Raw genomic sequence first — 60797 nt, 5'->3', positions numbered from 1 at the left:
TAACATCATATTGTATACAATGTACTGTATTTAACCATAACAACATACTGTATACAATGTACTCTATATAACCATAACAACATACTGTATACAATATACTGTATACAACCATAACAACATATTGTATACAATGTACTGTATTTAACCATAACAACATACTGTATACAATATACTGTATATAACCATAACAACATACTGTATACAATATACTGTATACAACCATAACAACATATTGTATACAATATACTGTATATAACCATAACAACATATTGTATACAACGTACTCTATCTAACCATAACATACTGTATACAATATACTGTATATAACCATAACATCATATTGTATACAAAGTACTGTATTTAACCATAACAACATATTGTATACAACGTACTCTATCTAACCATAACATACTGTATACAATATACTGTATATAACCATAACATCATATTGTATACAAAGTACTGTATTTAACCATAACAACATACTGTATACAATATACTATATATAACCATAACATCATATTGTATACAAAGTACTGTATTTAACCATAACAACATACTGTATACAATATACTATATATAACCATAACAACATCAATTGTATACAAAGTACTGTATTTAACCATAACAACATACTGTATACAATGTACTGTATATAACCATAACATCATATTGTATACAATGTACTCTATATAACCATAACAACATACTGTATACAATGTACTGTATATAACCATAACATCATATATTGTATACAAAGTACTGTATTTAACCATAACAACATACTGTATACAATGTACAATGTACTGTATTTAACCATAACAACATATTGTATACAAAGTACTGTATTTAACCATAACAACATATTGTATACAACGTACTCTATCTAACCATAACATACTGTATACAATGTACTCTATATAACCATAACAACATACTGTATACAATATACTGTATACAACCATAACAACATATTGTATACAATGTACTGTATATAACCATAACATCATATTGTATACAAAGTACTGTATTTAACCATAACAACATACTGTATACAATGTACAATGTACTGTATTTAACCATAACAACATACTGTATACAATATACTGTATATAACCATAACATCATATTGTATACAATGTACTGTATTTAACCATAACAACATACTGTATACAATGTACTCTATATAACCATAACAACATACTGTATACAATGTACTCTATATAACCATAACAACATACTGTATACAATATACTGTATATAACCATAACATCATATTGTATACAATGTACTGTATTTAACCATAACAACATATTGTATACAACGTACTCTATCTAACCATAACATACTGTATACAATATACTGTATATAACCATAACATCATATTGTATACAAAGTACTGTATTTAACCATAACAACATACTGTATACAATATACTATATATAACCATAACATCATATTGTATACAAAGTACTGTATTTAACCATAACAACATACTGTATACATGTACAACGTACTCTATATAACCATAACATACTGTATACAACGTACTGTATTTGTGGTTGATTTAATACACACGGGGTCAAATTTCTACCATCGTGATCAAGTTAATTGTCAATGCGAATGAAATTAAATACTAATTTGTGTTTGATTACTACTTACCACTAAGTAATGATTTTTATATTGTCAATTTTACAATTTATCTGTCATTACATTGAATTTCTAGGCATTTGTTTCAATACAGATTCTTTACGTTAAGTGATTGCAATCGTGATGAACAGTTAAACCGAAAGTGATGACATGGCTGATAATATGTTTTAGTGTTTAAGTTTTAGTTGCATAGAAAAAATCTTTTTACTGAGAATAAGAGCTGACATTTGATTTCAAAAATAAATTTGTCACACAATTACAATAATAAACACTGTACATATGGCCCCCAGTTAGGTCCTAGGTAATGGAAAGTATAATCAAATTACATGTACATGTATAAATGTCCAGATTTTGAAACATCACTAAAAAGGACAATTAAAATACACGTGAACATCCATTATAATTAGCTTCATACATTATTTCAAACAGAGTGGGTTTCACACTATCAGGTTGAATTGCAATAGAATATCTATTGATAAGTAAACAAATGTAAAATTCATTAAGATGACACATAAACACGTGTTGTTTACATGTAGGGATGAGTAGATAAATAATAAACATCCGAAACCTTACAATGGACAGAAACATACAAACAATACAAATCTAATCCGGAACTTTGGTCGATTGCTTTTCGTACTATCATCACAGAACCATCATTTAACGAGTCAGGTGTGATATACTGAGCCAATCATGTCCAAGAGGAGATTGGAAACTAGTTAACAAGCCAACCAGGGGCTTCATCAATCGAAATCACCAGTCGGCACATTTACACCGCTCACAGTTAATCAGTTTGACCATATAACCGTAGAAAGGACTGTTCGGAAATACAGGCAGATTACAGGTAATAATTCTACGCGAAATATCGATTACATATTTCTTGAAACGAATTGCTGGAAACTTTATTGCGACAATAAAAGGATTTGTGAATATAAGTGAAATAAATACTTATAATCCTCCTTTGTATGAATGGTTCGAGTTAATAAGATATATTCTTGTTTGTTTTGCTTCATATTGATTTCCAATATTTCCTAATATTCCAATTTTTATTAATTATTTTGATTCATTATTGTTATTAAGTATTGTTTATTATTGTTGATAAAACAAAGACGTGCAGCTATATTTACATGAGAACAAAAAATTGTAAAATCATGCTGCTTTTTGTTAATAAGAATTTCTTAATTTCGCGCAAAAATAAATTTGAATGAGCAAGTGAGTGTAACCGTGCACATGTCATTGGTATAACCAAGTGCACGAGAATGGATGTGTATACGAGTTTGCGTTTCTCTTGTGTTTCATTTTGAAAAAAAGCCTATTACTATATTTCATTCTTTGTAGATTCACATTCTCAGGCCGCCAATCATACACATTAAATGAAAATAAAGATATTCCAAATTAATTTGTTTTTGTAATTCTTAAAAGTAAAACATCATATGTATACATAACTTTAAATATCCATTGCCAACACTTTAAATTGAATGCTTTAAAACATGGATTTAGAATACCGAATGCCCATCTCAAATATTTGTGCATTTCGAGAATTTTGAAGTTCAGTATTTTTTTATATCTAATACAAAAAGTTGTGGTGAAAAGGTGTTTATAAAATAGTTACCTTTATTTGTACGATTGAAGTGTAGTAACTATTTTGCTTAATCCTTTAAAAATCTAGAAGCAATGATTTTTTGGTATGCTCGACTTTATCGAAAGACACTCTTGCTAGCCTACCCTCTTAAATCGAATGACATATGTCTAAGCTATACCAATAACGCTTTCAAATGTCATTTTGGGACGTTTTAATCACAGTTAGTTTGTATACCCTATCAAAGTACAAGATACCAAGATAAAATGTAAATCAGAGTCACGATTACCGACCTAGGACAAACCCCGTCCTAAATTTTAGGTTCAAAATTGATTAAGCAAGGCCATAGCATGAATTCAATGTGAGTGACCATGACCCTCTGAGAGAGAAAGCGTTCCCTGTTTACCAACATCGGTCATTGAAATCTTTACGATTTCCGAACAAGGTAAATATCACTTATAAGAATCGGCTGGTGATAACAACAGAAGACACTCAAGGCAATCTCGATATATCTGGCTGCGCGTAGTAAAGGAAAACACGTTATTCCTAGGATCGTACATCGTAAATCCTTGTCGATCGTAAAACTTATCCACAGTCATCTTCAACGAGAATACCTTGATTAAATGTTTTGTTCATTTTCTTAAACATCTGACCTAAACGATGTATTTTAAATGCACCAATCCATGGAAAGGTGGACATGGCAATTCTACGGGTATTAATTTTGTTTTCAGAAAATAGTAAAAAAAAATATATTTGAAGAACAAGCGAGGAAAGTATAGTAGAGAAGTACATTGTTTTTGACATTCAATAGCTGAATCCCATGTTTTGATGTAATCCGTAATATCTGTATTGATTTGTACGTTTATATGTTACCGTTAACGTAACAGGACAATAGAGCTAGTTGATTATTGGCATCAATCGATAAATAATTTTGATTATTTTCTTGTTCTTGTTAATTTACAGGTAGGTCGGTTAAATTGTACTTGCTGCCCAATTGTCTGATCGTTAAAGGCGACTAAATGTTGGATAGTATCTTTACTATAGTTGTTCACATTTCTCTTGATATCGCTTTATGTTTGGCCCCGAAATGAGCTTTCTTGTAAGGAAGACTTTCACATTTTTTCTGTATTATTCTCCTTGGTTACCATTTTATTTATCGAGTTCGCAGTTGAAACGGCTAATTAAATTTTGGAATGAACTTATGTGTCAAATTTCTAAAGTTAAGTTTTTTTATCAGATAATTCTTAACAAGGCTGTAACATGAATACAGTGTAAAGAAAATCCGGGATTCCTGTCCCTTGATTTCTGCACACTTTTAATATTGCAGGTGCGTTCAGAATGATTCAATTTGTAAATTTGCATAATCACTTTTAAAGAAATGAAAAAAATAGAACGTAAAATAAATGAAACGGGTATAATTCAATATACAGAAACAAAATTGATGATAAATACAGAGACATTTTAAATTGCTTTTTTTAAATGGTGTAGATCTATATGCGAATATCATGTTTCTACTCATTTGCCCTATATCTTTACCCTCTCTCGCCCCCACTCGTCCTCTCTCCGCCTCAACCCTTTGTCTCCGTCATTCATTGTCTCTCTAGTCCATCCGTTACCTCTCCCGCCGAGTTATACCCGATATTCCAAGGGTTACTTTCACTGCCGTTATGTCCACAACGATAGTGATAGAACCCCTGGAATATCGAGGATGCCGCCGACTCTACACTGACGCCATAATTAAAGGGGAATCCCAAGGACACAATCACTGAGAGGTGCATTCTATGGGAAGTCATCTACTAACGAAAGGTGTTCGGAAAGAAATATACTAATTTGAAGCAAGTGTAGTATAAGTACACTGTTACAATCTATTGGGCGCTTCATTGAGTCTCAAACAACATGTCGTCTTTGACTATTGGTTAATTTTCATCTGATTTTTAACTAGATTAGTAGATATTTTTCATTATTTTTGCGCCCGATATCCCTCCCGGTGATATAAATTACAATTGGAAGCTCAGACGGAAAAGCATACCCGGTATTAGATTCGTTCTAGCTTGATTGTAATACTATATTTTGATTAACGCGTTTATATCATTATCTATACAGACGATGGATTTACGCGTGTCATCAAATACTATTGAAGCTTATGACGGTATGTATATTAATGCGTCAGTAGTAATGTCAGATTTCATATACATCCAATATACTGAGTATCAATCCAGTTATTAAATAAATAATGATGCCATATACGATCGTTGGACTAATTAACGTACGTGATACAACGTTTAGCGATGTAATCTAAATTATCGAGATTAAAACATTTGTATGTACATACATGTATCTCTAGCGTAATGGTCGATTTACCTATTTTAACTGACCTTAGTTATGGAACCAACATTAAAGAATCGCAGAGACACAAACCATAGCCTAAAGTCAGTTTAACTAGGACAAGACACCAAAACATTCCAGGCATAATCAAACCTGTCCCTAGTGAAAAAAAATGCAAAATGGTTTTTATATACAGGTCAAATTATGTTGATTTACCGTTAGAACTGTAAGACCTTATATAAGAGTGGTAGCTAAGGCGGGCTTGACTGTAAAAAGAAAATGAAATTTCAAAAAAATTATTTGTATCATTGGGGGATTGTAAGATAGCATGCAATATAGGTCTGACTTACGTTAGGTCCCTTGGCACACACCACAGTTCATTAAAAGTGGTAGTTGCTGCTTCATTAACCTCAGTTGTTCTTTAGCAACATTGTTGTGTGAAAGACAACACTATGAATAAGACAAAATTTTACACAATGATAAAATTGTTAACTTAAAAGGTTGTGTAACAAACCAACTGATTTTATTTGTCTGTTTTCTGTCTTTTAACCTTTATTGTTTTCATATTGTAGCAATGACATACTGGTATGTTCTAGAAGGATGTAACGCACGACAATGTGCAATGTTCTTTTCATTATCTTGTGAAATGTGCGCATACCTGTAATAATTTCCTGCTGTATGGTTATTAAAATATGACGCCATTTCATTTATCATTTCAAGTATGGCGAATTGCCATACAAAGGTAGTCATGTCTTACATATCTAGTGACAAAGATGTCACACTTCAGACATTTCAAACTAGGTTTATAATGATTGAACGTTTCATCAACTTATTCCTATGTGACTCACCAACGCGAAATTGATCTAATTCATCTGACTTAAAAACTCGATAAATTAGCTGCGATTTCCCAATACGTTATCTCGCTATTCATATCCGGGTAACAATTGTTTTCATACAATATCTCTATTGAAATGATGTTTCTCATTGCTAGAGGTTTATGATGCTAGTCATGGGTATATTTCCTGAGTTCAAATTTTCAAACAACAACGCAAACAAAATGTAACATATGCTAGTCATGAAATGATAATAGTATGCTGCCGATGAAAGATATCGAAATATCCCCAATTGTTTTAAATCAGTGACTGAACTCAACTTAGATAATTATATCAGCTTTAATGAAAATTCTGTCATATTTTCGTGGGAATTAATTTATATCATTTGGCAGGAAAATAACAGAAATGCAATGAAATTGACCTTATATAAAGTTGTTGTCGCCCATGTTTCTATCAGTGTGAGTGACGACTATGTCTAGGGCTGGTGTTGTGGTGGTGGTATTTTTGTTGGTAGGTCTACTCCGGCAATCTAACACCTACATAATCCCGAGTGGTCAGGAGACAGGTAAGATATCATCTTCAGAGGTAAGATGCTTGTGAAACGTAAAACGACGCAAGTGTTATTCAATAAGTAAAAAACGAAAAATATTTTAGGTTTGATCAAATACTACACGTTTTGAACAAATGTTCATCATGTTTTTACACTATTTTTATTTTTTAATAAAAAAAACTAGGTTTTGAATACATATTGCATTTTTATGTATATAAAGTGATATTATAAACAAATATTTATGTTTTATGGACGACTTTTTAAGAACTACTGTTTTACATTGTATTTTATGAGTGTTGCAACGTTTTAAAGGCAATACATTTATTTGTATTACTTATCAAAGTATTATTTACTATATGTAATCAAATTTAATTTGTTCTTACAATGGTAATTACATGTTCTAAGGTTGACAACTCTTCCGAATATCATAGCATTCACTTTACAGTTAATGCTTAACATAACAGGTCATGCTTTGAAGGGAGACATGAAGGGTTACTGGGTTTGCTTGATATCATGGATTTGTAACGCTCAACAATGCACTGTTGACAGTTTTATAGTCATGTGATATATACAGTTGTCGTTGATAGGGATATAAAAAAATCAGGATGAAAGAGAAAACTAAACTGCTATTTTTGGATTCAATTATCAAGACCAATATGTATATATTAAACAATTCAAATAGTTTTGGTATCATTGAAAAGTTTAATTAATAGAGCATATACTTTTTAATATGACATACCACACATACATCGAACGTATACATGGTGAATATATAAGCTATATTTTGGCTAGGGTTAAAGTGTCGAACCCCACATTGGTTCTTTCTGTTCACAGTCAAAAACACAGCTGACACAACATATCGGGTTTATTTTTCATCCTGCAGCATTCATAAACAGCATGTTTAAGTTAAGAAAGTTTAAGCGTGTTGAGATTCTAAAATACACTAAAATAAATGCGGTAGGTGTGTTTCCGACAATGTCAACGCTTGTTGCATAAGAAACCCCTATCATGGTTAATGTTTTATTATGTTTTGGTTATAGTTTGTCCAACAAGTCACTGTGAAAATGGTGGAGAACTGGATGAAGAAACATGTGCATGTGTTTGTGCTGATGGGTTTATGGGGCTGTTCTGTGAACATGGTAAGTACAATTACTCATGCAAATATCGTTTAGATTTTATTCCTGGTTTTCAGAGTCGATAATGGATTTGTTTGTTTGTTATTTTTGTTTCAATTATTATTATTTTCCTTTTAAACATTCCTTGATTTTCTATAAAAAATGGATGAAATTTTGATCAGCAGAAAACGAAACCAATAACACTATGAAGTATATCAATATAGTTCACAGTTTATAAGTACTGTTAGTTTCTTTTATTCATGTGTGATTAAAATTCGATATACATTCGGTCAAGGTGATTTCCATAAACTTCAATACCCCGAATAAAATGTAAAAACAAATAAGTACGATAACCTTATAGCTTAATACTGTTTGAGATTTGCAAATGCGCAAACATTTCTTACCACGAATAAACATAAAAAAGGAGACCGCGAAATATTGTCTCCATGAAATTAAACAAATATACAGTACAAACCCTAGCCATCTTTCAAGCTTCTGAAGGTATTGTTGATGTTGTTTGAATTTGACGTTGCGCATTCGGATGACGAGTGGTGTAGTGGTTAAGCCTGACTGGTGTTTACTTTTTTTATTTGACATTTATTTAAGCATTGATGACAGTATTTTTTAACTTCATCGGGGTATGAAATAAATTCTGTTTGCAAACTGTGTGAATCCGCGTAAGATCCCAACCTATGCAATGTTAACATTTTGATTTGTGATCAGTGGGTCATAAGGTTCAGAAAAATAATGGGTGGTAGGCTTGGGGGGAGGGGTGCATGTTGGAACCTCCTAGCCCATGGCCTAATATGAAGAAAGTCGGATTTAGTTGTATTAATCTTATAAAGCCTGGACCAACTTATCACTTTAAATGATACACACTATTTACTACTTGCTAATATGTTCATATAAAACTTTCTGTTTACCTGTGTTATTGTCACAATTATATTCATCAAACGTTTGTACGATATTGAGGTTTAAGTTTACTTATCATTGCATATATATATTTTGAAGAGTCCCTCCAAAGTGCCTGGCCTTACGGAGACTATGCGCTACCCATGTCCAGCTATGGCTGCCCGGAAATAAACCTTATTTGATGGGGCCTTATCATACTCATTCGTTTCAGTTGAATTTCTGTGTAAAACGAAGGGAGTCTGACCCCTGGACTCTGAACAGGCCAGAATGGCCAGCAGGCAACTACTGTTTGTACAGAGTTGGAAGACAATGCCCTGCAGGTGAGGCTGTTTTATTTGTTTTAAAGATTGAATTGTTACTTTCATTTTTCTCATATGTAATTTTTGCAAAAAAAATTCAATGGCTGAATTAAAAAAGCAAGTCACAGATAAGAGATTTTGATTTTTTTTTAATCTACATGTCTTGGTTTGTCCAACAGACAGAAAGTTTATTCATCAAAAAACACTTCTGTTCCAATTTCACATTTGTTTTATTACAATCCATGAATAACATGTTGTATAAGTAAATGTGGTATGTAATTATTCTTTTACCACGTTGTACCCGGGCTTTTGATCCTTTGATGAAAATCTCGTGACTGTTTAGTTGCAAACGATGGCAACATCACAAATTAAAGTTGTATTGCTGCTAATTTCACTTATGTAACATATGTAACTTAAACATTTGATATTCAAACATTGAAATGTAACTTGGTGATTTAGCTCCCCAAAAGCATATGTCGGCCTATAAGAGAGCCGAAATCTAGGAATCATATATTCCTGGTTTTGAATAAAGCGCCTTCAATCACCGCCATATTCAGTGACTTCGGATTCCGAATCGTATCACATGACTGACGTTCGACACGACCGGCACGTGGTGAGCAGGATAAATAGCGTAAGCGCACATGTGTTTGTTTACGTTTTCCTTCTGGCTTATATGAGCAAATCATGCTGGTATATGTCCACAGATAGAGTATTTGAAACATCCAATTTACACATTACCGTAAAATATTGTGTGGATCAAATATAGTAATGTGAGAGCATTATTTTCTTTGTAGATAGAGTCTGATGAGGTCGACCACATGTTTTGTTTATGAAAAATTGTTGATATTTTCTCTTGGTTTCACAACTCTCGTTTTACTTCGAGATTGTCGCGACGATGTTCGGAAGAGTTCGGAATGATTCGGCATCTTTCGAGTCTATTTTTCACGTGTACACGTTAAAAAGATTTTTTTTTTACTTTTATAATTAAAAATACTTCCAGTGCTGCAACTTTATAAAAAGTGGTAAAATTAGAAAGTTTAAAACTCAGACAGACGGAGAAAAATATGTATTACACTTAAACAGTTTTCACTATGACAAAAAGTGGCAAACGATGGCAACATCACAAATTAAGAAATGCATTATTATTTCTTTATAGAGCTGGTATTCTTACATTATTGAAGACATAAAGATAAACATGTTTAAGGCAAATCAGGGTCTGCGTCAAGGCGATATAATAAGCCCATATTTGTTATTACCAATTAAATACTTTCACGTATGTAAACATTTATACACTATTCTTCCTGTTTCCTTAGGTTTCACAGATGGTTCCATTACAATAACGGGGTACCATTTCCAGGATTCAGACCTGAGTGGAGTTCTGTCGGACCTGGAGACAAGAAATAATACTGGGCTTACGTTGTTTTACTGTTGTCGCGCTGATGCCGTTGGTAATGCAGCAATGATTCTTCCCAAGTCATTTCCATTTCTCCTGTTTTCTGTAAGTCAGTGTTTCACATGATTCATTAATATCTCATACACCCCAAGGCATCATGTTTTGTTTTTGTTTAAGCATATACTGCAAACCATTGTATGTCCGCGTCTTTTTTTTTTATTTCAACACATTTGTGAATATATAAATTCGCCATCAAGGGGAGATAAGTATATTTTATACATTCTGTAATAACGTGTTTTGCAATAATTCACGAAACATTTGAATTCGTGGGTGTGCTCTCTCGCGAAAAATTATCTCGTGAATGTTTTTACAATAGATTGATCAAATCGAGTCATAAACAGTGGTGCGAGTTTTATAGATAATGTCACTTGTTTTCCTATAGGGTCCTGCTAAGCCTGCATGCCCAAGCATTGTTGGAACGACCGTTCAAATGGATTTTTTCAACATGACCGACTCCACACAAACGGGTGGATTTATTCTGGAAACCATAGCTACGTTGAAAAGAATACCTCGAATACCACTGATCATGTCCAGTTCTTCTACTGTCACTACATACCAGAAGGTATGTTTTATGTTTTCCGCACGTCATTTATCAGGGTTTATCTGAATGGTTACACATACATGTATTGGGAAAGTCGTCACTTTAATCCCAGAGTGTGACATATTTCGTATTGTTCATCAATAGTTATTCTGTCTTCGCAAACTACAGAGTTAGCTATCACCCTTGTTTGTAGGTACCGATTGGGACGTTATTACCAAATTTTGTTGTTTTCTATGAAAAAAAATTGACGTTACACTGACAATAAATGACGAAACAATTAATGCCTATCTATAAGGACAGATAACTCAGTAATATGCCAATTTCATCCACGGTAGTATAAGTTTGCAACAATGATATAACAGTCCTTTTTCTTAAGGGTGGTAATGAATTTTCATTATATTTAAGTTTTGGAATTCTTGCAATGGAATCTTACGATATGTTATAAAGTCTTGCATATCATTATATATGTTTCAGATATAGCTATTTGAGTGAGATAAAGTCTTTATATATTTTACACTTTGCTTCGTATAGCAATTTCTTACCATTCTCTTGACAAACAAATAATAATAATATGCAATATGATTGCGATCTTTTTGTTATTTAGACCAGAAAGAATGTTACCATACCGACGACTTGGGGGCGTCCTATCGAGGCCATACCAATGTAAGTCAGAGTGGTCGGCCTTGCATGTTCTGGTTGGAACTTGGGGACCCGGGATTGCAGAACTATCGAATATGGTACGGGGAGCTGAAACAGAACTTCTGTAATACTATCCACCATGTCCCAATAGAAGGAAACCCGTTCTGTTTTGTAGATACAAACTTTACAAGAGAAGCGTGTGATATACCAGTGTGTGGTATGAACATTTTTCTATTAGTATGTCCTGAAAATTTGTTGAACTCAATCTCAATTTTACCAGTATAAAATAATCTATTAAGTTTCGGAATTGGTCGCCTTCTTTTCACTAGGCCTAAGTGTAAACCATTTACCACGCTCTAAATATTCAGAGATTTCATTGGTATCGATATAAATTGGATAACAATGCACTTTCAGGCTAATCTAAGAACAATAGGAAACTTAAAGATGATTTTTATAAACTAATTCACGATATACCGTAGACACAGTCATTAGCTTAAAACGATAAAAAATGAAATTTGGCGATTTCAAATTTTCACAGTCTGGCTTTCAGGATATAAATGATGCTTGATGCAACGATTTCTCAATAATTATAAAGAATTTTACCCATCACGAAAAAATGTCGTCATCACAAAAATAAACAGATGTACGGTAATATGTATAACTCGAAACAAAAGATTGCATTGGTCTACTTTATCTATGACATGATGTTTTTGTTTTTGTTCAGTATCAACATTATCTGGTTATCGGTTTGACTACTAGCATTAACTTTTCGTTCATATTGGGTCAAGATCCTTTCTCACAAATGAAACGTAAGAGTATGGTAACATTCCATTGTTCTTTCTACCGCAAAGGACGAATACCCTCGACAGACGATAAGTAAACAGAAACCTGTGTTCACACATGAGTTTATGAAGGATCCTTTCCACGCTGTTGATGGGATCTTTGGTGAGTTTTTAAAAACATTGTCTACTAATAATATCAACTATATTTGGCTTCCGTTTTCTCAGATTTCGTTAAAACGATTGTTAGTTTGCTTTTCACAACCCTATTTATTCCAAAAGCTTAAAAGTGACAAAATGAAAAAAAAAAAAGAAAAGAAATTGGCTTAATTTAATCATTTTCTTTTATTTGGGCGATTCTATGATCAATGTACATGTATCACTGCATCCTAATTTTTTGCAATGATGTAATGAGATTAAAACTTATTTTATGTAGGTCAAAGGTCATTTGCCAACAACAGACCTCAGACCAAGCCGTATGTACAGTTAGATATGGAAGAATGGTTTGAGGTTCACAGGATATATGTGTACCGTACTTACAGTAAGTTCATAGTTAGCCTTGTTCATTAACGGAATTCCAGGGGTTACCATCACTGCCGTTTTATCCATCTCTGCAATATGTAATAGTAAAACGGATGGTATTTCAGGAGAAAAAAACCTGACCAATCACAGGTCTACATAAACGTCCTTTAAAGATTACACAGAGAGCGCTCCTAAATTCAAAGCCATACAGTGTACCGTACTTTGTTCTTTTGATACACATCAAAGAATCAAACTATCTATCTCTCCTGTTGTCGCACACAGAAACTTTGACCATACTCCTGAAGAAGATTTAACGACCATGATAAACCTAAATCTGAAGCTAGTATTTGTTTCAATTTTATGTATTGAATGTCTTAAGTTATTTTTAAATGAACCTTTACCGTCATTAGATTACGTGTATTTCTTTTGTGCATATTGCAATTTTTATATTTATTTTTTTTTTGTGTGGGGGGGGATTTTTTTGGGTAAAAAAAACAACCCAAAAAAACATGTATCATGTTGTTTCCTCGCATTATTTTATTTCCTTTAATTATCAGATAATAATGATTTTCTTTTCTTTTCCTCCTATTTCTTTTTCTAGCTTGGTATCCTGTCAATATCCGATTGGTCGGTACCTACGTTAGTAAAGATCAATAGGATTTCATCAATTACGGTGCCCTAAGATGTGACGATATCCGGTATCCTAATGGCTCTATGAGGTTTGTGTTCGACTGTCGTAGACCTATCATTGGTCAGTACGTCACTCTCCGGAACTTTGACACAACGGACCCACTACATAACGTCGGGAGGTTCAATGTTCTGTCTATCAACGAAATCCGAATTATTGGAAAACAAAAGTTTTATTTAAGACTGAACGCGATAAATATTTTGGTCTATCGATGTATAGACTGAAAACCAACGTACACTCTTCATAAAGCGCTGGTTTATGAAAAAGGTGCACTGCTTGTCAAGATTATTATTGTATTCTGTCCTTGTTATTTGATTTTAAAGCTGAATCAGGGAGACAAAACATTGAAAATGGGAATGACATATTTTTTTTTTTTGCGCAATGCTTTTGACTCAAACCAAACCCAGAGTCTAAAATGCATTGAAATCGCATGTTTAATGCATGTCATGAAAAGAAAATATCCCGATTCGTCATAGCATACCGACTGCAAGCACAAAATTATACTACATCTTGATAGTCGGGAACTGTAGAAAATTTAATCCTTATGTACATAGTAGCATAAGTATCGCATGGCTGGTTACGTGTAAAAGATTGCGTTTTGAACTTTTTATTTAATAAAATCATGTAAATAACAATATATTTCTTTTTCGCAGAAGGGCTCCATACCAATTTTTTTACTTCAAACACAAACATACCTCACCCTCACTTCATTACATATATACATTTGTATTCAGCATTTACACTTTCATTTCATTCTGTGTTTTATTTACCACCAAAAATGTACGTTTGGTAGTTATCTCCCTTACCACATTTCGAACTCACCCGAACTCTCATTCACATCTGTTCAAATAAAAAGTTATATAGTTGATTAAATAATATAGTTTTTCCAGCAATTCTGGATTTTTTATGACGTAATTATATGTTATATATTAAAGAAGCAGAAGGAAGACACTTATACTTAATCAACGTCAACTTCCCATTGGTCCATATTCCAGCTAGAAGTTTTGATTTTTGAACATAACATAATAAACTAGTATTGTCTAACTGTTAAGTAAAACTTTGCAATTTTCATATAAACGTCTTAACATTTATTGACTTTATCTGTATTGTACAGTACTTTCAGTACTTTACAGTCTTTTGCCTTTTTTTTTCTTTTCTTTTTGTACATTAAATGTAACCTCGTTTGATCATTTGTCAGATATTCCTTATGGGAAGCGTTTGGGGATGACACCGGGTGACATATTTGACTACCAATTAGAAGTGTCCTCTAAGGCGTCAATCCAGACCCACGTTAATGATGGACGAATCGGACATCTAGGCAAGGGATGGTGTCCTCATATAGCCGACCAGGACCCTTGGTTCTTAGTAAGTGTCTTTAAAATGCTTTAAATCGCTTGTAATCTTCTATTTGTGGTGCTGAGAAACATATCAAGCATTGGCGTAATATTTAAATTTGTTTTCGATCTCTCTCACGAACTTACCCGAACATAAAGTGGTTCGTACAGCGAATATTAATACGGGGGTTAGAGATCCTAAAACGACGTAGGTAAAGTACAATTTACCGTCGATTAGTCTCACTTTCCGGTGTTTATGACGTCATAAAATCACGCCAAATGATAAGGTCATACTCACCAGATGGTGGGACTAATAGACGGTAAATTGTACTTTACTCACGTCGTTTAGGAATCTCGAAACCCCCGTATTTATAATGTTTTTTTTTTTATTTCCCCTGCATGAATTATAATAATTTATCTTTCATTTTTTGACTCCGTTTTGTATATCCTATATATTGCCTTGTATATATAAGAGATTTGCGATAATAGAATTAACGTTGAAATAATTCATTTTGTTTTCGAATTTCAAGCAATTATAATATGACGAAATATAGGCTAAGGAAGGAATCAAAGTGCTCTATCTAGAACGAAAATGCAACAGAAACGAAACTTTCATATTCAGACAGGACATGATATGATGAACCACCATACAAAATTAGAACACATTCATTTTCATACCAGAGGAATGACGTAATTTAAAAGACAAATGTAAAAGTATATAAAAAAACGTCTTATCAACGCAAAAGCTTCACTTTACTTTAACAGATGGAGATCGTACCGATCGTCGTACAGGGAATTCTGGTCCAGGGTTGGGACGACGGAGCCACAAGGGTTCTAGTGGACGAGTTTGTTCTACTGTACGGAATCAGAAGACAAAATATGACTACATATCATGATACTGCCAATCGTATCCGGGTAAGTTTAAAAGATTTCGTTCACCTCAATTATTATCAAATATGTTTTCTTTGAAATATTGAAAACGATAAAAATAATATTAGGTTTTTTTTAACAATTAGAAAATGAAGTTATCTTTGCGAATCTTTGAATCTTTGTTTTCTTCCTTAAAACGATGTACATACGTTGATCGAAATATGTTATTTTTGTTGCCGCCTTTTAAAAAAGGATGTTGTATTTGCGGTTTGCGGTGATCGAAAGAAGATTTGATTTTTTATTTCCTTTTTTTTCCTTTTTAAAAATGATGTCATAATCATGTTTCTCGAAAGATCACAATTTTCTAGTTTTGTTTCCATCTTTAAAATACAGAAAATAGGTTTTGCATTTTTATGATCGTAACATTCGATTGAATTTTTAATCTTTTCTGTTAAGTGTAGATAATGTAAACAAGGTTTAATTCTGTATCATCTGAATATGTTATTACGTAATGAAAATTGGGTCAGTGGGAAAATCATTATGTAGATGTAAGAAATAAATTTTATGAAAGGTAATATTTGATTGAAATTTGGTGTTCTACGAAGGTTTTCAGAACGTTGGACTATTTGAAAAGTATAGCAATTCAACGATTCATACTTAAAGAAGAAATCCTGGCGCGTTATCTTAAAATAAAACCAACCAATAGCCAATGGAATCGCGCATGTTTAAAACTGGAGTTCATTAGCTGCCCAAAGCGAAGTAAGTCGTACACAATGTTCTAGTATAAAATAGAAACAATTGTCACCCACAGATTTATCATAGAATCACATACTGTAAAAATGAAAATTAACGCATGTTAAAATTTTACGCTAATTATATAGAAATTTGTAACCGCGGGAAAAGTATCCCGCACGTAATATTTTGAGTATGTAAAACTATGATGCTAGAAGTTCTAACACGCGTGTATCGCGAAAACGTCGCTTCGCTAAATGTTAACATTTGTCCAGCTCAAATCACTAAATTAAACACTCACGAATGTATTCGCGTGTACACTAAATGTCATGGCAACAATATATATTGTAATTTTACCTCTTCTGCTCTAAACTCTTGGATTTGGACATACTATGCACATCGTTGCCAATCTTGATCACCGATGTTATATCCACTTCATTGTTGATCCAATAGTACCACTTCATTGTTGATCCAATAGTACCACTTCATTGTTGATCCAATAGTACCACAACCAATTTTGACATGCTTTATTTTGAGTGATATTATCATTTGGCCAACTTCTTTTTTGCGAGGCGACGTCTCAAATATAATAAAAAGCATTGTTGTAAGGGTGATCTCTAACATAATCAAATTTATGACACGTCATTACAACTAAAATTGAACAGCACGAAGACTTAGGTAATATCCTGATCCTTTAGATGCAATCATTGTTTTTATTATATGACTGCTGCTTTTGCTGTCTTTTGATTGGCCAATACGCTTCTCAGAAGTATTCATCAACTGCGATATCAACCCCGAAATCGGCGGCGAAAAGCGAGTCCAGTAACCTGTGTCAAAAATAGATCGAGGAAATATCCCTTGAGATGTGACGTCATAATCATTTTTGACGTCGTGTCGTACCCAAATATAGCGTAACGGGAGTTTCCCTAATTCAATGACGTCAGGATAGTCTATTGTGACATCATTATTATGGCAGAAGGCAGAAAGAACGCGAGGTTACTGGACTCAGTCCAGATACCTCTCGCGAGTCCAGTAACCTGTGTCAAAAATAGATCGAGGAAATATCCCTTGAGATGTGACATCATAATCATTTTTGACGTCGTGTCGTACCCAAATATAGCGTAACGGGAGTTTCCCTAACTCAATGACGTCAGGATAGTTTATTGTGACATCATTATTATGGCAGAAGGCAGCAAGTTTACTGCGATCAACGGTTATCAACGGAAATGAACTGCAAAATTTCAATTTATGGAAACTGTTCAAGAATGCCAGACGGGCTGCAATTGATACAATATTCCGTTTCTACCAGTCTACACCGTTAGCAAGGAGCATTTGGATATTTACCATTAATACTACATGTAACTACTTTTGTAAACAGAAAGTTTGCAAATACCATCCTGTTTTGTAGTTATTTCTTTTTAAAGAGCCGGGTAAATATATGTAAGTTTCATATAATAAAACAGTTATCGACCTATTTTCAGGTGGATACGGTGAGTTATCAACCCTCGTAAATGATATAACCCTCGGCCTCCGGGCTCGGGATATATCACTTACTCGGGTTGATAACTCACCGTATCCACCTGAAAATAGATCGATAATTGTATAATATCCCGATATTGACGTCTGACCTGTAGTTTGGCCCTATATGACCTTAGTTGGCGATGGACCGTAAAACCTTAACACAATGAGGTAATATACAGCTATGTATTTTTCATGTTTAGCATGAAAATACACATGGAACATCGTTTTATCATATGTTTCATTGAAATTAACCTGAAACCACGAAACGAAATTTTCAAAAGTATCCGTTGGAGATAAAATTTTTGCATCAACTCATCAAAGTAAAATTTAAATGCCATTTAACGCCATGTTTGTTTTAAGTAACCAGAGATATGCGATGCCGACCAGAAAGTTTGGACTATGGTTTCAAAGAACAGCAATATCATTCATAGTGGCTGGATGAAAGCGGAAGAATTGACAAAGTGTTCTTCAGAAACGTAACCGGTGAACAGTGTCGGGCACTTGCAAAGACAATTATATCAGTTATAGCTTGATCCAGTCTCCTACTCGTCGGGACTGTATCATCCACGAAGGACACAGGTACGAGACGGAATGGGCCGGAGCTTGGGTTACTAGTGTCGTGGACTATTACTATGCTGGCCAACGACTATGTATCAAAGGTAGGAATATGTTGTACGCTATTTTTTAAATTTGTTTATTTACCGTTAAACAACCTATTTTCGTGGTGACTTAATTTAAGCGATTTAATCTCTACTGCACTTAATTCACAATTGATTATCTTTTCAGCATCTTAGCCATAGTTCCAACCCGTCTACCCATTTAATAAAATGATGGAGTTAATGAATTTGTAACATTTTTCGCTGATATTAATATCAACGATTTATAATAACCTGCGAAATACTCGAAATTATTATTTATTATTATTATTTTTCTGATAGATACATGCTCATGTGTTTATAAAATACTATTGTAGTCGCCAAAAATAATTTTGTTCTAGGATTATGGTAATTGCGAATCGTCATATGTCAATCAAACCGCCCAAGTACCGCACTTGACTTTACATTACGCTTCCATATTGAATGGGTACATATGTGTGTGCGTGTATATGTGTTTGCGAGTTTGAGGCGTGGCAACATACCGCCCTGCAATCGGTTGATTTCATAGGAGCTTGATAGCCCTATATACTATACCCTAAGGACACGTAGGTATTTTTATATCTTTTATGCTATATATTATTACTGACAGTACGTCAAGCTTCTGTAGTTAAGTTATGATACGTATAACCATCGTAGGTTAAAATCTTTGTAATGTTTAATAGTTTTACCTATGCAGGTTATCAACATCGTCAATCTTTGTAAATTGATAGAAATCACTGAGATACAAAGTTGTGGCGGTGAGGTGTGGATGGTTGGAACCACAGAGACCGTTATACAGTCTCCGTCATTCCCGTTAAGTTACGGCCCGGGTGTTCAGTGTTCGTGGACCTTTAGAAGCCATTCATACATCGAACTGCGGATTGTGGAAACAAACTTTGCCCCTCCTGTGATGTGGAATGATGTCGTAATATCAGAGGTAAAGAAATGATGTCGTAATATCAGAGGTAAAGCAATAACTACATTATTATAAGAGTACTGCCTGAACGTACTGTACATGTAGTTTATGTCTTTGTTGACATAACCCAATTCTGAATCTGATTTGTATCTTGGCCAACATTCGAGTATGTTTTGTATCGCTAGCGTCGTTGATTCTGCAAATAGCGCTTCCTCTTCTAAAGCCGTTTGTATAAATCGTACATATAAATGTATATTGCGGTGCTTTATTTTCTGTTTCAATATCTACATTACATGTTGTTATTCATTAACACGTTTCTCTGAATTTATAGGATAACTTTGCTAGCGAAGACATTGTCGTGTGCAAAGATGAGCTGATAATCTCGAGTGTTAACAATGAGGAAAGCACCAAAAACAGACTGACGTACACAAATGCTGATGCCTTCAGAGGAACCATTATAATAAGCTCAGCTAACGAGCTTCTAGTGCAATTCAACTCATGTTTTCTCTATTCGAAGAATACATTTCGCTTCTTCGAGCTTCGTGCCAAAGAAACAGGTACACATGTAAACTATGTAAAATTTTTGACTTTAATTAGCACGCACACGCTATTTTTAATAAGTATGTATAACATATATTATAATCAAATTAATACATGTTTCTAATTAATAACGATTATCTTACATCTTACCCCATGGGCCATTTAGACATCATAGTAGATCATTGTATTAAGTTAATATTAATGCAACACTTTTCGGAATAAAAAAGAGAGAAAAATATTTGTAATATTTTATTAGTTCTATAAAAAGAAAAGAGGGATTTGGATGTTTTTGCGTGATACGTTAATTTTTTTCCTACAGTTAAATGTTATATTAAAATATGAAGGACGAATAAGTCAACATATTTTTTCCGTTTTGTTTATTCTTATGTTTCAGAACATGGAGGTTGTGGGATTAAAACTGGGAACTGCTTTCAGACCTGTACGGCAATGACAGGGTACATCGCCACCGAGCGTTATCCATCCGGTATATTTCAGACAGAAGCATGTACCTGGTCAATTGAAGGCGCCTTTGGACAATATGTCAGTTTGGAGATTCTGCAGCTGAATCTCTCAATGGATCATGCGAGGGCACTTTTCTATCCGTCTACGATGTCTCTCTTAGCAATCAATTGTCGCTGATGGCATCAATGTGCAAATACAACCGGACATACAACATTCTCATATCTGGCTGGCATAAAATGCAGGTGGAGTTCCGAACGTTCGGAGGAAGTGGGAATGGGTTTCTCGGTTTTTATCGTCTGCTTGAGTTTACACAAGAATCATCACCGGAAATGAATAGCGATGGTATTATTATCATTTATAAATGTATCAATATAGCGTTATAAAAGCGTACTAACCAAATTAAGTAAAAGAAAATGTTAAACAACGGCGCATATCATTTCTTTTTTCCCAAATATCTACCCGAAAAGAAATCATTGCTGTTTATTGTTTTATTATTTAAGCGAGGAATTGTATATCGCCAAATTCGCGGTAATTTTTTGCGCGAACCGAAATACTCTGGAAAGAATGAAAAGTATAACTTATTAATATTTAAAATAAGCAAATACAGAAAATTCCCTCCGTGTAAACGAGAATAAAAATGAAACAAATAAATTGTACTTTATTTGATCGATCCATTTGATTGCATTTTACAGGATGTCAAGGTACCGACTGGCAGAGGTTCCAGAAGAGCTGTTACAGATTTGAGAGTAAGGAAAACATCAGTAATGATGACGTCATAACTTGGCTTGACGCCCGTGACAGATGTCGACAATACCACGGTGGTCATTTGGTCAGTATCAACAGCAAGGACGAGATGGCCTTCCTGCACTTCATGATGACCAAAGTACGGACAGTGTCCGAGACAAGTGATGTATATATAAGTAAGTTTATTGGAATACAGTGATTAAATCATCCCCGATACTCCAGGAGTTGCTATCACTGCCGTAATGTCCATCCCGGCCTTTATCATAGTAAGACTTGTGGCATTTCAGTGGAAAAAAACCCTGGCCAAAAAGTCTACGAAAGTCATTTGAAAATTACAGAGAGCGATTACAACTTCAAAGTCGAACAAAATAATGTTGTTCCATTTATTGACTTATCCCGTCATCTGGTTTTAATCTTTACAAAATCTCCAACTTAAGCATGAAATCATGTATAGTCTGTACTGGTGTTTTGCACTTCTTACGCTAGAAATTGTTCGCCAATAATTCTTGAATTTTATATTGTAAAAAGGTCTTCACAAAGTCATAAGTGACGGCAGTGTAACAGATTATGTTTGGGACGATGGAGGACCTGTAACGTATACGGCGTGGTGAGTCAAACAATAAACTATGTATATCACTGTCAATACACCCCTAGTCTAGATATAAATGCTGGGATTTTAAAAGGAGGAACTTATTACTTAAATCATTTGTAGAAGGTTTTTTTACGCCCTGGAGTTGGATGTTTAGCAAACGCAAATGAATGAGTGTAGTTATATTGCTTATCGGTTTAAAATAGATGTTTTGCTTCTTAACCTTAGATTGAAAATCAGTTTTAATTGATTATGATTCAAATTACTACTTCGCGTAATAAAAACGTGTGTGTCTTATAGTCGTACGCTTGTCTTAAGTTTATCACATGTGGTTAGTAGGACCATTAAGATGTTTTCTATCGACAAGTACATGTGTTGATAACTAATATACTCTCAATGACACGACACAACACTTTTGCAAAATTTATAGCTTTTATCGGATATCTAACTGCAGTTTAGACAAATTGTCGATACATGGCGTCTTCACTTTGCACTGTTTAGACTACACAGGCGAAAGTTTACTTGTTTAAATACAATTCACAAATAGTGTGTACATTTGATATTTTTTTTGTGACCGACATCAGTATAATTTCCAATGTTTTAACAATCAGGGCAATCATGACAGAAGAAAAACCTTGTATGAATACTAAATAAAAATGATTTTAATATTATGAGATCATTTCTTCTAATATTCCATACGTTAAAAATGATAAATAATAAGACCGTTAGAAACAATCCTATACATTATATGCTTCTACGTTTTCACATTTGAGCAGTAAGACGACACTTTGCATTTTCAGGTACAAAGGCGACATGTCACAGCCGGACGGTCTAGCAGGAGAACAGTGTACTGCTATACGTCTGTACAGCATACATACCATCGATAACTGGCATGACATTGCATGTGCTTATGACCTACGTCTGTACAGCATACATACCATCGATAACTGGCATGACATTGCATGTGCTTATGACCAGATATATAACTATATCTGTGAGACAAGTGTTGGTGGCAATGCTTCACACCATGTTCTTAATTCGTCACATTACTTAAACGTTAGGGTAAATTATATTTATAATTATTTGAAAAACAAATTGTGTATCTATAATTTTTTGTATATTTATATAGTCTGTATTTAAAGACTGAAATAAAAAAAAGTTTCAATTTCAAACAATATCATTGACAAATGTCTAACGGATGAGGCATATTAAATGGAGAGATGCGATCTATGTATTACGGTACGGGACAATAATTCGTTTAAAACTTCTGAATGTGCATAAACAATTATTTCTCAAAATCCATAAATCGTCTAGTGATAATTGAAATGAAAGTCGAAGATCCATGCTCTATTTCACAGTGTTGTATATTAAGTATCAAATTCGACATTGAGCATTGATCTTCGACTTTTATTTTGAAAACAACTTGATCACCTTTAACACCACCAATTGCAGGGATTGTTTTGTTTTTACCCTACTATTACCTGTTTATGTCATGGATTTTAACAATTTCCTGTTGTTCGAACGAAGGCATTAACATTTAAGTAAAGTAGCGCGTTTGTACTTTCCTCTGAGAGTAACACATATACTGCACACTACACGATTCTTTGATATATCAACTTTCATGCAGACATGGAGGGTTCCTCTAGAATGCAGCCCGGCAGTTTGTCAGTTGCCTCACAACAGAACGACACACTTTTTGAGTGTGATAATGGAGAGTTGATAGCCAGGACATATCTCTGTGACAGACGGTGGGACTGCACGGACAACAGTGATGAACATACAGAGTGTGGTAAATATACCGAACATATATATCATACAGCGAATTGGTTTTGTTATTTTTTTCTGTTTCGTCGACACTGAGAACCCCATCTATTCTCTCATATTGCTACAACGCGATTTCTAAATATTATATAAAAAAACACACAAAAAATGAGCAAAATATATCAGGATTCACCTTATGTGTTGATGTTGTGTAATTTGATAAAACCTAATTATGATGATTTTAATTAATGGAATTTAATGAATTCCAATTCCAATATGATGGCTTATTGGTATGTTGTGACCTCACATGTTTCTATGTTTTGTTTAATTGTGTGCGTTTCCTTGTCGATATATACTAACTAAATGACAGCAATGTTGGCGTATACGGTCTTAAATAGTCAGGAAATGGTATGACTGAACATTGAAATCTCTGCCAACCTCTTAAACAGAAGGCTCATAACATATCAAGCAGCCTTGAACAAACAATTTAATTCTCAATCAGTAAGAATTCACAAAATCAAGACATCGAGAAAAGAAGATGGTGGTTTATTTTTAAGCCATTTTCCAACATTAATTTGAAATTCTTTTAAAGAATACTGCTCCTCCTCCCAGTTTCGGTGTGACGATGACGTCACGTGTATATCATTGGACCGTTACTGTGACTTCCGGCAGACTGTCCCGATAACTCCGACGAAGCCCATTGTGGTAAGTAAAAGGAATCTAATGGTTCTAGGTATAAAATGTTTTTTTACTTGCAAAGTTCCTTTGAAACATACCTGATACGTGCGCTTATCATATTCAATACTATTTTAGACCGGATACTTATAAATATCAAACATTCATAAATTCATACTTGTACTTTAATGTACACCAATTTAATTATAATTGTAACATTTCCAGTCCATGCTGATAGACCCAATACACTGAAACCTAACTATAAAGATCACCTGAGGGACCAATGAAAATTGTCCTTATGGCCACGTGATCTTTATACACGGGGAGGCTTGTCTTGAAATTGATTATTAATTGACCATTTGGGACCCTAAATATGTGTCTTATGAAACAGGTGGTCTTTGTACAGAGGTGATCGCTAAGGCAGGTTTGATAGTATGTTTAATCATCTGTTCTGCAGTACGTGTTGAGTGTTCTGACCACCAGACAGCGTGTAACAACAAACAGTGTATCGATAAAGACCTCCGCTGTGATATGAAAGTGGATTGCATCGATGGTTCCGATGAGGAAAATTGCAGTAAGTTTACCGCATTGATATATTTGAATACTGTGAGTGTACGGTACTTAAACAAGCGCTCTCAAATTTATATTGACTTATTAGCGTATTGTAATACAGGACAACAGCTCGGCCAAATTTTAGCGCTGTACTTGTATTCGCGCAATGACGTAAAAGGCGCTAAAATTAGAATACCGCAAAAATGAGTACACTTATAGTATACGTTGATGGTCTATTTGCTGTTTGAATATGCCACTACAGTTTATTTCTTTGCAAAAAGAGATAATTGAGCTATTTTGTAAGCCCTGAAATTAATTTTTAACTATTGAAATAAATCTTCCTATAAGTAATTAGCTCAGAATGTTCAAAAGTGGAAGACATTCGCATATTTCATATTCTGTTGTAAATGATAGAATTTTTTTTTTAACAAATAATAACTGAATCCCAAACTTTAAACAATATATAAAGTTACTGCGTGCGGTTAAAATCCAGGGAGAAAATCACCCTTAAATCATTTTATTTACAGGAAAAATTGCAAATTTGTTTAGGTACAAAAAATGTATTATTCCAAATTTAACCAAATGGTATATACACAACTGTGGCCTCTCACAGGGAGGATCTATTCAAAACACCTCATTCATACCAGGAATGTACTGCTTTTATCTTAATTTTAAGTAAAATGTCAATGCATGAAAGTGCCAAATCAAATCGCATATCTAACATAGCATTTTTTCTTTTTCCCCAGACGCATATCCTGTAACTTGCGAATTCGTCAAAAAAGACGGTAAAGATCTCGTTCAGACAATCATCCATCACGCTTACGAGGAACCAATCACAGTTACACAGGGGACGACTGTTGAACAACTTATCACATACACCCTACCACAGCATATGATTGAGAAAATCAAGGAAGAGGATGTGTGCCACTAGACAATAAGTATAACATGTCACTTCACTATTCTCCAGAGCACTTCATGGCAAGGTGGATTCCCAAATGAGACGAAAACATTTTCTTTACAGACCACTGACGATACATGTTCCTGTCCGATGTCCGAAGTGTGATACGAATAGAACGAGGTAAGTACCAATAATATACATATAAGTTGATTTGATTATATTGATTTAATTAATTCAACAGTCATGAGCATTTAAGGACGTGCTAGCTATAGGTTGTTGTTGTTGTTGTGTAGCTTCCTCCGTTATCGTACTCGGATCCTAGAATCAAATGTTAAAGGAAAACCGAAGTATTGGATAACACACACCGGCCGACGGTCAGTACTTGTCAACTGCCTCACATGGGATTCAAATCCACAACCCAGTGCGGCAGGGTTTGTAATTTAATACATCTTGATATCGTTTTTGTGTCGCCTTCAACGCAAGGGCGACACTTAGGTATCACTATGTCGGCGTTGGCGTCGGTTTCGGCGTCGGAGTCCGGGAATCGATTTCCGTGAGATAACTTGAGTATTTATTGTCTAATTTCAACAAAATTTTGTATATTGCTTTATATCAATAAGATGTCGGAAGAGTTCGATAATGGTCAAAATCCGTCAATATTTGCAAGAGTTACGGGACTTTAAAATTGTCAAAACAAATAAATCCATGGTTTCCGCTCGAAAACTTTAGTATCTGTTATTTGATGTCAACCAAAATTGGTATGTTGCTTTATATCAATGAGATCTTAGATGGGTTCAATACTTGTCAAAATCCGTCAATATTTGCAAGAGTTATGCGACTTTAAAATAGTCGAACATGGCTTCCGCTTGACAGCTTTAGTTTTAATTGTCCGATTTCAACCAAACAAACTGGTTATTAACAATATTTTCAACTGTAAATAACTATTTTTGTGATGCTGTGCAGGCGACACGTCCACTTCCGTGGAATTCTTTTTGATTAAAATCATTTGATTTTCCTTGTCAATAGGAACTCCGGGAGTTGGGTCCCCCGAGGTCCCTCAAAAAACAAACATTTACATCCTCAATGCGCGGCCACCGCAGACATATAAATAGAATGACATGGACTTCAGCTTCACCATTGCAAAACCTAGTAATAGGCAGAGTCATATAGGCGTTAAACAAGTGAACTAAATAAAAAGGAGATAATGTTCAACAAGAAAACGCATTGTTTAAAAACACGTAGAAAAACCGTATATCTATTATGATAATATATATTTAATTCCTTGTGCTTCTTTTCTTTCTCCGATAAGGTGCAATTGCTCTACGACAGCCCACGACTGGTACACTACCACGGCCACAGAGGTACGACAAGATTCTGGAATCATCGCTGATGAGCGCTACCTTCCAGTGGTACAGATAACCGCCACAGTGCAGGCAGGACAACAACGGAACCTTGTTCTTCATGTCGGCCCTCTCATCTGTGAAAATGGTCCATACAAAATATGCAGCATTTGATTCAATTATATATCTTAATCAAAAGTTTAATTACAATATCTAGATCCGTCAGTCGTATATCTTAACCAAAAGTTTAATTACAATATCTAGATCCGTCGGTCGAACAAGTTGAACATGTTCGTGCATTGTCATGTCGACGGGTTAGTTAGTTATAGTTTATCGCTTACATGACTCCGCCTATTTCTAGGCTTTGTCTCAAAGTGTTCTGTCGCCATCTGTCGATGAGAAAGATGGGACGCTTCAACAATTGATTTACAATTGTACGAGTCGATTTTACGTTTTAATTCAGTTGCACATATCGTGTCTTGATAAAAAAACTAACTGCAAGAGTTTGCTGGAAGAGTGTAAAATGGCTGTTCAATGTTATATAGAGTACTACTGTATTGTGTAAATATTTTTGTTTCAAGATAATGAGGTACAGAGCGAGAGATACCTGTGTCGAAACAAGATCTCAATCAGTTCTAAATACAGGTGTTTACGGGACTATGACGAGTACGGTGAACTGAAAGGCTGCCAAGACCTTTCTCACCTGGACGATTGTGGTACGTAGTACTCATCAGTGACATACTGCAAACTACATATTTTAGTGGTGGTCTTATTTCAGCGCCTTTAGAACCATAAACGTAATGCTAAATTATGTTTGCGCTACTGGTAATTTCTATCTATCGTTTGTATAGCTATTACGTGTATTGTGTTTCAAGCGCGAATTCATCATTGCGCTAACATGTTCAAGATCGTTTTTGCACTAAAGTTTGAAAACGTCAAAAATAAATACGTTTTCAGTGTGTCAGAAAGATAGACAATATGAAATTAACCAAACCGATATGATGTGTTTCTAGCGTTATAATACTATAATACTAATTATGAACATACAGTAAATACCTGGCCATAAGATGCGATAAAAATCTAACATGATCGACTTGATTATTTATATCAAGTTATAAGATAAGGAGTAAGGAGAGATGAAATGGCGTACATTACGTCACTGATATTGTTTGAATATTGTTTTTTTTTTTTTTTATACAGAACACTTCGTTTGTCCACCAAACTATGTGAAATGTACTGGACGATACTGTATTCCAGCCAGACTGGTGTGCGACGGGACTGACCACTGTCCAAGCGGTCAAGACGAACAATACTGTAGTAAGATATCCAATAGAAAATCATTTAATACAATTTGATCTAGATTATCTCAATATTCCTGAATTACATGATTGCGATATGTGCCGTGAAAGCTTTTAATATTTTATTCCCCACAAAAATTACCAACATTTACAGTGAATTCTGTGTTGCAACTAATGTTTATAAGGCATCGTACACGTTTGCCTGTCCATTTCTGAATGGTTTTTACAGCTTAATCCATCAAAACTCATTTTCAATAGACTACTGAATAAAATGTCAAATTTTAGTCCAGTTATGACACATTACGCGGTATATATAGGGATCAATACTGACAACGTTACTGTAATGAATTCACGCAATATGGGTTCGCTTGCTGCCCTTAATTTATCACTAAGCTCGTCTTTTTGACATGAAACATGCGTTAAAATATCATTACTGAGATATGAATACTATTTGAGATTAGGTAAAATGAATGGGAACATCTGAACATGCATCGTTGATTACAGTATTTTTAATTTCTGGTTTCATTATATATTGGTAATTATGTTTTCTCATTTACAGATGAAATTTGTCCTGGCTTGTACCATTGTCATGCCAATAACGTGTGCATTCCAGATAGTTCAGTTTGTGATGGGATCCAACAGTGCCCCAATGGGGATGATGAGGCACATTGTTACCGCCAATGTCCCGACACGTGTACATGCCTTGGTAACATCGTCACGTGCCAAGGGTTTCCTCTCGGAAATCGTGTCACTAATATTCCTACAACAACCAGAAGATTGAGTTTCATCCAGACCGATTTCTCGGCAGACTTACCTGAATTTAACCTAGTTTACTTGGAGAACTCAACCTGACAAATTCTGGAATCACTTTGCTCCGGTCCGGGCAGTTTTCTTTTCTTAAAAACTTATATAGTTTGGATCTAAGCCATAACGGCATCAGTCGATTACTGCAGTGTTTGAGGGGTTGGCGAATCTTAGATGTCTAAATCTTGAAGGCAACACACAGTTACAATATGTATACGAAGGAGCGTTCAATGGATTGTCGCGATTGCCAGAGCTCATTTTATCGTCAACGCGTGTAACGACTCTACCAAAGGGAACATTCAAAGGATTAGATTCAATTCAAAGTTTACATGTAACCGATAATAGCCTCACCAAAGTAGAAGACGATGCATTTGAATATCTGTTATCTTTAGCTACTTTGGATATGAGAGGCAATGCGATAATCGAGTTTTCGGAGGCCATATTCAGAGGGTTGTCGAATTTATCAAGACTGTTCACAGACGCGTACATCTTTTGTTGTCTCAAACCTAAGAAAGTCACTGAAGCAAACTGCTTTCCATATCAGGACGAATTTTCCTCCTGCGACGACCTGATGCGAGAGGACATGTTAAGATCATTCCTATGGATTATAGGCCTTTGTGTGTTTTTCGGAAATATCTGTGTGGTCATTTATAAATTTACAGCCGACAAACTAACTCTGAAGAAAGCACACGGCATTTTTATAACCAACCTGGGCGTATCCGACTTTAGCCTGGTAGTGTATATGCTTATCATTGCATCTGCAGACTCTGCATTTCGAGGGAAGTATGTTTGGAATGACCTGACCTGGCGCAATGGTAGCACTTGCAAACTAGCAGGCGTCCTCGCGACAGTGTCCAGCGAGGCATCGGTTATATTTCTACTGTTGATAACAATAGATCGCTTTGTGAAAATTAAGTTCCCGTTTGGCCAGGTTGAATTCAGTGCAAAGAAGGCTAAACTGGCTTGTGTTGTCGTATGGCTGTTTGCTATGCTAGTAGCGATTTTACCTCTGATTGCCTCGGGTTATTTCAAGGGCGGTTTCTATTCCCGATCAGCAGTTTGCTTCGCTCTGCCCCTGACACGTGACAAACCGCCAGGCTGGGAGTTCGGCACGATCCTCTTCATTTTTCTCAATTTCTTCATGTTTCTTGGAATTGCTATAGGCCAGATCTTCATATACAAAGAAATTTCATCGACCACAAAATGCTGAAATCGCAGCGTCATTTCCAAGATGCAGCGATCGCGCGAAGCTTATTCTTGGTTGTGTTCTCCGACTTCCTTTGCTGGTTCCCAGTCGGTGTCATGGGTGATAGTGATATAAACGTGAAGGAGAAGTAAAGCATTGTTATGTTGTACCGTCCGTCGTCTGTCCGTCGTACCGTCCATCGTACCGTCCATCGTTTGTCCTACCGTCTGTCGTCCGTCCGTCGTCTGTCGTCCGTCTGTTATCGATCGGCATTGCTCATCAGAATTGAACCAGATTTGGCTGGGAAACATACCTTTGGCGTGAAAGCTCAGAATTATACAAAAGAATGGGCTGACTTTCAATTCGACTGTACAGCTCCATATTTTTTAACGAAAATGATATTTCTTATAACGAAATTGAAGTCTTTCGCTATAAAAGCCATCCCTTATGAACATGCACTAACTATTTCATCATTTTTGTGAAAATAATGTCATGTTTGTCATTTTATAACGTGTCCCCTTTCTCTCGCAAAGTGGCATAATCGTCAATAATTCCTCCGTCGTCTCGATATAGTTGCAGTTTGTATTTTGTTTTATTAGGTCTTTTGGCTCTGTCCGGAGAGATGATCCCTGCCTCAACGTACGCTTGGACGGCTGTGTTCATCCTACCTATAAATTCTGCTCTCAATCCAGTCATATACACCTTCACTGCCATACTAAAGAAAAAGGTATCAGTCTGCACATTCACTCATGTATCAAAGGGTTTTTGGGTTGTATAAGTTTAATGTTCTATTAACAACCAGAGTTCCCGGAGGAAAACCACCGACCAGCGGTCAGTACATGGCAACCGCCCCACATGAGTTTTGAACTCGCAGTGGAAGGTTTGTGGTAATATGTCGAGACATCTTAACCACTCGGCCACCGCGGCCCGGCCCCCATGTATCAAAGGAATGCAACACTATTCAAGTATGTCTTGAAAGTAGGCCGTCAAATGACCATGATAGTTAATAGGGCGTAAATATTAATTCAAAACATAACTGAAACTAATACATTATCATACATATATGAATTTTTGGCTTGGTTTAAGCATATCTTATAATATATAACTTACATACGGATTGGGCACACGTTAGATTAAGTTTGTATCATATTGTGGAAATGGTGCTTATACCGGATTTTTTGTTCATAGTGACTTAAGCAAAATATTACTAAATCACTTGGTAATGATAAAACCAAGGTAAGCGAGCATATACATATGTACATAAATAATGAAATCGTCTTGTAAGAAATTGGTATTATGTCTCCTCACATATATATAATAATCCACGTATCATATTATATTTCAGTTATATACTAGTAGTTTGTATCTCTACATTGAAAGTGCTAATTTTAAATGTATGATTTATGATGATCTGTTATATTTTATCCAACAGAAGAACCAAGCGCTGGCTTTTGGACGAGGTCTAAAGAAAACGGGATGTGAGTATTTACAGTGATATTTTTTCGGTATTATTTCCAAACTAAAGCGATTAAATTTTAATTCATTTTTTCATTGTAAACCGATACCCTATGTATAGATTTGTTGTATAACTCTATTTCGCTTTACAGTGGAATTTTTGAGAGTTCTTAAGGTTAACAATACAGATAAAACGGCTTTTGTATAAGGATATATTTTTTTTAATTTCAAAGATGTAATAACTATATTTACACCAATGACACGTTTCAGGTGAGTGTAAAATTATTTTCAGAGCTTTTGTCTTTGCTTTTACATGCATATTGTAAACATCCAATGTTGAATTGGAATTGGATAATTAAGGCGTCTTTTTATACCCGTATATTGGCAATCTCTCATTCAAACAGACAACTACTCTGTTGTTATTCTAAAATATCTACCACAATGGGAGAGACAATGAGAGAAAGATACAGTAATCACAGAGCTTAGCAGATTGTTTACTTCAATAAGAAAGCGCTTGAACTTGCAATGCCAACTTTAATTTCTATGTGCCTATCGTTTCCAATCTTGATTTTCTTCTGAAATGCTGGTAGTAATATTAGTATTTGACCTGGATTTGCATGCAAGTACATAGTCATTGAAGAGACTACAGAGAAGCTCCTTGTTCTTATTTCATTGTTCAGTTTTCAAATTATCTGTAGAAATTAAATAATTCGTATAAATATTTGCCATTGTAAATTAGACGTAAAATTGTGTCTCATAAGCAAAATATGACTGAATATTGATGTATTTTTAATATCTAATAATTCAATTTTTCTTGTTACACGCATTTTCATTGGCTTAAAAATTTCCTTTATCAGCCCATAAAGGAAAAAATGGCGTCGCCGTTTGTAACGTTGCTTCTGATTGGCTGGGATGACGGCGTTATGATTTTATAGACAAAAGAGTCCCAAAATGAATTTTGAATATTGAAGAAATCATCTTTAGTAAATTGAATTATAAGGATTAATTTGAATAGATTTTTTATGTCATGGAGATATAAATAAACAAAGATTACACTCAGATTTTTGTGTTATATCTCCATAACATAAAAAATCTATTCAAGTTAATCCTTAAATATAAAAACAAATGTTTGTACTCTGTTTCAATATGTGACACTTTTAAATTAATAATTTAAACCTGAATCTGTATTATAGCCGATAATTTCGGATAATTGTGTTTTACGAATCGACTTTATCTATTAATTCACAGACGACATTAACACATGGAAAGTCTTGACTGCACTCAGTCAAAATCAGCTGTTCATGTTTGGGGACCACCCAACGACATATAGGCCTCTGCATGATGTGACGTTACGAGACAAACCTACAGTGCGTGGTATGTACAAGGTAGTCCTGGACCTGGTGCGTGGAATGTCACTGTTACACGGAAATGAACTGGTAAATGGACCTTTGACAGACGACAACATCCTTCTGGATTTCCAAAATGTGGTAAGTTATCCATTAATTTACATGACAATTTAATAAATTAAGTTTAAAATACCAGAAAATCTTACTAAGGGATATTAAACATTTAGTTGCCTGGCCGCTATTTCTCGAAATAAACTTAATTCAAAGCGGACTTAAATTGAAAATTGTGCCATTAGGTTACTTAAGGAGGAGTGAATTTAAGTTTTACTTAAGCCGATGATTCTTGTTTCGAGAAATCGTGAACAGATGATAACGTCCAAAACTGCATTAAAATGGGTATTTCCTACAACGCCAATCTTATGTACAACTCCCTGTCTTTCATCATGAAGCGTTTCTTTTTTATTCTTGAAATTGAAAATCGCTTCGGGTACAAATTCATTCGAAAAATTACTTTTAGACATTTTATCGAGGGGTAAGAATTTGCGAGTGTTTTAAAACTGCAAACGAGAAACTTATTTCCAACGAATGAAACATTCTGTCTAAAACAGTTCTAGTATATGAGATCCATTATTTTTATTATATTATTATTTTGGCGTCCAAACCAATATCAGTCAAAAATACGAAAATATTGTCCCCACAAGAATTACCAGTAACACGAACACTTCTGACTTCAGGGTATGATGGTGGTGTTTTTAAGTATATTAAATAATGCATTTTACTAAATAATAATTCAATTTCATTCTATCCGCTTTTTAAATCAAACGTTTCAACATGTTTTTAATTTAGATGTGTTTTTTTTTTTTACTATATACAGAAAATCACGTCAGTTGTCATTCGCCTGGACTTGGCATCCCAGGAAATGGAGAAGACCGAGAACATTGGGGACATTGGGAAAATCACTATCAAATTACTGCGGTGGTATCAGAAGTATCGAGGCAAACAAAAGTAAAGGATATCGAAACTCGGTCCGCAATAAATCCGAGTACATGTCAACTTTATCCCGAAGTGCTTGGTTAAACTGAAATGGCTGGACCAAAACGGATGGAATGTATTCGTAATATTATTAGATATGCAGTAAAACCCGTTCATAACGAAAACGCTTTCAACGAATTTATTTCGTTGGTGCCTAAAGGTGCGTTACAACCGTGTTTTGCAAGTATTAATAATGGATTGGTGGCGATAGATACCATTATATGAAGGACATCAGAAATATTGTAATAGTCATGTTGCTATGGACGGAATGAAGCATCACCTCTTCAATTTAAATATTATTAACTTCATGTGACATTTTCAATGATTAAAGCGTGATTTATTTTATATGTTTAAGGTCAAATTCCGTCTTTTTACATATTACAGTTACCCCATTGTGGCGGGGTTTTTTGTGAGCCAAATTCACGTCATTTCTTTAAAAGACGGAATTTGACCTTAAACATAATTAAAAAAATCATGCTTTAATCATTTAAAACGCAAACACATGACGTCAAAATCAATACCTACTCGCAAAAAAGCAAATAACTAATATGCAAATACGGAATCGTTCTATCACTTTAGGAACCGTTTGGCAATGGACTTCTATGTCAAGGCACGTCTTCAAGTAGTTGTTAAAATTCAAACATCATTAGAACGATCGATCTGATTACTGCAAACCACTTTAATTTTTGCGTGTAAGATACTTTGCTTCTTTGTTATTTTCCACATATTTGCCAATATTTTGTACATAAACTCGCTATCAAGGGTTCTTGTCGACAACCGTACATCTATACATTTTTGTAATTAGCATTGTATGTTCTTTCTTGATATTACACAAAAATTGTACAATAATTCACGAAACAGTTGAGAATTCGCTTTCAAACTCTCGCGAAATTATGCAAGAAAAGTAAAAATTAAACAGTTTACAGTAAATATCACGATGTACGTGTTTTTTTATAACAGTGTATCATTTTATATTGCTACTCGTTTAATTTGTCCTGTATCAATGTTTAATCATTGTCATAAAATAGAAAAAAAAAGCTATCTTAACAATATCGCCATTTTTCAACAAAAATAATTGAAAAATAATCAAAATCATTTAACTAATATGACGTTTATATTTTTGATACAAACTGAAGTTCGTCAATTGAATTGATGACAAGAAGATCATCTTTATTAGTTATGTTGTAGAAATGATAGGACGTTTTTATCTTTTATGAAAGCTGAAGATCGTCAATTGTATTATAACTAAAAGATCATCTTTAGTAGACTCCTTCAACTGACGACGCCGCGCCATCTAGCGTCAACAATTAAAGTGACATGAGCGCCACCTCGCGTCAACAATTAAAGTGACCATGATGGACAGCTGCAATCGAAAGCTCTCGATAGATTTGGCAAGTTATATGTGCGTTTAAGTTTGTAATTCTGTAATTTATTATCATGGTTAATTCTCGATTCAAAATCTTACAGTTTAATTAATAATTTACTAGTACATAGTGTATAATTGTGATGATGATTTTTTTTTTTTTTTTACTTTTGCATATGCTTGTTTGTAATCGGTATGTTGTCTTGTTCTTGATTATATTTTGTATTAAATATTGTACTGCAATGTAATCTTCGTTTGTTTTGGTTTACAATAGGGCCTTATCCTCTTAAACCTACACAGAGCTACTGATACCTTAATCCTGTGACATTAAACGTGTAAATTTCTCTACAATCAACGTTATACAAATAGTAATAATACTGTTATTCAATCCATAACGAATCTTCATTCAATAAGATATGCTGACTACTTGGTACGACAAAGTTTTCCGTATGAAGCATGAACGAAATGTCTATTACCATAAAACGCACAGCCGGTAATTTTCAAGGGTTGATATTTTCGCGATTTCGCGGGTCAACGCCATGTTCGCGAAAAAATAAGTCAATGAATTAGAATCAATATACGGTTTATTTATATATACCCTTGGATTCAAATCGCGAAATTTCCATACGCTAGAATTTAATTTCCAAGTTTTAGGTCCAAATCGCGAAAATTTCGACCCTCGAAAATAAACAGCTATATGGTATTACTTGTCGGTTACCTGACATAAAATGTTTGGACAATGTTACGGTGTAGTCAGTAAACATTTACTGTTAAACTGTAATATCCAACCGAATACACGAGGAAATTAAAATAATTTTAATTTAAAGACAGCAAAGTAAATAAATAGCATAATTGTCTGTGATGTTATGATAGCAACTGGCGTCTTTGTCGGGCCCATCATTGACGACCGCCAATAAAGTAAATAAACTTTCAAATTATTGAAGAATTAAAACGATACATTTTTGGTTTATCGTTCTAACTATAAACCAACTTATTTCCTTGTCGACTTAATGTCACGTTTTCATGCCTAGTACCTTTTTACGGAGATATAGTTTCGCGATATATATATATGTGTGTGTAACAATTTCGTAGTGAATTATTTCGCGATTTCTCACCATCTACCAAATACGCGAAATTCAATCGCACACGAAAATAAGTTGGTTAACAGCATAGGAACTCTGATTTCTGTAAACGTCTCATTCTGAAGTCATATACATTGTACATGTTGATGATTTATGCAAAAATACAGGCACAATTTTGGTTTGATTGGTTTCACGTCTTATAAACAGTCTCGGTCATTCATGGAAGTGTCGTGTTTAAGAGGTGGAGGAAAACCGGAGAACTCGGAGAAAAGACACCGACAGCGGTCAGCACCTGATCAGTCCGCTCCCTGACAACTGTTCCATACGAGTTGATGGAGAGCTTGTGTCGGGACATCTTAACCATTCGGCCGCTGACATAAACACCAAAAGTTAACATGTTTGTCATTAAGAAGTCATCTTGTATGTGATCGTGCTCCGTGCATCTCGACAAAACTAATAAGATTACTTGGTAATTGTTGATGGTATTAGCTGCCAGGCATTGGAGTTTGATATACCGGACTTCGTATATGGTGACACAACTCAATACGAGTTGATGGAGAGCTTGTGGCAATATGTCGGGACATCTTAACAATTCGGCCGCTGACATAAACACCAAAAGTTAACATGCTCATCATTAAGAACTCAACTTGTATGTGATCGTGCTCCGTGTATCTCGACAAAACTAATAAGGTCACTTGGTAATTCTTGTCGAAAAGAAATGTTAAATTTGTTGATAATATTAGCTGCCAGGCATTGGAGTTTGATATACCTGACTTCGTGTATGGTGACATAACTCCGTCTGGCAATACTAAGAGGTGTCTCCCCTGCTTTATTAACCATGTCTACGTGGGCGCCGTGTTCTAGGAGAAGATTCAATATCTCCGTTTCGTGCATGACGCCCCGCCTTCCGATTGCCTTAATATGACAGTGTAACGGTGAGTTGCCGCCTGCATCGACTGAATTAATCTTAGCTCCACATTCGAGAAGAAACCTGACTAAAGCAGTATAGTCTATGATCGTCTTCATTTCTTTGGATCCATACAACCTCTTTGACTCGACTTTGTCAACAGCTAAATGGAGTAATGTCCGTCTTTGTTGGGCACGCGGGTCAAACTTTAGAATTCTTCTAAGTTCCCAAATGAGCTGTTCAATATCGCTCTCTTCAGATGCCATGTGTATCAACAGTGCGATACAGTCCAATAATAGCAGCAACAACTGGTAGTAGTTCCGCATGTCATGTTCGTGGGGGATTTTGTCTTCCAGCTGCGGTGACGCTTTAAGCGTATGCTCAGTGAGTTTGTGGAGAAGGCTATACATGTTTACGGATTGTTCATTTCTCCCAGAGTCTTTATCGTCTTTCAGAATAATAACTGTCAAATTCAGCACTTGTGATATTGAAAAAATGCAGTTGTCAACCAAGTACCACTCCTTTGCAATGAACGTATCGTAACACCATGAGTAAAGTTTCAGTGCTTTTTGAAATCTTCGTGATTCTTTCAGTCTCCGTCCAAAAATGATAGCACCTAAAATCGATTCCCGATTATGTGGCCCAAGTATCCTTTCTTTAACTAGTGCTGCGTGAAGATACATGTCAGTCGGTGTAAAAGGAAGGATTGTCAGTTCTCCAAGCGTTTCTGCTTCCTTTGCATCATCATACCTGTCGCCAAAGTCTGGTAGTTGTTTTGGGATCCCATGAATATCTCGCCTTCTTATCCCTTCGGCCCAGAGTTCTTTTCCCTCGTCAAAGGCTTGATAGTCAATAGCTTTGGCACCCAGCATTTCTATAGCGTTGATCTTGTCGACAGTGGGAATAGGTAAATCGTCTTGGTTGATGAAAAAGTATGTTATATCACTAAGGCTATAGATAGCGGCCAATAGCAAAGGTGATAGACCTTCAACATTCTTCAAATTCACATCCGTGCCATGCTGAAGCAAAACTTTGATTGTATCAAGATTTGCGTACTCTACAGCACAATGCAAAGCTGTTAATTTGTCCGCTTCCTGGGCATTTACGTCTGCACCTGCTTGCATGAGGAATTCGCAAAGTTCTGTGCTTTCTATTGAGTTCATCAAACAAGTTGTGCCGTTTTCTTTTGGAAGGTTGATGTCAGCTCCATGTTTAACAAGATATTTGACCATATCCACATGATCGCTGTAACAAGCGGCTAGTACCGCTGTCGACTTGTTATTGGAGCATCCATTTACGTCTGCTCCATTTTCAATAAGGGCTTTGGCAATATCTAACTTGTTTGAAATTGCTGCAATCCATAGTGGCGGAACTACACGTTCAGTATCGTCTGTTTCTTCTATTTTATGTTTACCAGTGGCTTCAATGTCGGGCCTACAGGAAGTAAGTAGGTAGTTGACGATGGAAATTCTTCCACAAAAACATGCGTGGACGAGAGCGGTACTGTTTTCAACATTTTCGTTAACAATCGCTTGTCTTTCTTCTAAAGTTTTATCTTCCAACAGCTGTCTGAGTCCTATTAGGTCTCCATTTTCAATAAAGGAATGGACTTTGTACGCAATGGTGTTTAAAGAACTTTGCTCCCCCGTAGCCATTGCACATGGAAATACAATGAATGTTAGGACACTAACTGCACCTGCAATATACAATACAAATAAAAGGTCTTGGGTAATTTTATTGTCATTACACCTCGTCAAAATCATATCGGTTGCATATAAAACTGAATCCGATAGTCAGTATGATAGTGAATGCGGTAACTGAGCTGGGGAATAGGGAGTAATAGTGTGGAATAAGCCAGAGAGAGGGTGTCTGATAGTGAGCGTTATTTAGGGAGAGAGGAGGAAGGGTAAATGAGAAGAAAAATGCAGTCGTACGAAGTGTAATGTACATCAGAGAAAAAGATAATTTAATATACTATCTTAATCTTTGCGTAAATGTATAGACTAGTTTGAAAATATCACAGTTTCCATCTTCACTGTTGTTAGATATTGTACAATATTTGTGTTATGGACATTTATTTCTCTACAAATGGTTATGCAAAGGCACAGATTAAATTAAATTATGAATACACCTACGATACTGAAAGTGTCCGGCAATACAGGGACGGGAATACTGATTTTCACTATTTATTTGGATTTTATACTGCCTCATTGTAAAATACATCAAAACCTGTGTCGAAGAAATGATCCAGTTTCCTCAATTGTTTGAACTGTTCCGGGACAAGTTGCTGTGGAGGGTATTCGGCAGGGAATGACATTGCATCCACATTGATTCAACCCTGACTACGCCCCTGAACGACAAAGGGAGTTGGGGAGGGTGCACAACGATATATTTCGCCTCTTTTACAAAGAGTGGGGGCAACCACTCCCCTCCCCCCCCCCCCCACTTCCCCCACCCTTAAACATGCATCCTTAATAAATATACATGTATTTTCACGACAAAACAGGGGAGATAATTTCAAACGTTTCGGTATATTTTGCTTTTGCTAGGATTACTATAGAAAAAAACCTTAGCATATCTTGAAGAGATTGCTTTATTTTTAACTGTATTTATAGAACTCGAGCACCTATGAAGTTACAGTAGACTAAGTATGTACATGTACAATGTACATACAGGTGCATGTACAATGTATAAATGAATTTATAAGAAATTAGATAATTATCACTTGTTTTGGTAGTCTTTTGTTTATCGTGAATCGTCGCTTTACAGTAGTGATAACATTAATATTACTTACTTGTATTTTTGCATTTCTTATTGCTGTTTGTAGCCCACTGTATTTGTTATGGTATACTTTACCTTTGACCTTTGATCGTTCCGGTGTAATGTTATATTAAAGATGCATATCACTTTATTATTATTTCATTTATGGTTTCTTTTAAAACAATGATATATTTTGACAAAAAATAGTGTTATTTCCATACGTCATGAAAATGTATTTTCTTTTAAAAAATATTCTAAAATTAGAAAAATGTCTTATTTATTACTCCAGAAACATTTTTCCGGATTTTAAAACTGATTTTACTTTTATCTCACTGTACTGCATTTCCGGTTGTCACGAAACGTCAACAAGATAACCGCAGGTAGTGGTTGCATGTGTTTCAGAGTTATATTTGCTCATTGTACAACAGTTTGATATGATTTATGTAATTGTGTTTATTTGATAATGTTTCAGAAAGTTATATTTGATTATAGAAAGTTCATTAATGATTGATTGGAAGGTAAGTTTTTGGAGAATATTTGTCTTCGAGCCACTTTTTTTCCCCTCAGAATCCCCAATATCAGAAACACGAATCGGAATATAATTATGACCATCACTGATTGTGCTTAGACAGCGGAAGTAAAATTTCAATATATATGACATCTGCGAATTATGAAATTAAAGAAAAGTTACAAATGTTCTCAATTTTGGAATGTAGTTGTGCAACTTTAGAGGAGTGCACATTATCGGCTGATTATATTATTAAAAGTTACAGGTAGGATGTAACTTGTTAGAATTGTACTTGCTGTCAGCTAAACCCATATTTCTTGAGTGTCAAAGAAGGCAACTAAGCTTAGGTTGTTTTTTTCTTTTTTTCCTAACTGACTTTATTTTTTCTGACTTTATTTTTCCCTAATTCTTCCCTTGATACTGCCTCAATTTTAGTCTTGAATTGGATGTTTGCACCTATGAGGAAGTCTCTGGGTTCTTTCTCTTTGGCAACATAAATAGGTGCTTATTAGCATTATGGAGAGTGGGATGACTGGCTTGCTTGCTGTCAGCTAAACCCATATTTCTTGAGTGTCAAAGAAGGCAACTAAGCTTAGGTTGTTTTTTTCTTTTTTTCCTAACTGACTTTATTTTTCCCTAATTCTTCCCTTGATACTGCCTCAATTTTAGTCTTGAATTGGATTTTGCACCTATGAGGAAGCTCTGGGTTCTTTCTCTTTGGCAACAAATAGTGCTTATTAGCATTAAGTGGGATGCCTGTTAACGTATACTATATATTGACTAAATGAGGTGTGTTATTTGGTAGCATTGGCAGCATTGTTCTGTAATTAGATAACAATATGGAAATTAAGGGCAAGAGTCTGACAATAATTCTACGAGAGAAAAAACACGAAAATACTGATCATTACATAGCCTTCAAAAACATACTAACACATTGCACATCAGGAAAATGACCCTATCAGTTAAAATGTTAATAGAATGTTAAACCTATTTAATAAATTAATTAAACCAAACTTGCAATATAAATAACTACTTGGTATTGGATACAAAGAAGAACTCTCCCTGGACTATAATTGTTATCAGGTATCATGTCTGGATGTAATTCATTAAAATACATTTGTTTAAATAATTTAACACTCTTTGATTTATATGTTCTATTGTTTTCCTTGTCCCATTAATAATATCAATGTTATGTTTGATTTTAGATCTTGGAGGAAAGTTACACGTGACATGACAACAAGAAGTATGGAATGGGCAGTCTGTGGCTGTGGGTGCTTAGATATAACATCAAACACCAAGAAATAACCAATTCAAAGACATAGGTAAAGTGTTTGATTATTCGATTTTTATCCAAAATTCATCAAGTTTAATTAATACTTTACTGTTTTTTCTGTTACCTTATTTTATTATAAATATACACGATCTGATTGTCATTAAACTTATATAAACCACATACCATACATAGTGCAAAATATTTGATGGATTTTGAGCCCAAAAAGTGATTCTAAATTTTAAAAATACCGGAAATCTTCTCTTTTTAACATAGTTTTCTATTTCTTTTCATCCAGGACACTTTTTGTATGCGATAACACATACTACCCTATCAAGATGTTGGACCGACAGATCTTCACTGATAGCCATGCTAAGTCTATTCTCACTACCATGAACAATCTTCGCAAGGTCAACAAATTGTGTGATGTCATACTGCGTGTGGAAGGGCGAGACTTCCCGGGACATCGTATAGTGTTGGCAGCCTGTAGTGATTACTTCTGTGCCATGTTCACCAATGAGGTGCCAATTTACTTGATCTTTTAACCTTATCTAATATCGGGGTATTTCTTCCTATTAATGGAAAGTAAAAATTTTAACCATTTTCATGTATTCATAATTATAGTCACTTGGATTCCTGTCATGTTCAGGATTCAGAAATGTTAAATATGTTAAAGTCTGTCAGGATGACTGGATTTCAGTTTTACAAAATACATACATACTTTCAAGACATGTTTAATTGACTGAAACAACAGCTGTTTGGGGGACTTCACCAAAAGTTGTGTAAAAGTTGAGATACTAAGATCATATCCTATATATTGTCAGTTGAATAGATTACCGTATTAACATATATTTGCTTTGTCTGGAAATCAAAGCTTATAAAAGGATGGAGGATACAATAATAGCAGCTGAAAGTTTGGTCCGATCAGTGAGATATTCTAAGTTTGTGCCACATTAATGCAGACAGGATAGTTCTAACTACTCTTTCCTGTTTATTCTTCATTGTATAAAACTGGTATTAATATAGAGGTTTCACTGTGTAGATGTCCGAGAAGGATAAACAGATCATTGAGCTACATGAGATTTCCAGCAGTGTGATGGAAGTGTTGTTGGACTTTGTTTACACTGAGACCGTCAACGTGAGTGTTGAGAACGTCCAGGAACTACTTCCAGCAGCGTGTTTACTTCAGCTTACAGGTACATTCATAATAGATTGATTTACGTTTTTAACATTATTTTCTTCATATTTAAATTCACTTTTTGCTGTCAGAAAACATATTTCATTTATTATGTAATATGTATACTCTTCATTTGCTATATAAATCAATTTATTGCTAGTTTGTGAGTGAAACTTGGGTCACCTTTCTCTGAAAAAATATGATGTTATAATTGCAGACATGTAGCTTCACAATCAATACCTCTCCGCAAGTGCAGATGAAAACTCTTTGATATGCAAAGACAGAATATGTCCAGTTTAATGAAGCTTTTTGACATTTAACATCTAACCTGAAAAATTGATTTACCTCCATTTACAATATATTTGTGAAATGGATGAAATATATTACATATTTGCATATTAATATCTTAATTTATTATCTATTTGTGGACTTTTTAACTGTTTAGGTGTAAAACAGGCATGCTGTTCGTTCCTAGAGAAACAGCTAGATTGTACAAACTGTCTTGGTATCAAGGTGTTTGCTGAACAACATTCCTGCGAGTTATTGCTGGCTGCTGCCGAGTCTTTTGGCCTTAAACATTTTGAAGAGGTCCTTATGCAGGAGGAATACAGAAACCTGCCATTGGAGCAAGTTCAGTGTCTGATAAAGAGTGACGAACTCCAGGTAAGATCTATTCCGTCTTTGCATTTTACAGAGTTAACTCCCTTATGGGTATGGGACAAAGAAGTAATTCCAACCGTGTGGACAAAAAAATGTCAAATTTTCGAAGCGATCTGTCCCCTTTTTCAACACACACAGAACAGACACAATTACATAATATGATACAAACAGTAATTTGGGACAATGAAAATAGACAAATATTTAGCAGCACAATGGAGCAAAATTAACCCTTAAGCAAGTGGCAGCCGAAGGCCGGATCTACCAACATGTAGCCATGATGTTCAACAGAAACTACGATATGAGCAGTGACTGGAAAATGTGCCACATGTGACGCCAAATGTATGGCGAAATTTATAGGTAGTACTCATTTGTATAGGATACAAGTTTAGTCGCCTTTCCTCCCAGTGTGTTCAAAGGAGCAAAATTCAAAATTTAGTCACCTTTTACGGGGCAGCATATGCAAAGGATCAATAAAATATAGAAAAGAACGAGAAAATGCTGGAAGTGGGGATATGAATTAAAAAGCGAGTGATCAATTGATGTCAATTTGTAACATATATATATTTTATGTTCGCTAATGCCTTTGGGATAGCAGGTCTGTAGATAGATAATCCAGAATCTCTCTCAATCAATGCTTGGTTTGTGTCTAGTAGGAACAGTGCTCAATCGCAATCACCTACATGTCTTTCAAACTATGGCTGGGTTAGTTGAAATGTCTGGCAACGGTATAGTCAGGTTTGTTTTGTTTGATAGACCAACGGTGATTGTTGATTCTGACGTTGAGTGGACTGCAGGTTTCCACAACATATTGCATTGTGCATTTCCAACACAAGAGGACATTGCTGGATTTATATGTCAGGTTCTGTTGGATGTTGTATGCTTTGTTGTTGATTGCACATTCAAAGGTGTCTGTGGATGCTGTGTATATGGACACATCTCAAGCACTGTTTATTGTTGCATGTCTTGAATGAACCTGTTAGTGCAGCAGGAGCAAGAGAAGGAAGTTTGCTGCTCACTACAAGGTCTTTTACATTTTTTGGTCTGCGGTAGGCTAGTAGCGATGGTTCTGGTAAATACGCCTAAGTGTGGTTGATGACTCGATGATTGTCCAGTGGTTCCTAAGGAAGAAGGGAGATGTGGTAAGTTAGGATGGAATGTTACCACACAGGGAACGAGTTGGGTGGCAGTTCCGGTTTTGTATACAAGAAGATTGGCTCTATCTATGGCGCGAATCTTGTTGGCTCTATCTAGGGCGCGAACCTTGTCAATTTCTTGGTAGATCAGATGTGATTTGTATCCTCTAGAGAGAAGGTGGCATTTCATCTTTTCACACTGACGTTCAAAGATGGTATTGTCAGACACTATTTGTCGGATTCGTAAAGCTTGTGAATAGGGAATGCCAGCTGAAAAGTTTCAATTAACTCTAACTTTCTATGTGTTACAGGTAAACTCAGAAGAGCCCGTGTTTAGGGCTGTAATGACATGGGTAAAATATGATGCAGACAACCGTAAAGAGTATCTCTCCCAGCTGCTGCAGCATGTCAGACTAGCTATGTTGTCGGCACGGTTCATTACCGATGTGGTCGATGATGAGGTAAGGATTAGACCCTGTATGAGAGATGCTGGAGCCCTGTAGTAGTTAATATGTCTGCCCATCCGTCCAGTCTTCCGTCAGTGTGTTCATAATGTGTGTCTGGAGATTTCCTTGAAAACCAATAGGCTAATTGTTTTAATGGTAATAACTGATAATATATAGAAGTCCAATAGTATTTTAATTTTACTCTCGAAATCCAAGACGGTTGCAATGACCCTAAAAGGGATCAAAAATTTGAAAATTATCCAATTTTAACGAAAATCTGTATACAAGAATTTTTAATGACACTGAATCCAATGGTCATAGTTTTAAAGAGGTCTTGAAATCCAAAATCTCATAGGCCATTTATTCCAGCTAAGGGTAAACTTATGGGGAAGGGGGCTGGGGGGGAGGGCTCTTTATTGAGGATGTTGGTTTCCTAGTTAGTGTTTATATCTATATACAAGTGCTACTGGTTAACGATATCAGAATTAGATTGACTTTGCAGTTACATATATTGTCTGCTCTATAACACTATAATTTCCATTTGTTGATCTGCAGAAAGCAATTTCTGATTTTACTGAATATTTCATTTCACTATTTCCAGCCACTGATTAAAAGATGTCATGAATGCAGAGATCTGCTGGATGAAGCAAAGAAGTTCCACCTGCGACCAGACCTTCGCTCTACGATGATAGGACCTAGGATGAAGTCAAGGATAGGTTGGTTTTCAAAAGCTGTCTTATTACAATTATTGACATGATATGAAGTCAATATAAGGATTTATTATAACAATTATTGACTTGATATGAAGTTAATATAAGGATTTTTATTACAATTATTGACTTGATACGAAGTCAATATAAGGATTTGTTATTACAATTATTGACTTGAAATGAAGTCATTATAAATATTTGTTATTACAATTATTGACTTTATATGAATTCAATACAAAGATTATATTCTGAAACTATATAGCATGCACCAATTGAAGACGAACTACCAACTAATCATAGCCCAAGTATAAAAAAATAATGACCAAGGGCGTAGCCCGGGTTCACATTATTTGAAATTCTACAAGAGAAATATAACACCATATGGACCGAAACAAAGGCCCTTAATTTTTATGAAAATATGGCATGTATGCAATAGGCTAATTGTTTTAATGGTAATAACTGATAATATATAGAAGTCCAATAGTATTTTAATTTTACTCTCGAAATCCAAGACGGTTGCAATGACCCTAAAAGGGATCAAAAATTTGAAAATTATCCAATTTTAACGAAAATCTGTATACAAGAATTTTTAATGACACTGAATCCAATGGTCATAGTTTTAAAGAGGTCTTGAAATCCAAAATCTCATAGGCCATTTATTCCAGCCTAAGGGTAAACTTATGGGGAAGGGGGCTGGGGGGGTGGGCTCTTTATTGAGGATGTTGGTTTCCTAGTTAGTGTTTATATCTATATACAAGTGCTACTGGTTAACGATATCAGAATTAGATTGACTTTGCAGTTACATATATTGTCTGCTCTATAACACTATAATTTCCATTTGTTGATCTGCAGAAAGCAATTTCTGATTTTACTGAATATTTCATTTCACTATTTCCAGCCACTGATTAAAAGATGTCATGAATGCAGAGATCTGCTGGATGAAGCAAAGAAGTTCCACCTGCGACCAGACCTTCGCTCTACGATGATAGGACCTAGGATGAAGTCAAGGATAGGTTGGTTTTCAAAAGCTGTCTTATTACAATTATTGACATGATATGAAGTCAATATAAGGATTTATTATAACAATTATTGACTTGATATGAAGTTAATATAAGGATTTTTATAACAATTATTGACTTGATATGAAGTTAATATAAGGATTTTTATTACAATTATTGACTTGATACGAAGTCAATATAAGGATTTGTTATTACAATTATTGACTTGAAATGAAGTCATTATAAATATTTGTTATTACAATTATTGACTTTATATGAATTCAATACAAAGATTATATTCTGAAACTATATAGCATGCACCAATTGAAGACGAACTACCAACTAATCATAGCCCAAGTATAAAAAAATAATGACCAAGGGCGTAGCCCGAGTTCATTATTTGAAATTCTACAAGAGAAATATAACACCATATGGACCGAAACAAAGGCCCTTAATTTTTGTATTAGATATGATAATTATTTGAAATGTTTGCTTCGTGCTAAATAATATAGAAATGCATGGAGAATGGCTCGAATGCATCTTCTCGGGGTATTGTTATAATTGCAATATCAACTTGGGAATGACGTCACAATAATTATATCGAATTGAGTGTGACGTCACAATAGGGAATATTGACCCATGTTTCTAAAAATGGAAACATCGAGTCAATATGCTTTCTAAAAATGAAAACATCGAGTCTATATGCTAAATGTCGCCCTCCATGTGACAGTGTATCAGCCAATGAGAATGGCAGAAAATCAGAGCTTATCTGATATATTAAAATATGTGATAGCCGATAACGTTTGTGCGGGACCAGCTTCTCTAGTTAATGATAGAAGATAATTCTTTGTAATCTGCGGAAATGACATTAACGCAGGATATCATCTTTTAGTATCATTCCATCACCAATAGAAACAATAGTCATGCACAAACATTATTAAGTGTCACCTGGTATGTGAATTAGTCCTAATCACAGTTATTGATATTTAACCACAGAAGTTACTTGTAAATTAATTTTAATTAAAGAAAAAAGTAACAAAAGCATACAAACGCCTGTTAACTACATGATTTTTCGTCTTCTGTAAAACAAATAAAAAACAGTACAACACAATCGTTTCTTATAACATTTATTATTCCATTGATCAAATCCATCCTCCAGTAAATGAAAAATATAAGTGGGGTCTTTGTCTTATTTTCAGACCCCCCTCCCTCCCCCAACTCCTCCAAATTCTGGAATTTTTTTCACAATATATGTGTGTGAGGTTTATTTGTGAGAGTGTTTTATTTTTGGTGAAATACAGTATGCTGTTGTTATGTGTTACAGGGACTGACGACATTTTGGTGGTGATGGGCGGGTTCGGGTCACACCAGAACATGGTAGAGGTTGTGGAACAGTATGATCCTAAGTGTAGTGACTGGAAACGACTCCCGGTAAGTCACCGATACTGTAGGGTTTTGGTCCTTTTTTACAAAGTACTACTAGTCCTGCCCTCAATGTCATGAAACAGTATTATGTCTAACACAGTCATATGTCTAACACAGTCTTATGTCTACATCATGTAACACAGTCTTATGTCTAACACAGTCTTATGTCTACATCATGTAACACAGTCTTATGTCTAACACAGTCTTATGTCTACATCATGTAACACAGTCTTATGTCTAACACAGTCTTATGTCTAACACAGTCTTATGTCTAACAGTCTTATGTCTACATCATGTAACACAGTCATATGTCTAACACAGTCATATGTCTAACACAGTCTTATGTCTAACACAGTCTTATGTCTAACACAGTCTTATGTCTACATCATGTAACACAGTCATATGTCTAACACAGTCTTATGTCTACATCATGTAACACAGTCTTATGTCTAACACAGTCTTATGTCTACATCATGTAACACAGTCTTATGTCTAACACAGTCTTATGTCTAACACAGTCTTATGTCTAACACAGTCTTATGTCTAACACAGTCTTATGTCTAACACTGTCTTATGTCTAACACAGTCTTATGTCTAACACAGTCTTATGTCTTATGTCTAACACAGTCTTATGTCTAACACAGTCTTATGTCTAACACAGTCTTATGTCTAACACAGTCTTATGTCTAACACAGTCTTATGTCTAACACAGTCTTATGTCTAACACAGTCTTATGTCTAACACAGTCTTATGTCTAACACAGTCTATGTCTAAAGTCTTATGTCTAATGCAGTCTTATGTCTAACACAGCCTTATGTCTAACACAGTCTTATGTCTAACACTATCTTATGTCTACATCATGTAACACAGTCTTATGTCTACATCATGTAACACAGTCTTATGTCTAACACAGTCTTATGTCTAACACAGTCTTATGTCTGACACAGTCTTATGTCTAACACAGTCTTATGTCTAACACTTATCTCTAACACAGTCTTATGTCTAACACAGTCTTATGTCTAACACAGTCTTATGTCTACATCATGTAACACAGTCTTATGTCTACATCATGTAACACAGTCTTATGTCTAACACAGTCTTATGTCTAACACAGTCTTATGTCTAACACAGTCTTATGTCTAACACAGTCTTATGTCTAACACAGTCTTATGTCTAACACAACACAGTCTTATGTCTAACACAGTCTTATGTCTAACACAGTCTTATGTCTAACACAGTCTTATGTCTAACACAGTCTTATGTCTAACACAGTCTTATGTCTAACACAGTCTTATGTCTAACACAGTCTTATGTCTAACACAGTCTTATGTCTAACACACAGTCTTATGTCTAACACAGTCTTATGTCTAACACAGTCTTATGTCTAACACAGTCTTATGTCTAACACAGTCTTATGTCTAACACAGTCTTATGTCTAACACAGTCTTATGTCTAACACAGTCTTATGTCTAACACAGTCTTATGTCTAACACAGTCTTATGTCTACATCATGTAACACAGTCTTATGTCACTGTCTAACACAGTCTAACACAGTCTTATGTCTAACACAGTCTTATGTCTAACACAGTCTTATGTCTAACACAGTCTTATGTCTAACACAGTCTTATGTCTAACACAGTCTTATGTCTAACACAGTCTTATGTCTAACACAGTCTTATGTCTAACACAGTCTTATGTCTACATCATGTAACACAGTCTTATGTCTAACACAGTCTTATGTCTAACACAGTCTTATGTCTAACACAGTCTTATGTCTAACACAGTCTTATGTCTAACACAGTCTTATGTCTAACACAGTCTTATGTCTAACACTGTCTAACACAGTCTTATGTCTAACACAGTCTTATGTCTAACACAGTCTTATGTCTAACACAGTCTTATGTCTAACACAACACAGTCTTATGTCTAACACAGTCTTATGTCTAACACTGTCTTATGTCTAACACAGTCTTATGTCTAACTCAGTCTTATGTCTAACACTATCTTATGTCTAACACTGTCTTATGTCTAACACAGTCTTATGTCTAACACAGTCTTATGTCTACATCATGTAACACAGTCTTATGTCTAACACAGTCTTATGTCTACATCATGTAACACAGTCTTATGTCTAACACAGTCTTATGTCTAATGCATCTATGTCTAATGCACAGTCTTATGTCTAACACAGTCTTATGTCTAACACAGTCTTATGTCTAACACAGTCTTATGTCTAACACAGTCTTATGTCTAACACAGTCTTATGTCTAACACAGTCTTATGTCTAACACAGTCTTATGTCTACATCATGTAACACAGTCTTATGTCTAACACAGTCTTATGTCTAACACAGTCTTATGTCTAACACAGTCTTATGTCTAACACAGTCTTATGTCTACATCATGTAACACAGTCTTATGTCTAACACTGTCTTGTCTTATGTCTAACACACAGTCTTATGTCTAACACAGTCTTATGTCTAACACAGTGTCTTCTTATGTCTAACACAGTCTTATGTCTAACACAGTCTTTATGTCTAACACTATCTTATGTCTAACACTGTCTTATGTCTAACACAGTCTTATGTCTAACACAGTCTTATGTCTACATCATGTAACACAGTCTTATGTCTAACACAGTCTTATGTCTAATGCAGTCTTATGTCTGACACAGTCTTATGTCTAACACAGTCTTATGTCTAACACAGTCTTATGTCTACATCATGTAACACAGTCTTATGTCTAACACAGTCTTATGTCTAACACTCTTATGTCTAACACTATCTTATGTCTAACACTGTCTGAAGTTTACACTTATATAGCCAATCATTTGAATCAAAGATGATGTTGCAAAAGGTTCAGTCATTTTTCGATGAAATCCAGGATTGCTTTCATCAATTTGATTGATAGAGTTGAAGCATAATTATAGCTAATATTACATAAATGATGTATACATGTAATTAAAATTATTACGTGGACTGATTCCAGTGATTTATGTGATCAAAATATAATCATGACATTAGAACTTCTGAAATTATGGTTTTCTGTTTGCATATGTAATGTTGATTGAATCCATCTTAGAGAGAATAATAATTTCAGTATCTTATCTGTTGTCTCTCCTGTTGTACATTTTGACAGAATTTGACTAAAAGAAGAAGATATGTTGCGGCGGCCTCGTTAGCAGGGAAGGTATATGTGATAGGTGGTTATGATGGACAGTCGCGTCTCAACACTGTCGAGTGTCTAGATATATCAGCTCAGGAACCTGTTTGGCAAACTATAGCTCCAATGTCCCACCGGAGAGGACTGGCGGGGGTTTGTGTTTATAAAGGTAAGTACATAGTTAGTGTATAGAGGATGTAGTTTAAAAAGCATACATTGAGGTTGAAGTTAGTGGCATATGGTCAACCAAAGTCATTGTTGTTAGCCTTTCACCAGTAAAGCTTTCCTTGTTAGCCTATATACCACTTCTCCTATCTCACTGAGATCCTCTGTTCATCTGAGAAGGCCAAAAATGTATGAAGTAAGTCACAAATATGTTTAGGTCGATGATGATGTTTCTGTTCTTAAATGTGAAGAGGTATAATCAAATACAGCATTAACAGGTGATTTATACAGGCCCATTAAGCCTCTTGTTCACAGAAAATATTTTTTTATAATTCTTCGGTTAATTTTTAGCCCACCATCTGATGATGGTGGGCTATTCAAATCGCTTTTTGTCCGTGGTCCGTCCGTCCTTCCGTCCGTCCGTCCGTCCGTCCGTCCGTCCGTTAACAATTCTTGTTATCGCTATTTCTCAGAAAGCACTGAAGGGATCTTTCTCAAATTTCATATGTAGGTTCCCCTAGGGCCCTAGTTGTGCATATTGCATTTTGGGACCAATCGGTTAACAAGATGGCCGCCAGGCAGCCATCTTGGATTTTGATACTTAAAGTTTGTTATCGCTATTTCTCAGAAAGTACTGAAGAGATCTTTCTCAAATTTCATATGTAGGTTCCCCTAGGGCCCTAGTTGTGCATATTGCATTTTGGGACCAATCGGTTAACAAGATGGCCGCCAGGCAGCCATCTTGGATTTTGATACTTAAAGTTTGTTATCGCTATTTCTCAGAAAGTACTGAAGGGATCTTTCTCAAATTTCATATGTAGGTTCCCCTAGGGCCCTAGTTGTGCATATTGCATTTTGGGACCAATCGGTTAACAAGATGGCCGCCAGGCAGCCATCTTGGATTTTAATACTTAAAGTTTGTTATCGCTATTTCTCAGAAAGTACTAAAGGGATCTTTCTCAAATTTCATATGTAGGTTCCCCTAGGGCCCTAGTTGTGCATATTGCATTTTGGGACCAATCGGTTAACAAGATGGCCGCCAGGCAGCCATCTTGGATTTTAATACTTAAAGTTTGTTATCGCTATTTCTCAGAAAGTACTGAAGGGATCTTTCTCAAATTTCATATGTAGGTTCCCCTAGGGCCCTAGTTGTGCATAATGCGTTTTTGGATCGATCGGTCAACAAAATGGCCACCAGGCAGCCATCTTGGATTTTGATAGTTAAAGATTAATATCGCTATTTCTCACAAAGTACTGAAGGGATCTTTCTCATATTTCATATGTAGGTTTCCTAGGGCTCTTGTTGTGCATAATGCGTTTTTGGATCGATCGGTCAACAAAATGGCCGCCAGGCTGCCATCTTGGAATTTGATAGTTAAAGTTTGTTATCGCTATTTCTCACAAAGTACTGAAGGGATCTTTCTCATATTTCATATGTAGGTTTCCCTAGGGCTCTTGTTGTGCATAATGCGTTTTTGGATCGATCGGTCAACAAAATGGCCGCCAGGCTGCCATCTTGGAATTTGATAGTTAAAGTTTGTTATCACTATTTCTCAGAAAGTATTGAATGAATCTGTCTCAAATTTCATATATAGGTTCCTCTATGGCCCTAGTTGTGCATATTTCGATTTGGGACCGATCGATTTACAAGATGGCCGCCAAGGAGCCATCTTGGATTTTGATAGTTGAAGTTTGTTACTGCTATTTCTCAGAAAGTACTGAAGCGATCTGTCTCAAATTTTATATGTAGTATGTTTGCAAAAGTTTGAAAAGCAGAGAAAAGATCCCTCTTTCCATTGTCAGACATAGATCATTCTTTGGTGGGCGCCAAGATCCCTCTGGGATCTCTTGTTTATGCAGTCAAACCTATATGGATCACCCAAGAGACAAAGAAACAAAGTGTCTTTGTTTATAATGAAGTAATTTTTGAAGGGACATTTCAGTCTAAGAGAACATTTGAACATAGTTCAGAAACAAACCAGTTCTAATAGAAATTGGTTTAGTTGGTTTTGCTGTAGTATACCAGAAAAGCCCACTGTAGTGAAATGTATGTGAAATGTTCAAACTCACTTACTGTCCGCCATTACACATAGTGGTTAGATGTCTTGTATGTCAAACCCTGGCCCTTGCCAGTGTAGTAAAGAAATTTTTGTCAAGAACTACTCAAATCGCTCTTACAGTAGTGTTTTAAATTTACCTAATTAGATGCATGTTCTTGTTTTGAATAATTTCATCAACTACTCAGTGGTTATGTAGAATGTAGGAATGTGGAATGTAGAACAATACATTTATGTCATGTTTTGCTTCGTGGTTATGTAACAGAATTAGCCTCACTGTGTTGTCCCTTTATGCAAGAGTTGAAATGTGTTGATTGACCATATAAAAAACCCTATAAGAAAGTGATATTAGTATGTAATGTACAGTATGTAATACAGAGGTGGTCTTTAGGACAGGTTTTAATGTTTGACAGGTGAGATATATGTGTGTGGTGGCTTTGACGGCTTTACTCGACACACAAGTATGGAGTGTTACAACCCACACACAAACCAGTGGCACATTCTCAGTGGCATGGCCGTTGGGCGGGAGGGGGCGGGACTGGTGGTGGCTGGCGACAGGATCTACGGTATCGGAGGATATGATGGTGTCAACCTACTGGACTCGGCCGAGGTTTATGATCCCATGAAGGAGGAGTGGTCTAACATTGCACCTATGTCGACCAGACGATCAGGTTTGTAATTGTTGACTTTTCTATGTAAGTTTTATTACATATACAGTCAAAAATTGTTGACTTGACATTGCATGAGTCAAAATTTTGCTTAAATCCGCTGAGTCAAAATTCTGCTTGTCATGAGTAACTTTGAATAACTTTTCAAGTCTCAATTTTCATCCTTCTATAATATATTCATGTATTTTTAATTTAGATTAATCAAATTTTATTGAATCAAAACTGACCAAATTGTCAGGTTTCATGCTTGCACACACATCTGTACCTATTCAATGTCTAAAAAAAATCTAGCATACACAATGTAAAATACTAAGTCATCTGCTGTTTGATTGACATCAGGGGAACTGTCAATTCCACATCAGTCAAAGCAAATTTCCAGTCCTTCCAACTGATGATCATTTGAAAAGATATTTTTTGTCTCCAAAATGAATTTCTGTCAAAAGCCCTCCTCATCAAAATAACCTAATATGCATTTGACCATAGTGACCTTAATGTATTAACAGGGGCTGGAGTAGCAGTGGTCAATGACCTAGTGTATGTGTGTGGAGGATATGATGGAACAGACCACCTAGCCAGTGTAGAGAGCTATAACATACATACTGGACAGTGGTCAGCAGTCACACCTATGATTGTCCCTCGCTGTTACGTCGGGGCGTGTGTATTACGGGGAAAGTTATTTGTTGTGGCAGGGTAAGTGGATTTCTTGTTATGCTTTGTTCTTGAAACGATGCTTTGCTCATCAGCTATGACCCTTTTAAAATGTACTCACCTACAAGTAAACAGCCTGTGATGAGTATTCGTGTATGTTTATGAGTATGATGGCTTTCAGATACATTTGTTTGTCTTTTTGTGATGATACGGAAATCAATGCAAACTCTGTGCTGTTATCAAGCTAAAAATTAAAATAAATGATGCTCGAAGTGGTTTAAAGAATAAGCTAGATGGCTGATGCTGCATTGTTGCGCTGTTGCATGGCTGGATTGTTAATGCGATAGCCCGACATGGCCGAAACACTTACCATAAATAAGTCCCAATTTTTATACTAAAATGTATAATTTATGTTTCTTATTATGTGTGAATTTACTCAAAAATCTTTAATCATTTTAATTCCAAGGATTATAAAATGTGTTTTCGTATTTCATACGACTCTTAATGGTAATTAAAACACTTTTTGCTGTCTTTGTAACCTTGCTTATTTATTATTTATTTTTTTTTGCAAGCTATGACGGTATTGCCCTGTTGAACACCGTGGAGAGCTATGACCCAACTACTGGTAAGTGGGAACTTTTAGACAGTGCCATGAAGACACAGAGGTGTGACGCGGGAGTAACCGTGGCACGGAAGTTATGACACAGGTCCTCCGGCGGTGCTACCAGGATTTTGGAACAGCTGCCTACAGATTCTTTGGAGGAGGATTTGCGAATTTTACATATTAAAAGTCCCTGAGTGTTAAACTTTCCACTTAATCTCTTGGATACAAATTTAACTCCCAATTATGTCATCGCAATTGTGTGTAAAATGTCACTGAACAATTGGCTACATTTACGTCATTTTAATATGTTCCATAGCCTTTTTGAGATTCGTGGATTGACTCATTCATCCCTGAAGATTCATAATAGACTCTACCAGTCTTAGATTAAGAAATTTCAATGGGTTTTTAGGGTTGAGTGTGATCACCTTTAGGGGTTGTATCCATTATACAGTACCTGTATACAGTGAAACCTGTCTATAGAGACCACCCAAGGGACGTTGGAAAAAATAATCTTTTTAGTCAAGTGGTCAAATTGTGTTTAAATTGTTCATTTTGAACAATTAAAAAGTGGTCCTATTAAGGTATTCTTTAAACTGAAATGGTATAGAGACCAGTCAGCTATCAAGACCTTTTTTTGCACTGTCCCTTGGGTGTTCTCTATAGACAGGTTAGACTTAATGTAACTTGTACAAGTGATGTCAATGTTCATTGAATGTCCTACTCTTGATGTGCAGGATTTAAAAGATAATAATTACACAAGCAATATGAAGTCTGGTGGAGTATCAAAATGAAAATGTGGAAGTGATTGTTTGCTACAAGATCTGAAGGACTTGTGTGAAATGGGTTCCTGGTACAAATCATATTGTGATGCAAGATTGGGTTGTTTTTTCTGAAAAAAAAAATTGTTCCGTGGCTTTGCTGCAAATATTTATACCTAAAGACAATACACATGCTTAAGATGCCAATCTTGCCTTTGAACTTTTTGTGACATTTCAAAGATAACTATATGTGATTTTTGAGTAGTTGAAACATGAACTTATGCTTTTTCACAACCCATAATTATGTTTTTTTACAGTCGGGACTAATTCAATTTTTACCAAAATGTTTGCCACAGATACTCCAATTATGACAACTTTATACAATTTATTTCTTCCACTTTCTTCCACCATGAAGAGCAACAAAACTGAGGCCTCTAATTGGTCAAAATTAAGATGGTGCTTGAAAAAAGATTAATATTGGTACAAAGGGGTTATGAAGGATACTTAACGACTTGTCTGTGGGGTCGTTTAGGGGATAGAAGGATACTTAACACCTTGTCTGTGGGGTCGTTTAGGGGATAGAAGGATACTTAACACCTTGTCTGTGGGGTCGTTTAGGGGATAGAAGGATACTTAACACCTTGTCTGTGGGGTCGTTTTAGGGGATAGAAGGATACTTAACACTTGTCTTGTCCTGTGGGGTCGTTTAGGGGATAGAAGGATACTTAACACCTTGTCTGTGGGGTCGTTTAGGGATAAAGGATATTAACACCTTGTCTGTGGGGTCGTTTAGGGATAGAAGGATACTTAACACCTTGTCTGTGGGGTCGTTTAGGGATAGAAGGATACTTAACACCTTGTCTGTGGGTCGTTTAGGGGATAGAAGGATACTTAACACCTTGTCTGTGGGTCGTTTAGGGATAGAAGGATACTTAACACCTTGTCTGTGGGTCGTTTAGGGATAGGATACTTAACACTGTCTGTGGGGTCGTTTAGGGGATAGAAGGATACTTAACACCTTGTCTGTGGGTCTGTCTGTGGGGTCGTTTAGGGGATAACTTGTTATGTATGTATTTTTTGTTTCAAATTTTATTTATTACTTTGAAATCATCTTTGAAATCTCGATACTCAAGGGGTTCTAATCACTAACAATCTCTACACCCCTGGACTATCTCATAGTAACACTGGAGGCAACAGAACAGAACAGGTCATTTGATTCTTTGATGCACATTAAAAGAGTCATTAATGGTACATTGTGGTTGACTGTGTGGCTTTGAAGTTGGGCGTAGCTCTCTCTGTAGTCTTCAAAGGAAATTTTGCTGGCCTGTGATTGGTTCAGATGTTTTCCTCTGAGCTGCCTTCTGTTTTACTTTGAGATAGTCCAGGGGTGTAGAGATCATAAGTGATCGAAACCCCTGGAGTATCGAGGATGCTTTGAAATGTATAGTTGTTTGTTTACAGGTAAATGGCGTATTAATTTATATTTAACTTAATACTGTACTTCCCAGTCTGATGTATGATATGTTTGTATTTTATAACATTCTGATCCTTTAAGTTCCTTTTGACCAATTGTTGTAAAATATTTCCGTACCGGTATATTCTTAATGAAAAATTCCATAAATGGGAACAAGTACACTTTGTGGTATGTATGTGTAGTAAAAACGTATTCTTTATTGTGAACAATTTTGGTTGTAGGATTTTAATACATGATACATATTCATATGTATAACGTTAGTATGAAGTTGAAATATGAAATGAATTATTAATCTACTCAGTTCTGTTTGTCTTTTTCTGACAGTATGAAATAGTCCAGGGATGGATATAATTTCAGTGATAGTAACCCCTAGAATATTGAGGATGTAGCTTAGTACCATTAGTTGAAATGGTTTGTATTAATACCATACAGTTGTCTAATTTCAAAAGTGAAAAAATTGCCGATTAACTGTTCAGAATTTATTCACGGAGGTTTATTTTCTCGAATTATCTATGTAACCCTTGAAATTGTCATTTAGATGTAAAACCATTATTTTGATTTTCGCAATGTTTTAAATATCACAAATTTGGATGGATCAACGAATTTAGTGTAACTAAAAGCCTCACAAATGTAAGCAACTATACAGTAAGTAAATGATATCGTCTCATTATGTAAATCATCATAATTTCTTATTGTTATGCCTATTTTGAAAGTTGTGCTGTTAATATTTTTTTAATGGTTTGTATTAGATATTGACAAATAATTGAATAATTGTGTCTTATTATGGTATGTCAATTATCTTTTTCATATTTTTCTAATTAGTGTTTCAAAATTTTGTTGCACATATTGTTTTAAATATGAATGCATGGATTAAGGTTGTATATTTTTATATCATTCTGTAATTGTAAATTGTGTTCGGTTGGCCATTCAAGCTGAAGCAGGAACTTCAGTTTTAATATAAAATAGTGACATCATAGATATGATATTAATATATAAACATTCTTATAGTGCTTAATGATATGTATATTGTAATGGTCCCTGAATAAGAAAATGTCTTCAATTGATAAGATTGTCTCTCTTGTCCAGATTTTAATTGAATTGTATCTGAATTATATAAGTTTAGTATCTAAATTATAAACAGTAGCTTTTTGGATGTATTTCTAAGGGAATCTCTAAATACAAATTCTTGTTTGATCACAGTTTTCATATTCTGTCTTTGCATGTTACAGAGTGATCTTCCTTACTACAGAGTTGTCTCCCTTGTGGGTATAGGTATATACCTATACACAAGGAAACATAACTCTGTAATATACAAAGACAGAAGAATATGATTATCATACTTATCAGGACCCTGTATCATGATGCAGATTTTCAATTTCAAATGGATTTGGCATCAGGCAAAGCCTCCAATACAGATACTTGTGGTATTTATTGTCTTTGTTGGTTTATCCACTATTGCTTTCATGAAATTTCCACAAAAAATCAATAAAACTGTACATGGTAACAGCTGATGGTATGTAGAAGTGCAATAGGGGTGTCGATTTCTCCTGAGAAATCCTACATAACTACCATATATATGACATACAGGATACTGAAGGTCTTGGTCATAGTTTTGAAGGGATCTAAAAATCACTGCTGCATAGATTCACTTCAGTCACTTTCTGACAGATACATCAGTTTTCTAGATGTTTTATTTTTTCATTTAATCTAATAATTAAAAAATATTAAATTATTTAGTTAAATAAAAGGAGAATACCTTTGGGAGACAGTATGATGCCTTTTTTGAGTAAGATGAAAATGTATGAATACATGAACATGTACTGAGAGTGTCAAAGCTATACTAAAATAGACTTTATTGATGATTAAATACAAATACAGCTGGTGCTATCAAAGACAAGAGGAAATTTATGATAATTAGTTTAGATGGGCTGTATCTTGCCTGTACCGTGGGTACCGTATTTACCGTAATTAGCGCCCTTCCCCTATAAGCACTCCTCCCCTTTTCTGGAGAAGAGTTGAAGTTATATAAACGCCCCAATCCCACTAGATTTAACAATGTTTTAAAACATGTAATACCTGTAACATAGCATTGTATCCAATATTATATGAACTTGCGATTCTTCACAAGTGAATCACGACATAATAATGTGTCTCCGGGGATAAAAGGCATATTCATGTATGTGTTTACTGTAACAGATTAATGTACCATGAGTACAGAAAGATTTAAACTATGGCTGACTTTTTTCGTCCA

The 60797-nt window shown here is 35.1% G+C and overlaps 3 protein-coding genes and 1 pseudogene across 3 annotated transcripts; 3 read left to right on the top strand and 1 right to left on the bottom strand.

The window, feature by feature from the left end:
- Positions 1-19715: 19715 nt before the first annotated feature.
- On the top strand, positions 19716-22241 carry LOC138304652 (cubilin-like). The gene is made up of 5 exons (XM_069244832.1): positions 19716-19911; positions 20222-20447; positions 20825-21234; positions 21585-21812; positions 22165-22241. The coding sequence occupies exons 1-3, from the start codon at positions 19744-19746 to the stop codon at positions 21067-21069; spliced, it is 639 nt and encodes a 212-aa protein (XP_069100933.1). The 5' UTR covers positions 19716-19743; the 3' UTR covers positions 21070-21234; positions 21585-21812; positions 22165-22241.
- A 1633-nt stretch (positions 22242-23874) lies between these two features.
- LOC138336350 (G-protein coupled receptor GRL101-like) lies at positions 23875-35814 on the top strand (annotated as a pseudogene).
- Positions 35815-35854: 40 nt separating this feature from the next.
- On the bottom strand, positions 35855-40792 carry LOC138336349 (protein fem-1 homolog C-like). The gene is made up of 2 exons (XM_069285793.1): positions 40719-40792; positions 35855-39620 (listed from the first exon to the last, which is right to left on the bottom strand). Exon 2 carries the CDS (start codon positions 39577-39579, stop codon positions 37660-37662), a length of 1920 nt encoding a protein of 639 aa, XP_069141894.1. The 5' UTR covers positions 39580-39620; positions 40719-40792; the 3' UTR covers positions 35855-37659.
- A 231-nt stretch (positions 40793-41023) lies between these two features.
- Positions 41024-57750, top strand: LOC138336222 (kelch-like protein 12). The gene is made up of 12 exons (XM_069285616.1): positions 41024-41064; positions 42398-42514; positions 42761-42983; positions 43505-43658; positions 44085-44302; positions 45744-45893; positions 46480-46594; positions 48911-49017; positions 52149-52341; positions 54808-55065; positions 55566-55752; positions 56283-57750. The coding sequence occupies exons 3-12, from the start codon at positions 42801-42803 to the stop codon at positions 56410-56412; spliced, it is 1695 nt and encodes a 564-aa protein (XP_069141717.1). The 5' UTR covers positions 41024-41064; positions 42398-42514; positions 42761-42800; the 3' UTR covers positions 56413-57750.
- The last annotated feature ends 3047 nt before the right edge of the window (positions 57751-60797 follow it).

The sequence above is a fragment of the Argopecten irradians genome, chromosome 12, assembly GCF_041381155.1.
Source record: "Argopecten irradians isolate NY chromosome 12, Ai_NY, whole genome shotgun sequence".
NCBI lineage: Eukaryota > Metazoa > Mollusca > Bivalvia > Pectinida > Pectinidae > Argopecten > Argopecten irradians.
Note: the sequence above shows the minus strand (reverse complement) of the source record. Positions and strands in the feature narration are given on the sequence as shown.

Bases quoted from the DNA above. Each gene is read 5' to 3' on its own strand.
- LOC138336349 (XM_069285793.1), bottom strand. From the start codon at position 39,579: ATGGCTACGGGGGAGCAAAGTTCTTTAAACACCATTGCGTACAAAGTC.
- LOC138336222 (XM_069285616.1), top strand. From the start codon at position 42,801: ATGTTGGACCGACAGATCTTCACTGATAGCCATGCTAAGTCTATTCTC. The intron at 44,303-45,743 runs GTAAGATCTATT...TATGTGTTACAG, and splicing joins TAAAGAGTGACGAACTCCAG to GTAAACTCAGAAGAGCCCGT. The intron at 55,066-55,565 runs GTTTGTAATTGT...ATGTATTAACAG, and splicing joins TATGTCGACCAGACGATCAG to GGGCTGGAGTAGCAGTGGTC.
- LOC138304652 (XM_069244832.1), top strand. From the start codon at position 19,744: ATGGTTGGAACCACAGAGACCGTTATACAGTCTCCGTCATTCCCGTTA. The intron at 19,912-20,221 runs GTAAAGAAATGA...CTGAATTTATAG, and splicing joins ATGATGTCGTAATATCAGAG to GATAACTTTGCTAGCGAAGA. The intron at 20,448-20,824 runs GTACACATGTAA...CTTATGTTTCAG, and splicing joins GCTTCGTGCCAAAGAAACAG to AACATGGAGGTTGTGGGATT.